We start from the raw sequence: 72089 nt of genomic DNA on the forward strand, positions 1-72089 counted from the left end.
AAGCTCATGTTTGCATGGGAAACATTACAGTTCTGACTTCGTACAATAGTCCTCCCTTACCTCTGAATGTGTCCCAAGACCCCCAGTGGATGCCCGAAACCACAGATAGTACCAAATCCTATATATAGTATGTTTTTTTCCTATACATATATACCAATGATAAAGTTTAATTGACAAATTAGGAACAACAAGAAATTAATAACAATAATTAATAATAAAAAGGAAGAGTTATGAAAATATACTATAATAAAAGTTCTGTGAATGAGGTCTATCTGTCTCTCAAAATATCTGATTGTATGGTACTCTCGCTGCTTCTTGCGATGATGCGAGATGATACAATGCATACGTGATGAGATGAAGTGAGGTCAATGACGTAGACACTGTGAGATAGTGTTAGGCTCCTACTGACCTTCTGACGACACGTCAGAAGGAGGATCATCTGCTTCCGGACGAGACTGATCGTGGGTCACTGAAACTGCAGGAAGTGAAGCCATGGATAAGGGGGGACTGCTGTATGGTGGAGAGAACTTGTGAACACCCGTGACAATCAGGAGAGAGCCTAGGAAGGTCACACCTTAGTAGGAGATCTAAATTAGCCCTAGGCTACTCTTACACCAATTTAACAAGGTTTAAAAATAAGCCATGACAGAATCAGATGGATTCATAATAATTGAATTGCATTTCAAAAACACTCTTTAAAGCAAGAAAGAAAAATCCAGACATTCAACAGTAACATTTACAAAATTCAGCATATAATAAAAAATTATTAGACATGTAATGAGGTGGGAAATTATGATTCATAACGAAGTCAAATTAGTCAATAGAAACAGATGCAGAAGTGACAGATTAAATTATTGGTCACTGATTTTAAATTTCCTAATATCTATATATCTATCTGTCTGTCCGCTTGTCTATCTATCTACCCAACAACTTAAAGGAGGGATTAGTTTCAACTCATTTTCTGAAGCCAGCATTACCCTGATACCAAAATCAAAAGGAAATATTACAAGGGAGTAAAAGCACAGGCTCATAGTCCTTGTGAAGACAGACACAAAAATCTTAAAATCAATGTCAGCAAATCAAATCACACTGTATAAATATTATAATACATCATGACCAAATGGAGTTTATTCCCAAAGTGCAAAGTTGGTTTCATATTCAACATTTAATCAAAATAATTAGCCACATTTAAAGAATAAGAGAGAAAAACCATGTAATGATAGAATTAAAATTTTGGAGAGAAAAATGACAACTTGAACACCCATTCATGGAAAAAGACACTCAGCAAACCAGTAACAAAAGAGAATTTCCACAACCTGATAAAGAGCATCATCAAAAAACAATAGCACACATCAAACTTAGGGGAAATTTCAGAAGAAGGTCAGTGTTTTTGCCTTAAACCACTTCTACTCAATATTGTGCTAAACGTCATAATTAGTGTAATAAGTCAGTAAAAAAGAAGTCAAAAGCGTAGAGATTGGAAAGGAAAAAATAAAACTGAATTTTTAGTGGATAGCGTGATTGAGTATATAGACTATCTTAATGAATATGCAAAAAAGCTGTTAGAATTTATAAGTGAATTTAGCAAGGTTATAGGCAATAAGGTCAATACACAAAAATAAATCATAACAAATAGCTGAAAAATGAAATACATTCAAAAAACCGTACCATTTATTATAGTAATAAAAGATGAAATAGTTTATGATAAATTTAACAAACATATTCAAGATCTGTAATAGAAAAAACTACCAAATATTGCTGAGCAAAATTAAGAAAGATGTGCATAAATGATAAGATATACTACATCTATAGCTTGGAAGAGCCAATAATGTTATAACATTAATTCTCCCCCAATCAATCTACAGATTCAGTGCCTCCCCGATGCAAAACCTTGAAGGCTGTTTTTGTGTTTTCTTTTGCTTTGTTTTGTTTTACAGATTAACAGGTTGGTTCATAAATTTATATTCAGGGGCCTAGAATAACTAAAATAATTGTGAATGAGAAGAATAAATTTGTAGGCCTTAGATAACATAATTTCAAGATTTAAAATAAAACTACAATAGTAATGACAGTAAGGGGTTGGTATAAGTATGGACATATAGATGAATGGGAGAGATGGAGAGTCCAGAAATAGACCCGTACATAGATCTGGTATTGATTTTTACAAAAGTGTCAAAGTAATCCAATGGGGAATGATACATTATTAAACATATAGCGCTGGAACAACTAGCTGTTCCTATGGGAAAACATGAGCCTCAACCCTTACCTTATACATTACATCAAATATAACTTGAAATGGATCACATACCTAAACTTTAAAACTAAAGCTATAAAACTTCTGAAAAAAAATAAAAGCAAATCTTTGCAATTCAAAGCTAGGCAAAAATGTCCTAGAGAGATCACAGAAAGCACAAATCATTAAAGAAAAAACCCCCAATAAATTGGACTTTACCAAACTTAGGGATGTCTGCTCTTCCAAAGACACTGTTAAGGAAGTGAACAGGCAAGCCACAGACCGAGGGAAAATGTTAGCAATGTGCATATCTGACAAAGGACTTGTAAGAATGTACAAATGTTTATAACTCAATGATAAAACAATCCAATTAAAAAATGGGCAACTAATTTGAACAGATACCTCATAACAGAAGATGTCTGAATAGCCAATAAACACTTGAAACTGTGCTCGTAATCATTAATAATTAGAGAAATACAAATTACAAACACAATGAGATACCATTACCCAATCTCTAGAACGACTAAACTTAAAACAAAAACAAAAAGCAAAGACTGGCACTACCAAAGGTTGGCAAGGATGGAGTACTGAAACTCTGATATTAGAATATAAAATAGTACAATTACCATTGTTTGGAAAACAGATAGGCAGTTTGTTATAAAGTTAAACAGATACTTGCCATATGACCTAGAAATCCCAAGAAAATAAAAGCATTCATACGCTTCAAAAACGTATGCTCAAATATTTATAACAGCCTTATTGATAATGCCCAAAAACTGTAAACGGCTCCAAGGTCCATGAACGATTGACAGATAAACAAACTGTGGCATATGCGTGCGATGGAGTAAAATAAAGAGGAGTGAATGCCTGATATTTGTAACAACATGGATAAATATCAGAAATATTATCCTGAGTGGAAGAAGTCATATACCAGAGTACATATTATATGATTTCAATGACATGAAATTCTAGAACATGCAAAACTTATCCACAGTCACAGAAAATGGGTCAGCAGTTGCCTAGGGCTAGATGTAGAGAGGGGACTGACAAGAAAACTGCATGAGGAAAGATTTAGGAGTTAAGGAAATGTTCTATTCTTGATCATGGTTGTGGTTACGTGCGTATTCATTTGTCAAAGCTCATCCAATTCAACTTAAAATGGGTGACATATATAAATTATGTGTCAATGGCACTAACTAAATTTTTAAAAAAATGAAGTAGATATCACTATACCATCCATTCATGGAGCATTAAATATCTAGCCATAGGTCTTCTTACAAGTATTTGGCAGAGCCGGGGTTCAAATCTGTGTTTCTGATTCTTTTTTTTTTTGTGTGTGAGCAAGATTAGCCCCGAGATAACATCCACCACCAATCCTCCTCTTTTTGCTGAGGAAGACTGACCCTGAGCTAACATCTGTGCCCATCTTCCTCTACTTTATACGTGGGACGCCTTCCACAGCATGGCTTGACAAGCGGTGCGTAGGTCCACACCTGGGACCTTTCTACTATGTCCCCACTTTCTGGCATTTTTATTGGAGGAATTTCTGCAGAATAAAAATAAGTGATAAAGTTCCATTATTAGCTTCTGCTAGAGCAGGTTATTGTAAGGGATGCCACCTCCTATCCCAGGAAACTTCCTTTGTCCCCAAGCTCAGATCCTTTGAGTATTTTATTGCCACGCTATTTGTCACAAAATTTTCTAAGAATGCGTCTTCTAGACCCACTCCTCTACTCTGTCAAAATACAGTCTTAGAAACTCCAGTGCTAGCACAGGTAGGGACCAGGAGGGGGAAATCAGCATTCCGTTATGTGCTGGGCCCTGTGTTAAGCGCTTTACACATTCTCTCGCTTTTATTTGTCAATGCAGTTTTGGAAAATAGGATTGCTATCTTCATATCAAAGCAGCAGCAAAGATACCAACAAGGGGCTACGTAAGAGTGGCTTAGGTTCCTGATACGGGAGACACAGCTCCAGTGCATCAGCAGCACGTCCATTTGGTGAGTCTCTGATGGATCACAGACCTTGAGAGAGTAGGGCTTGATCCGTGGGAACATGATGCCTGCATCGCCTGTGTCATGGCAGCAGGAAGATTCCAGGGTGAAGGACACATGGGCTGGAAGCACTGTGCTTGCTGACAATTTCTTGTCTCGGCAAAATGCTCTTTCTGGGAAGACAGAGGTCGCCTTGCTTCTTATGAAATCACTAACACATCGAAGAGAAAAAAAAATTACAAGGATTAACTGAAAGAGTTTTTAAATAAGATGACACATGAGGGTGTAGCTTATAAGCAAGTCACATAATGTGTATTCATAATCACTTGCTTTTCATACCGGAACTCCAATTTGAATTACTCTTTTCTTTCTCACATCCTTTATCATTTTTGTTTCTTTGTTCTTTTTCTCACTCTTTCCTTCTTTCCTTCCTTGCTCCCTCTCTCCTTCCCTCCTTTCCTTTCTTCCTTCTTTCCTCCCCTCCTTTCCTGCCTTCCTTCCGTCTTTCCTTCCTTCCCTATCCTTTCCTTTCTTTCTCCTCTCCTCTCTTAATCATCTGACCAGAGCAAACCAGTAAAATTTCTCACAACTGAAAACTGTCTCATTCCTTGTTTGGAAGAGGCATAAGATGTTCCAAGGTATCTCTTCTAGGACGTAAAGTTTTGAGGGAGCAAAAAAGATGTAAAGTAATTCTTTAGTTCTGTAGAAATCTGTGCTGCAACAGAAATTATCCATCAGCTTTTACATAGCAATTTTCTTTTACCATTTTTAAAAGTATTTTATGTCTAGTGTTTATCAATACATTCAAATATAACAACGTTTTTACTCTCATATTTTATTAAAATTTTATCAACCAACTCATATAAGACAGGGACCCAAAAATTATTAGAAAACAGTTCAAAACACAGATGAATGAGGCTTTGTGGGAAAAGGGGATGGGGCATCCAAGGAAAGTTAGGGTTCCCATCATCATAGATGCTGTCAACTTACATAATTGGCAGAGACAAATGAAGTCACACAGTACTGAGTTAGGAAAAGAACAGGTTACATAATAGCATGCTTATCATGAGCCCATATCAGTTAAGACAGCTACTTAACTGGAGTACAATGACTTCAAACCAGACATTTGTAAACTCAGGTACAAGGAATCTTATAGATAGGCAGTTCCAGGACTTGTTTATTGTTTAATCATACCAGCAAGAACGTAAGCTCATTCTTTCTTTCCACATCATCATCCTCAACTGTCGTTTTTCGTCCTTGTTTTCATTTCATATTACAAAATGGCTACTCTATCTCTAGAAGTCGTGGTAGTATTTGAAGCAGGAAGAAGGAGTATTGGTAGGGGACCTTGGTTGAAAACAATAAGTTCATTCTTGCTAGTTTAAGCTTAAAAATAATTTACAATGTATTCAGCAGCTTGTGAAACCATTGGAAGTGTGAGGGAAAAGACCCTTGGTTGAGATTCTGGAAGAAAATCCGATAAACTGACTGCAAAACACACCAGAAACTTCAGCCACTGCCATTGCTTAGCACTAAATTTCAGGATCTTGGTTGCACTGAAACTTGAGTTTACTACTAAACCTGCATCAAGCATGTCGTCCTAGCCTTAAGGTAACCAACTACCCAGATTTGCCTGGGACTGAGCAGTTTCCTGGGGACACAAGACTTTCAGTGGCAAACTGTGAAAGCCCTGGGCAAACTAGGATGGGCAGGACACCCTACCTCACCACCACTAGGAAACGGCCACCATTGCCACTGATGATGCCAAAATCCATCTACCTCAACCATCAACCATCCGTGATAGCAAGTGGAAACTCCATAAGACCTGTTTTCCAAGAGCGCTCACTTTCACAGCCTTCTCATGAGGATGTCTGAAGATGGAGCTTAGATTGTATGCCTGCCCACTTACAAGATCCTAACTTCTATATCAGGCAATTCAAAAGATAATGAGTACTCATAACTGTGATAAATGTCTGCCTCCAAGGCTGATGGCGCAGTGGGGATCAGTTTCCCCCTTGTACCCTTCTGTTCTCTGAGGAAACAGATTAGATTTCCCAGAAGCTCTAGTTGCCCAGAACTGGATCATATGGCCAATAGTAACTGCAGGAGAGCCTGGCCCCTATAAAGAAAGCCCTATAGGTGAAGGCCACAGGGAGAAATACGTTGGAAATGGCACTGGAGGAGCCAACCAGCCATGCCAGTCACAAGAACAAGCGTGAATTCGCGTACCTTTTCTGTATTGGTACTGAGTGTTCTCTGCAGCAGTGACTTTCTAGCTGCTGTTTGTTTTTGCTTCCAGATATGGTCTGCAGATCGTCAGCATCAGAATTGCCTCCGATTTCAAAAACGTCTCCTGATATTTTAAATTTAGAATCCTCAACCCACCCTGGATACACTAAGTCACAATTCCCTGGGTGTTGAGCCTGGGAGATCTTGCATTCTTGCCAACTTCCTGGGTGATTGTGGTGCACATAACTCTGAGAAGTGCCAATATGGAGACGCATTTCCTAAAATGTAAAGAAAAGTTATGTCTGGGTGGGAGAACTTTAGAGGAATTAAAAGTTTTTTGTTCTTATTTTACTGTTTTAAATTTTAGAATGAGCAAGAGCAACTTTTTAATGCTGTCTTTAAATTGAAAAAGGAAGAATCAAACAAAAACACTCATAATTTGCTCAAAGTAAAATGAAGGAAAGAATGAAGCAATGAATGAATATATGAATAACATGACAAGTGGAAGCAGAATCAGAAGATTCTATGGGAACCATGCCAAACTCCACATGCTGATGACACCCCACGGAAGAGTGGTGGGGTGGGCCCAACGCAGGTCGAGCACAGAGGGCTGTAACCAAGCTGTGTGAAGACAGACTATGGCCGTCAGATGGCTTGGCCTACGAAAGAGAAGGTTAGAAAGTGAGGAAATGGTTTGGTCAGAGTTCTTAATGTTAATAACCATGCTGCTTCACATCTTCATCAGACACTATCTTTCATAAAGTCATCCCTCACTTCTTATCCTATTTGAGCTCACAAGCTACTCCACTCCAGGAATGGGGCAGGTATCATGAACTCTGTTCCATATCTGAAAAAAGGGGCTATCAGAAATTTCAGCCATTTTTCACACACTGTGAATTAGAAACAAAGTCGGCTCTAGAACCTTGGTGAGTGTCTCCCTCCCATCCTGCTTCTACCACTGAGTCACGCAGCCGCCTTGCTCGATGCAATGGCACCAAGAAAAGAAAGGGAATTCTACACGGTGATGGATGCAGCTCGGTGCCATTTCCTCCTGAGACTTATATCACTGTCTAGATCGAAGAGACCTTTCTCTCTTAGTTCGCTGCTCCTTCTACAGTCCCCTAGCAAAGTTCTCATAGCACGTCATTGCAGGAGTTATTTTTATGTCTGTCTCCTCTGCCAACTGGATGTTTCTTAATGGTAAAGACAGTCTTATTTATCTTTGTTTTTTCAGTATTTAGAATAGCACCCAAGACACTGATTGCTTAATAATATTGGAAAATGAAGGATGAAGAAACATAAATGCGTATATGTGTACCTTGCTTCAGATGAATCTGAGTTTAGGTCCTACCTCAGACACTGAAGAACTGTGGGACCTTGGGTTTTTGTACGTTTCTCATCTGCAACATATTGCATTACTATACCATGAAATATTATATTATCTCATATCATGTTATGTAATGTTACACACCTACTTCATAGAGTTGCAATGCAGATTAAATGAAACATCATTTATAAAGCATTTCAGTGTCTTGATCTTGATAAGTGGTTGATGATTTGTAATGCTTTCAGAAATTGGGATCGCATATTGCTGTGTTTTATCTTTCCAACCAGAATAAAACTCCATTACGATGGAAAATTATCTGTCTCGTTCACCCCTTTATCCCTAGTATCTGGAATAGAGTCTGGCACATAGCAGATGCTTCCTAGATGTTTTTTGAATAAATGAGCAAATTGAATTTTGATGGAAATACATTGAGGAATCCATAAATGCCTAAATTCTGCCCTATGAATCATGTTTCTCCTCCTCTGTATGTTCACTAAGGAGACTTTGTACCTAAGAATTCCGAAGACGAACCAAAGGACTCCTTTATTATAATTTTTATTACAAGTGTTTATAAGTTTTATTATAGGTGCACCCCAGTTCAGAGCTCTGAGATGGAACATGAGCTTGTGACCTAAATGACAAATGATGCCTTCCTCTCCATTTAGTTTTCGGAATTGTACCAAGCTCCGTATAGTCACATGAAGGGAGAAAGTCAAAACAGAGGAGACAAGAGGGTCAAATCCTCTTTGTGGAGCAAAGGAAGGCTTCCTTAAAAAAATATATATAATAAATTTTATATATATTGTTTGTTTGTTTAGAAATAAAACCATTTTTATTTATACTCACACAGCCTTCCCAGTTATTAAACACAGTCTGTTACTAACAGAGCAAGAGTCTAGCTTCTTTCCTGGGTCACAATACAAACCGAATCCAGGGAGGGACTCTCACCTGTGGGGGTCATAGAACTGTGCCCTTGGAACTCAGTGAGCAGGTGAAATCAATCCTCACAGCCCTCATGGTCCAGGAGTTGCATGATGCTGCGTCTGAACCTTAGATGGAACAGCTTCCCCTGGTAGGTGAGCCAAGGGGGCCAGGAGGATAGGTCTCTGAAAACTGTGAGATGACCTAGTTTTGAATCCTGAATCCAAAATACCAAATTGCGTTGTGACCCTGGGCAAGTCACCTAACCTCTCTCCTCCTCACTTCATTTGTGAACTAAGGGCTTTAGACTAAAAGTTCTAAAATTATGTATCTCAGCAAACATTGTGTTTCAGCTCCCTCTATTTAAGGAAATATAAATGACTTCAGCCATCAAACCATCAACCCTGCAAAGTGTATTGAAACCTGTGTGATTCATGACTCACTTTAAAAAAGAAAGTGACACTGCCACCAGAGTTTTCAACTGGGTCAGTCTGATGGCACAGCCGTGCCCCTAAGTTGTCTCTCCTGCTGTACGGGCAAGGCGGAAACAAATACGGCATGCTCTTCAATTGGTGTATTTCTTCCAGAACACCAATTCCTTCTCAGGTAGTGAATAATTTTCTTTTAAATTTTGAAGCTGTCTTTATGTTCAGGCGACATTGTTCTGTCCCTGGACTGCAGAGAAGCACAGGAAAGGCCACACTGTCCTGATGACTTTCTCTCCCTCCTCCGCTGTGGCGTTGGTGCCTACAGCCACGCTTCACCTGCTGAGGAATCAGACTTGCCCTGGCCTGAGCTTTCCACCGCCCTCCCGGAAGCCTTGCTCTGTCTCCGGAAGACCACCCTGCGGCTAGAAACAAATTGGATTCTCTGAACCTTTTTTTTTTAATTTTGGTTCTAAATGGGATTGTGAAGTCTCTAATAGAGGAAATTATTTGGGGGCAGCGGTGGCAAGCAGCTCTTACCTTGGGCTTTCTAGCTCCTCTGGTTAGAGAAAATCCCTAATGGGGACAAGGTCACTAGAACCTATTGAATTGCCACACTATTCCATGGCACAGGTTGTATTCCTAGATTTGGCCAATAACCTGGCTCATTCATTTGGTATTAATTCACTCACTTAACCAGACAGATGCCAGGAGCTGAAAGAAAAATCAATACTAATTAGCAGTTTCTAAGCTCTTAGGATGTGCCAGGCGCTGTGGGCTCTGTGTGGTACATACAGGATCTCATTTAATCCTCACAACAATTGCTGGAGGTAAGTAATGTTATTATAGCCATTTCATACGAGGAAACTGGGACCTGAGCAGATTCAGGAACTCAGCCAAGGAGGCAGAGTGAAGGGGCCAGGATTGAATCCCAGGCAATCTGAATCCATGTGAAACTGAACAGAGCCCTTTTTCCTCTGGAGTGGATACCTCCACGGGGAGCCGGCTATTAAATGTTAGTTACCTAAAGTGCATTAAATTATTATTTGATTGTAATAATTAACCAATCATTATATAATTTTAACAGGGACTGAGAAAAGGGACTGAGGTCTGTTAGATTCTATTGAGATGTCGGAGAATGCCTCCCTGAGGAAGTGACACCTCAGCTGAGACACAAATGTCTAGAGGGAGTGAGTCAGGTAAAAAGTGGGAGGGGTGGTGAGCTTTCCAGGCAGACAGACCTGCCCTATTAAAAATAAAAAATAGATAAAATAAGGGGCCAACATTTATTAACTGATTAATAACAACCAGGCTACGCTAAGCCCTTTATAAGGTTTCTCTCTTTTCATCCACACAGAAACTCTTTAAGGTGGATATTATTATTATTATCTTCATTTCGCCTGTGCAGAGGCTGAAACAGGGTATAGCCAAGCAATGTAACCAAAGCTACACATTGTGTAAGAGTGGGACAGGCCTGGACCTCTGCAGCCCAGCTAGAATCCGTATTCTTCATCATAATATAAGTGGGAAGGAGCCTTGTACATACTTGCAATGGGTTGAATAGTCTCCACAAAGTTCACGTCTACCCAAACCTCAGAATGTGACCCTGTTTGAGCCTTGAGATTAAATGGCTCTGGATTTCGGGTGGGCCCCAACCCAATGACCAATATCCCTGTGAGGAGAGAGGACACAGACACTGAGAAGAAAGCAATGTGAAGACAGAGGCAGAGATTTGATTGATGCATCTACAGACTAAGGAACTACAAGAATTGCCGCTGACCACTAGAAGCTAGGAGAGAGACACGGGACAATCCCCCTCACAGAAGGAACCAGTCCTGCTGACACCTTGAAGTTGGATTTCTAGCCTCCCAAACTTTAAATCTCTGTTTCTTCTCCAATATGTGGCAATTTGTTATGGCTGCCCCAGGAAACTAACGCAATACGCTTTGCCACAAGGGGAGCCTAGTAATAAAGTTTAGGAACATTATTTATTTATTCAACTTTATTCACTGTTTATATTGTTTGTCAGATATTTTGGCAAGAGGAATGAAAAATGCACATGGTGCAAATATGGACTCTATTTTCAAAGACTGCGATGGAGAAAGTGACAAGGATCATATAAGAAGTATAGGTTACAAGGCTGGCCCAGTGGCATAGCAGTTAAGTTCGTGTGCTCTGCTTTGGTGACCTGGGGTTTGCCAGTTAAGATCCTGAATGTGGACCTACACACCACTCATCAAGCCATGCTGTGGCAGGCATCCCACACATAAAATAGAGAAAGATGGGCACAGATGTTAGCTGAGGGCCAATCTTCCTCAGCAAAAAGAGGAGGATTGGAGGCCGATGTTATCTCAGGGCTATCTTCCTCAAAAAAAAAAAAAAAGAAGTACAGGTTAATAACAATATTAACCATCATCATAATCACAATTGCTCTCATATATTAAGTACTTACTTTCCAGGCACTGTGAGAGGTGGCTTACATGCATTATTTAATTTGATCTGCAAAAGGTAGATATGACTCATTCAATTTAATAGATAAACTGAGGTATGATGAAATTTACTTACCTTCTTCAAGAGTGTGCATTTCTGCCAATGACTAGGCAGGATCTCAATTTCCAGTGAAGATAAAAGAAGGGACTTCATTAGAGAGCATGCCTTTGATCTGGGTCTTGAATGATGAGTGACGTTGGGCTCTGGTGAACAGAGGGCAGGGGAGAGGGCATTATGAGTGAGAATGACAGTAAGTGTAAAGGCAGAGGAGCAGAGATTGAGGATTTGTGACTAACAGAGTGCTCCACTTTGTTGGAGTGTCTAGAACACTGACAAAGAAAGTGGGAAATCAATTTGGAATGACAGATTCAGTTGTTGACCAAGGAGCAAATGTCAGGAGGAACTGGGAAATTATTCTTTAAAGAGATTGAAGTTCAGAAAAGTTTTGCTAAAGCAAGTGGAATGATCCACATGTTGCTTCAGGGAGCTGAATCCCACAGGGGTGTGAAAATGGACTGCTAACTGGGAGACACTGGCCACCAAAGATCCATTTAGGAGCCAAATGTCATAAGAGAGAGGGGCCAAATCCACTCACATTCCTTAGAAAATAACTCTAAGTCCAAACTCCAATTACTCACTTATTCAAAAATGTCCATTGAGCCTGTCTATGCTACCCAACAGGGTTCCAACGGCAACGTCCTGGGTTTCCATCATAAAGGGAAACTTTCACAACGTTTGGAGCCCTTGATATCCCGAAAATGAAGAAAGAGGATGTCCTCAAATTTCTTGCAGCAGGAATCCACCTAGGTGGCGACAAAATTTGACTTCCAAACAACCATACATAAAAGGAGATGAATGATGGCTTCTATGTCATAAATCTAAAGGGGACTAGGAAAAGCTACTGCTGATGGCTTGTGCCATCGTTCCAATTGAAAATCATTGTCATATCCTCCAGGAATCCTGGGCAGGGGGCTGGGCTGAAGTCTGCTTCTGCTACTAGAGTCACTCTTATTTCTGGCTGCTTCACTTCTGGAACCTTCACTAACCTCATCCAGGAGTCATGTCTTCTGGTGTTACTGATTCCAGGGCTGACCACTAGCCTCTCACAGAGCTGTCTTATGTTAGCCTGTCTACATCACTCTAGTAACATAGATTCTCCTCTGCACCATGTGGACATGGCATCCTGTGCAACAGCAGGGGGTCTGACATGGTGGATGCTGGCCCAGGAAGAGGTCATGCCTCTCTACAGAGATCCTGAAGAAATGGAAAAGGAAGAGCAAGCCTCTGCTGAAAAGGCTGTGGCCAAGGAGGAGTTTCACAGTGAATGGACTGCTCCCGCTCCCAAATTTTCTGCTCTTCAACCCAGGGTCGCAGACTGGTCTAAAGGTGCATGGGTGCCTTCCGTGTCTGTCGAGCAGTTACCTACTGAAGACTGGAGCGCTCAGCCTGCCACTGAAGACTGGTCTGCAATTCCCACTGCTCAGGCCACCGAGTGGGTAGGAAACACCACTGAGCGGTCTTAAACTGATCTCCCACAGGCTCTTACACAGAAAAACAGATACATGATTGACTGAAAATAAACATCAGTTTCTTTAAAACAAACAGACAACAATGACAAAATGTATTGAGTGCCTTCTTTGCAGCGGGGAGAATTCTAGGTGCTGGGAATAGAATTGAGAATTAGGATGGGCACAGTTTCTGCCATTTAGGATTTTTCTCTAGTTGGCTTGGAAAGATACAAATACACAAAAAACAAAGAACCCACAGACAGTGTGGTAGGCAGAATAGGCAAGCTGTTCTCGTCAAAAGCCACAGCACCATGCGTATGTCTTATGTGGCAAAGGGAACTTTGCAGATGTGATTAAGGATCTTGCAACGTGGCAAGTGTCCTAGATTATCCAGGTGAGCCCAGTGCAATCTTAGGGTCCTTATGAATGAAAGCGGGAGCCAGTGGAGTCAGAGGAAGCAGGGGTCTGAGTGATTGGACTGGTGACTGGAGGCCACAAACTGAGGAATGCAGGAAGCTTCTAGAAGCTGGAAAAGGCAAGGAACGGATTCTCCCCTAGAGCCTTGAGAAGAATGCAGCTCTGCTGACAGCTTGATTTCAGCCCTGTGAGACCCGTGTCAGACCTGTAACCCACAGAACTCGAGAAAAGAAAATTGTGGTTTAAGCCACTAAGTTTGTGTTCATTCGTTACAGTAGCAACAGGGAACTAAAACAGTTAGGAAGCAGAAAAATAAGGTATTTTGGGGTAATGATACGACCTAGAATGAAGAAAGTATTAAAAAGGATAATATGGTAGTGAGCCAGGGAAAAGGCCTGGACGCAGAAAGGCACCCGGCCTGTGTTCATGGTGTGTCCAGAGCAGGAATGGGAACAGCTGAGATGAAGATGGAGAGGTAGCTTTCACTGGAGAGAAAGTGCTTTAAAATGTGTGTAATCATCCAAGCTTGGTCACAGCGAGGAAATTCAAAATTGGCATAAGCTCAAATAGTAGAATTTTTTCTGTGATGAATGTTGTTATGTTTTTTCTACCCTTGAAAACGAGAAACATGGGCCCTGCTTCAAAGTTTACACAGTAAATATAGTTAATACAAAATTAACACTTTATCTTTTTAGAGAAATTTTAGGTTCACAGCCAAATTGAAGGGAAAGTACAGAGATTTCCCATATACTCCCTTCCTCCCCCATTATCAACATCTCTTACTAAAGGGTACATTTGTTACATTGATGAATCTAGATGGACATGTCATAATCACCCAAAGTCCATAGTTTACATTAGGGTTCACTCTTGGTGTTGTATATTCTATGGGTGTAGACAAATGTATAATGACATGTATGCATCAATATGGAAGCGTGTTTTCCCTGCTCTAAAAATTCTCTGTGCTCCAGCTATTCATCCCTCCCCTCCAGCCCCACTCCCCATACCCCTGACAACCACTGATATTTTGATTGTATCCATAGTTTTGCCTTTTCCAGAATGTCATATAGTTGGAAGCATACAGCATGTAGCCTTTTCAAATTGGCTTCTGTCACTTAATAATATAAATTTAAGGTGCCTCCATGTCTTTTCATGGCTTGATAGCTCATTTCTTTTTAGTTCTGAATAATATTCCACTGTCTAGATGGACCAAAGTTTATTTATCCATTCACCTACTGAAGGACACTTGCTTCTTGGTTGCTTCCAAGTTTTAGCAATTATGAGTAAAGCTACTAAAAACATCCATGTTCAGGTTTTCATGTAGACATGTTTTCAACTGAGTTTTGTTTTAAGTATAAAATGGACACAGATTTCTAATTGAGTATGATTGAACATATGGGTTTATGTTCATTTTCTCTTGGGACCTCACTAAAATGATAGGAAAGCAGTTTTTTAAAAAGCTATAAACCCTCAAAGATAAAGAGAATGAGGCCACAATATTTAGAAGATGTCAACAAGAATTCAGAAGATGGAAAGCTAATGGGCAAGTGGAAAGTGACCCAGATATCGAGGAAGGATGAAATCTAAATGCCTTTTGGGGGAAGTGAATAAGGAGCACTCTGATTGGTGCACAAACCCTGGAAAAGCTTGCCAGTTGAAATGAGCAGTAACTCTGGAAGCAGCGTTGTGGGCCCGGGGTTAAAACCAGATGGTTTGCTGCAATTCCATGTAGAGAGGACTTTGACCTATCCCAGCCTATACAGACAAGCAAATGGACCCCACCTATCATGGCAGAATGCAGAAATTCGTCTCTGGAGAATCATATAGACCCAGGCCTCGAGGACAGCAGGCACAGCTGAGGTCTGGAGTGAGATGCCTTACTTAAAACAGGAGGAGAAATGAAGGTTTGAATGCTGAATAGCATGACTCTATCCCCAGCTCCTTTCTCCACTCAGCTTCTAGGCTGCTGGTTGCCAGATGTATAAACTTCTCTCAGAAAGAGATGGGAGGACTCCTATAGGAAAGAGACTGGAGAAGCTCATCAATTCGAGAAAAAAGTCATATTGTTGCTATCTGGGGCCTGTAATTGAAGGGGGAGCTCTCGTGTGATTAATCTCAGTTGGTGAGCTCCATCCCCACAGCGCCTTGCTGTTGAACAGAAATGGATAGCGATGACCACTAGAAATTTAAGGAAAGACTAACAGAATCTAAAACAAACTGAAAAAGAGGAACTAAACAGAAACAGGGAACAGAAGAAAACTAAAAATAGAAACAGTTAAAATTAATATTTTCAGAAAGAGAAAATAGTGCATCCTTCAAACAAGAATAAGATGCTATTGGAAGAAAGGAAGATTCCGAGAATAAAGGGCTCTTAGAAATCAAAAATCTAACAGCAAAAGCTTTAAGAATTAATTGATAAGTTGGAAGAACAAAGAAGGAAATCTACGAAAAAAATTTTAAGTAAATAAACAGTTGGAGAGAAGAAGATCCTAAACATTAAGGATCAATTCAGGATGGCCGATAGCCAACTAGCAGGGTTCCAGAAAGAAGAGAAATTGGAGGAGAGGAAATTATCAAGAATATTGGAAGAAGAGCATTTCCAGACTTGCAGGACGTGAAAGTGTCTGCCTCTGAGGGACAAGCAGAGAGACTACAAAAAAGTCCCCTATTAATATGTGTCATAAATTTTCATAACACTTGACACAGAGCACCATAAAGTTTCCAGAGAAGAATTTCTTAAAAAGTAAACACAATGCTCCTGGAATTAGAATGACATTGATCTGTTCAATGACGACACTAGGTGATAGAAAGCAGTGGGGCATTGCCGTCAAAATCATCAGGGAAAATTACTGTGCTTAGAATTCACAGAAGCACAACTACCAAGAGTGAAGATAGAAAAAGATCAATTTTCAGATATGCAAGTTTTCAAATAACAAGCCCTTGTTATTAATTAATGAAAATGAATGAACAGAGCTTTGTTTCAGGAAACTGCAGGAGTATGTAATCCAGGAAAGATATGGGATACAGAAAACAAGAAGGTGACTCAGAAGAGAGGCAGAAAGACCTCCCAGAATGCTGGTGACAGATGACTCCAAGTTGGCATCTGTCTAACAGAACTGGAGAGCGTCTGGTTCAGACTGAGGCAGGAGGGCAAGGAGCACCAGGAGAAATGTATCCAAGAAGAAAATGGAATCAATAGGTTACCTGAGGAGTCTGATTATGTCCAGGGAATTTTATGGTACTCTTGGAATGTTTTGAGATGGATTGATGGCAGGAACAAAGAAGCATAAGAAAACCACATCAACAAATAGAAGGATGCAATTAGGAACCCTAAGAAAAAGAAAATGCTGTTTAAGAAAGGAAATGAAAGCAAAGTTGCTGTACAGTTTGGCTGTGAGAAATAAGAGGAGGATTGCTTGAGTGGCCATTCTAATTCTGCCACTGAATTGTGTGACTGTGGGAGAGTTGTTTAACATCATTATGGTTGTTATATAAACATCACATTTTGATTTAAATAAAATTAGTGAGAGGATGAGGGATGGTAAGTGTGTGTGTGTGTGTGTGTGTGTGTGTGTGTGACAGAGAGAAAGAGAAAGAAAGAAGGGGAAGCACAATTAAAATTAATTCCTCATCTCTCATAGGAGGATGTCAATAAACATATCAAAAATTGAAAATCAGCCAACAGCAGTGTAATGATTACAATAGCTGACACATATAGTGCTTATTCTAGTCCAGAAAATCCTTCATCCTTTAAGACACACACACACACACACACACAATCATCTAATCTTCTCCACAAACGTGGTGCAATCTTGTAGCAAGAAATGTCAGCAGGTGAAATAAGTCAAAGGATTCCTGCTTTTAAAAAATGATTTAGCTTTTAAATCTACGTACATGCATCACTTTGATAAAATAAAAGCTAAACTAAATGTAAAATATGTAATGGATTAGAGATATTTTGTATTGTCTTGTTTGCTAAGATAGAAAAGGGCTTTAAATTCTGTCATTAGCAAAGTTTTGCCTCCCTTGAATATGAAGTAATGAGCTGTTGAAAATTACTGTCCCTGCCACCCCCCTGCCTCTGATGTTCCAGCCTTCAGGGTGGGAAGCACTATAAGAAAGCTGAGCTCCATTCAAATGGTGGGTCTGCTATGGTACACATTTTGCAATTCTGATGGTGTTTCAAGACCCAGTTGCACCTTGTAGGCTTTCCCTAGGATAAAAACACAAATGGCCAGAAAATGGGGGTCCATTTGCTTCCAAGTCAACCCACCTAAGAGGAGTCAGTCACACCAGATCCACTGTCAGCTGTCCTGGGGAGGAATGTCCTGTGGGAGGCACAAGGGTAGGAAGAGTAAGGACTGTTGATTGATGCCATTTGCCGTTGACATTTCCTCTTGTCCACTCACTAAATAAATGCTCTTATTTTTTCTTTTATAATGTCTGGGGTCATACCATTTATGAAACAGGAGAGTCAGCTAAGGATAAATGAAATATGCTTGCTAGAAATTAAGTTATCCACAGAAGCACATCTGAGTCAATAATTTTCAAACTGATGTAAGCAATTGTTCTAATTTTGGCTCTGGTGTACTATCTGCGTGTCCCTGAGTGAGTTGAAAGCCTGATCATCATGTGGGAAAGAAGACTAATTTTTAAAATCTTTTACCAGCTGACGCATAGACCATTGCAAGAGACTATTATCTCCTGAACCAAGAGCCCTGCCTCCATCTTCTCTCCACACAATTTATCACACTTTATTGCCTGGTTAAACTTTTAAGAATGTTACTGTGCTTGATCAAAGCATCGCTTTGCTCATAATTAACTTTTTTATCAATTATCCGTAAGAAAAAATCCAAATTTCTCAATTGAGATCTGAGTTCTCTGAGAGCAAGATCTATGTCTTATTTACCTGTTTCCCGGGTGTCCCACAAAAGGCCTGGCATATTGTCATAACTTAGAAATGTTGAGTAAAAGTTTAATCGAATTAGCTCAAAATTCAAGGTTTTCTTTTGTCTTACTCTATTCTGCTTTTCTAGTATTTTGTTCTGTGGTTGCTCTATATGACCTTTCCTTCCTGCCAGTGCTTTAAATTATCTTCTAAACCTTGGATCCATCTATCCAACCTTTTTTCCATTCATCCATTCATCCATCCATAAAATACTTTTAAGGTGATATATCAAGATTCTCTCAGTTGCAAGTAATAGAAACTCCAACTCCAACTTAAATATTAGTTAAATGGGGTTCATTGGCTCAAAAGTTTGGAAAATCAGTGTAGGTAGAGATCAAGTTTCAGGCGTGGTTTGATCAGATCTCTGACTCTGTTTTTCCACAATGAATGACTGAAGGTGTTGACACTCAATATCCAAAAGCATTTCAGTGACTGACCACAACCTCTCCATTTTCCACAATGAGATTTGCCCACCACGGTTCTCGCCACAGTCTAACGGTGTCTTTACCATTAGTATAATCCACAGGGAGGCACAAAAAATTAAGTTGTGGCACAATTTTTCAATTCGGATTTATCAGCACCCTTCTACCTTTGTGCTAGGGGAAAAAAAGCCACACATTTTATATGAATATTATTTGGAACATGTTTACCCACTCCTTTCAAAACAATGTAAATCAACCTGCTTTAGGTTTGCCCTTTTAAGGCAAAGACATCTTTTTCTTTTTTCACCACAAGAGGGCAGCAGTTAGAAAATATTTCTAGCCAGCACTGCGTTTCATTGTTTTTGTTGTTGCTATTGTTAATGTTTTTCACCTCTCCAAAATTATGATTAGAGTATGCTTACAGCAGTGAAATATTCAATACTTTAAATATTCTGTCCTATTACCAAACTGTATATTCAGATCTTTACTTTCGAAAACGTCACTCTAAATATTCTGGAAGTGAAATCCCCCGCCTCCTGCTTCTGATATCTTAAGTAACTTAGAAAATAGTGTGAAGAAGTTAAATAGAAATCCTCCAGCTGTTTGCAGCCAAGTGGGAGATTTCTATGATGTTATATGCTTTCCTTCACGGAAGATAATGTTCCGCAATCTGCAATGATAAACATGGTACCCAAAGGAAGGGATCAGTAACCTGGGAGGATGACAACTGAACAGGACCCCTATAGGACCCAGAGAGAGAGACGTTTCAATGAGGTAAGATTTCATCAGACTCGAAGAATATTACATAGCACTTGTCGTAGAATCTATTTATTTATCTGTAAAATACCTTAAGTCATGGTGATCTCTTCTTTGGTCTCCCTCATATTGAAGTGTATATTTCTTTTATTCTCTTTCCAAGATGCATCTCTTTCCCATTCTTAATGTTTCCCAATATTGCCTTATACAATCATATCTTTTACTTGAAGAAAATATTTTTTGAACGTTTAAAGAGGCTAATATTTTTAAAGTTCTTCTGTAATTTATCACATTACTCTATGTATATAGTGCAGGATTCAAAATTAGAAATACTTTTCTGGAATTAGAAGAACAGTATTTGGTCTCTATTCACTTTAAAACTTAGGTTTTTCCAAGGCACAATGGAATGTAGTGAATAAGTTATTTTTCCTTGAGTACAGAAAGAAAAGACTGGAATAAGATGTATAAATCTTTCTCGTGGCAAATTATACAGAGTAAGATGCACACAAAAAGAAAGATACTTTGTGTATATGATTATACACTGTACATACATTTTTGGTAGTTAAAACCTATACTCAAGATTACAATGTATCTTTATTTAAAACTTCTTGCTTCTAGTTTTTTAATCAGACAGGTCACAGAGAAATCAAAAGATGTTTATACTAGGCCATTAAATATAGCAGTGAAGAGTATTGAGTTGTGTCCACAGACATGAGGAAGACAAACTAAGTTATTCTATCTCTGGCTCTGAAGAAATTGTATAATGATAATTTCTTGGAAATGTCTCTGAGGCTAACACTGCAAAGTCAAGTCAAATAAAGCTGGACTAAGTACAGTCCACTTAAAAACTGTGGATAAGGAAAAAGTCACAGATGAATCTTCCAGCTTATTTGTACAGCCTCAGCCTGAAAGAAGTGTGCAATTATGAGAGTGAACGTTGATTTAGGAATTCAAAATCAAATAAAGCGATACTGTAAAAAAGCTTTCGAGGCACTTTTCTCTTTAAGAATGTGCAATCTCTACATCTATTATAAAAAGCTATACAACTGGCCTGAGTTAATTGGTTTACTGTATCCCAGAAGAGGGCCTAGACCACAAGAGGTGCAAAGTATCTGTTGAGTGAATATTTGTTGAAATAATATATAGAAAATATTGTATTTAAAATACCCTCAGAGTTAGACAACTTGAAGTATTTTTTTAAACAAATTTGCCTTGAAAACAGCCTAGCAATGATTTATGAGTAGCGGTAAATATAATGCCTTTAAAATAATTTTTGTGGTAAGGGGGAAAGAAGGATCAAACTTATACTACTATTTCAAAATATTTATAAAATTATCACAATTTATTCTACTGGGATTAGAAACTTTAACCTATTCTTTCCCTATGTGATAGCCACACCATTCCTAAATCTTGATAAGAGTTAAGTTTCCTTGTAATAACTCTTTGGTTAACTGAAAGGTTCTCAGACAATCAAGTTATTTCTAAAGACATTTAGTACCTGGTCAGCAATTGCAAATGTATTCCCTTCATATTTTTAGGTGTAGATATTAATTTAACAAGTACAAAGAAAAGTGGAAAGAATACAGTAGTTTTAATTACATAATTAAGGACTACATTCGCTTCTAAAATAATAACATGTCCTTCCACCAGAGGGCAACATTTGCAAGACATTTAAATGATCTGTCAAAAGTATTTCCTCACTCAAGGATATACACAAGTGCAAACCTATCACATTGCTACTGGTGGTATCTTACGCAAATTTCAAAGAATACTATGAAGACAATTGTTTAGACTACTGCAAATAAAACCCCATACCTACTCATAGTAAAACAAGCAATAAATTTACTCTTTTCAAAATATATCGGAAGACAGAACTTCAGAAGGGAGCACATTTCTCTATATTATTAGCATTTTTTCAGTTCATTTTTAAGCCTTTAGCTCAAATACAGTGGAATAATCTCAGGGTAGAATAAACAGAGACAAAGTAATTTTACATTGATAGTTAAATTAATGAAACAGTCATAAAATTTTATAAGTGGAAGGGATAATAGAGATCGATTACTATAAACCCTCACTTGTGCAAATAAGGAAACTGAAGTTTATTAACATTAAGTGATTGATTCTTAGCTACAGGGATGATAATCAGCAGAATCAGGACCCAAACCCAAGTCAACTGATGTCACATTTCAAAGTTCACACCATTGGTATTCAAAGTGTGATCCACTGGCAGGTGATCCTGGAAACTTGTTAGAACTGCTGAATCTTGGGCTCCATTCTAGACCTATTGAATCAGAATCATTAAAGATATTAAATTGTGAGAAACTACTCTAACCCATGCTGCTTCATCACTGGTTGCATGTCTTCCGGCAATTCATTAAATGTCATTTGCCACCTCAATAAAATGGGAATAAAATGAGTTTAGTTTGAAGAAGAATTATAAGGATAATTGAGATCATGTAAATGAAAGTCATTCATAAATTGTAATACACTACATACGTTAAGTATATTCGATGAAACTTTCTCCTTTTATTTTTGAGTGCTTGGGAAGAGGGGACAATTTTTCTCCAATAGGAAGAGTTGTCTAATAATTCAACTTAAGGCACTGCTAAAATTGGGTGGAAGATGTTGGGGGTGAGGGAGGGTGTCCAGAAAAAGTGATTTTCAATATCACTAAATTAATACCATATATATAACTGCTAACATTTCCTTGCATAAAGAATAATCTAGTGAAGTAGGTTACAAAAGTCTATGTTTGGAGTTCGGATTTTGGGACCACACCTGAAGAAAATTGGTTGGATTAGTAAATAGTGTCTGAATATGTATCTCTCGTATTCGGCGTAGCTATTAATTTAAGAACAGCCTAAATGGCATTCTTTGGTCTCAGGCAGCGTAGTAAAAATTCTTGTAATTTTCCACATACAGCATTTTTCCCTTGTTTATGACTTTGCTCAAGATGTCCCCTCTAGCTGGGATACTCTCCAAGTAGCATCATCCCTCCCCACCAATTGCACTGGGCTGCCATCATCTTCATAGGGCTAAGCTCCTCTTAAAATATTAAGACAGACAAGGAAACCTCACCTCCTGGAAGTTTTTCTGTCCACTTTCACTCCCAGGCTGGGTTGTTTAACTTGTCCAATCTCACCCATAATTATTTGTAATTGTATTTATGTGTCTATTTCCCATGCAGCTTGTGAGATCTTTTAGGGGACATTCCCAGAACCTAGTGCAATTCTTGGTGCTAAAAGAATATTTTTAGAATGAATAAATCAATATTAGAAGTAATTCTGATTCAAGTACTCACCTTGTTATCAAGAGAGTGGAAGAGAGAGTCAGATGACATTTATTTCAATAAAGGTGAATGTAAGCACTTTACTCTGGAAAGAACGCTGTCATGTTGGATTTGTGTTGCTTTGTGCCCCTTCAGATGTATACAGTGCAGACTTAGCAATCAGGTTACTGGTGGGTTAGATCTCTAGTCCTCTGGAGGCAGACTTAAGCAGGAGTGCTTAGGAGAATCATTTTTATGTCATCATCCTGGCTTCACAGATATTTATTCAACTTTTATTTTTGCATAAGTTTTTAGAATTTCAAAATCATGGGTATCCTTAAATGAATTAAATTTAATGAATTTGGCCCCCAAAGAGTTGAAAAACATACATATTTTGAAAAGCACCTAGATGAGTCAAGTCCTGAGCAGCTTGAATCTTTTGTTTGAAAGGAGGTAGTTTAATGTGTTTTTATATCCTCATACTGATCACCTTTGGGGATAGAAAATATTCTGAGGCATTCCAGAGTTTTAGAAAAATCTGGTTCAGTTTTTTATAGGAGATGTATATTTTAATACGTATTTATCAAAATACTAGAAAGATGCCTCTAGTGTCCTTTTCTTTATCATAATTAATAATGAAATATGACTATCAAATTTAATAATGGCAGATCATTTTAGCTACTTTTGATAATTTTTTCACCTATCCGTTCAGTGTATACATATCCATTATATTATTTGCCCTATTCAGGAAGCATTCTTACATGAATCTGTATTTAGAGCCATACTTCTGAGATTTGGTCCCAGAATCCCAAAGAAAAATTTACTCCCCCTGTTGGCTTAAGTGAAATCCAAGGACTTCGACCTTGAGAATGTGGTTCAAGGACAATCTGTTTTGTAATCATTTGCCTGAATTACATCTAAAAGGTTTGTGATTCATGTCAAATGCATTAATAATTAAACTAAGCTAGCATCGTTTTCTTGCTTTGATTAATGAAATAGATTCATTGATGGGATATCTATAGGTGAAAACAGGAGTCTTACATGAATATCTGCTTTAGAAGATAGTACAAAGGAAAAAAAATCACATTTTAAAGGAATATAAGTAATTTAAAATCAATCTTGAAAATATTGTCAGTGATAATTTGCTGACAAGCACAAGGTATAGCCACAAATTTCATCAGTATATTGATATTTCAGTAGTGTGCTGTAAATTAGTTACGTGAAGAATCACAAAATTCCAAGGAATTTATATTAAATTGCCTGTCTTTTATTTATCCAAGGGCGCTGAGGTTACAGCTATTCTTTTTTCTCTTTCTCTCCTCTCTCCCTCCCTCCCTCCCTCCTTTCTTTCCTTCTTTCTTTCTTCATCAGGGCTTAAAACAAAACACATGAACAATATAATTACGCATTTTGTGTACATATATTTTGTATTCAAGGGGGCCCAGGTGCCCCAGAAGACCACAAACATAAGTGTAATGTGCTGTACCCATCCCTTCCTGTGACCCTCTCAGAGCTGGCATCAGAGTGCTGGACAGAACGTAGGAAACTAGAAGTAACTTGTCAATTTTTAATAAAGTCTTCCTCCCTTGCAGAGCCAAATGCACCATTCTCCCTACAAACTCTGGCGATGATGACATCTTCCCATTTGGTTTCCATAGCATCCGTTCCTGAAGATCCCCAGAATGGTCCTTGGTCAGGGCGATCCGCCCAGCTCCCCTAGAAAGTTGGAACCCTGGCCAGCCCAAAGAAGCTTCCCCTTTTGCTGAAACTTACTCTGTCCGTGGTGCTGAACCATTCTGCCGAGACGCGCCCAGATGGGCGCTGTCAGCCGTGCTGAAAAAAAATCTTTCCTGACACTGCCCAAATCGGAGCAGTGTATCTGCTGTTTACTCACGTCCTCAAAGAGCAGCAAGCTTTCTCCATCTTAATTCGACTCTACCGCAGAGCAGAGTTGCGCCGGCGTGATGGGAGGGGATCACAGGCAAGGAGGAAAAACTAACAGCAGCATTGCTCACCTGAGACCTAAGATACTCCCGTGAGTTTTGGAAGCCGCTCTGCTCCTTACAGCAAAGACACCATTTTCAAAAGTACTATTCTTTTGACTTTGCCCTTACACAAGGGTTCTGTGATATTTCTGCCATCCGTTTAAAAGCCAGAAGATTTGACAGCAATAAGGCTTTCAAAACCGAGAATTTACATTGTTTTTCCGTGGACTGACTTCCAGGACAAGGACTTATCTGCACCCGCCCAAATACCATGGCACTGCGTGCGCCCTTCGCCGCCGGATCCTCCCCTTCCAATGAGACTTTCTGATTGTGTCTACCAACTCTCCTATTAGGAACCCCGTGGGTTGCATGCAGCTATTCTGTTGTATTCTCGTTCTTACTCTCCCTCCCCTCTCTCACTCACTCTCGGGCTGGAGGCACACCAATACCATTCTGCTGAGAAGGAATAGCCCACAACTACCTTAAGAGATTAAGGCAATATGCGCAACCTTCGCCTTTCACCTTTCATAGCTATCACTATTTAAATCTGGCAAGAGCCGACACCAGTCTTTGCAAGAATGGAGTCGGTAAAACAAAGGATTTTGACCCCAGGAAAAGAGGGGCTAAAGAATTTTGCCGGAAAGTCCCTTGGCCAGATCTACAGGTAAGAGAAAGCAAACCCATGTTTGCCTGGGGCTCAGCATGAAAAAATCTGCAGGGCTATTTCCGTGAATCCTGGTTGCTTAGAGAGATTGTAATACGATCGGAAAGTCTTTTTTTGTTGCTCATTGCTGGAGTGGGGCTGCTCTGGAAACCTGCTTATTAATTCAGGAATGTTGAACTAAATGAACCTGTCCTCTTTGTGTATGTATGTGCGTGTGATTTTGGTTTTGGTACCTGCAGATTCTCATCCTTTCCTTCCAGGATTTATCTCCCTTTACAATTGAGAAATGACGAGCACCTGTTCAAAGAATCTTTCTTTTGGTGCTTATAGTGACACCAAGTTAAATTCCTTTGATGCAGACAAATTAAAATATACAACCCTCTAAAAAAATTAACCAAGAAATTTCAAAGAATAATGGCAAAAAGAAATTTAGATCCCAGCTTCAAAATCACTCGAGTAGAGAACCCCCCAGTGGACTCTTCCTCTGCACTGAAGGAAGAAGAATCAAAATATATAAATAATTGATGCTGAAGCAATTCCTTTCTGAACCCAATACCATGTATATGCATTTTGAGTTATTTGACCCATCCTAGAAGTCTGTTTCTTGCATGGGAAATGTCACAGTGCTTATAAGAAAAACCATAAATAATAACCAGAAAAATGACTTTGAAAGTACTAGAAATGGTTTAATTGTTTTATCCTCCCTGTAGTAACTGTACTAATTATGCTGTAAGTTTCACAACTTTTAAATTCTTTCAAGAATATTACGTGAATACACTTTTTCTTAGTAACATGAGCAAAATCGAGAAGAGGGGACAGAAACAAAAGGATAAACGAATCCAAGAGAGCGCTCATTTTCACATTTGGGAAATTGAAGCCTGTAGAAATGTATAGGAAATGTAAAGAAAATGACAAATGCACCTCCCAGTTTTCCAGATCTCTTAGATTCTGGGGGGCTTCATGTAGGCAGGATCATGCACCTATGCGGCAGTACATACCGCAAGGGCCCTGCAGTCCGCAGTTGCCCTGGAGAAAGCTGTTCTTGCCCAGCCCAGCTGCCATCAGGTGGGGAGTTCAGGTGCCCAGTTCAACTTTGCATATATGAGCCTATGAAGCCAATAGTCAAAAGATCACAGTAGCTGAAATTTTCTATCCCAGAATAAATAAATTGCCATGTTTTCTAACATTGGAACTGGCTTTTAGGACTAAGCATTAACATAGCCCCAAACATCTTTATGACCTATTCTCCAGGTGATATTTTGCAGAATTTGGAAGTCTGATTTTTTTTTTTTCTGGTAGCTGCAAACTGCTTGACAGCCATCTCCCAAACTGTGTATTCTTGGAATAGATCTTAAAATTTCATTTGCTTTACCATGTGAATGAAAACAACTGTGTGGGGATATGTAATTTTAAAAGGCACACATAATAATAAATTATAGGGTGGACTGGAAAAGATCTGCAAATTGTAAACGGAGAGGTTCTTTGTTTGAATATCGAAAGTCTCCATCTCAAGGGCCCACGGTGACGTTCCGGCTCACCTTCCTCTTTAACAGAAATTCCAAGGCTCTATTGTGAACTAGAACTACACTACCAGCTTTAAGTAAAACCATTCCGCCTCTCCTCTTTCCCCTCCTCCCTTCCACCTTCCGCCAAGGACAAAAACCTAAAAGGAATTGAATCAGACGGGTGAAATACTATGCAAATTTAAAAACAAAACCAAAGCCAAATGTGAGATCTTCTACCCCGGTGGGGAACATCTTGCCAGAGTTGATTTGGGGGCGCGTTTGTCTATCTGGGAGTACCATTTTACGTCTTTGGAAACGGGCCCATGACATCTTTCGGTGTTGGTAACCGAGATAGTAATGACGCAAGATTGTGAATAATTAATTATTCATGTTCTGGCGGTAGAAAGCTTAGGTGTCGGCCATATGTTGCGGAGGCCTTTGTTTCAAACTCGAGTAACAAGGGGACAGAAAGTAAGATGTGTAACTGGGGAGTAAACGTTGCACTGGCACCGGGGCTGGAGGAGGGCAGGTGGAGCGTGTGACACCCTCAGAGGGCGTTCGCAGACCCTCTCCGCGCGGGCTCTGGACTGGGGCGGCCTTGGTCTCCCGGGCCCGCGCTCCGCTGCGGGGCGCGATCGCCGCGTCCTCTACCCGGGAAGGAAGGAAGAAGGGGCCGCGCGGGGCAGGGCTGAGGCTGGGCCCGCCCGCAGCAGAGGGCCCGCGGGAGGCTGGGCGGCTGGATGAAACCGCCTGTCGCTGGGGTAAACCCCTGCAGGTGGGAGGCGTCTACACAGGTGCTGAGAAGGCCCGCCCGCATAGCCCCTTCCCTCGCACGCCGCAGTCCTGCAGGAAAGTGAGGCCCAAGCCGTGCAGGTGAACCCGGGCGCTGTGGGAGTATCCTGAGGGATTGGGGACTGCCCTCCTTAGGCCAGAAGGTATTAAATTTGAAGAGAGGCCGCCGCGGGGAGGGACACCGGGCGAAGGCTGGAGATCCTGGGAGGTCCTGAGCCCAGTGACCCCTAGTACCCTCCCCCCAGCCCTGGCGTGTCCGGGTAATTGGGAGTGGGCCGGCGTCGGAGGTGCCTAACCCGCGGCGTCCTTGCCTCCCCCTGCTCTGCTGCGCAGGGTGCTGGAAAAGAAGCAAGAGACCGGGGAGACCATCGAGTTGACGGAGGATGGGAAGCCCCTGGAGGTGCCCGAGAAGAAGGCGCCCATGTGCGACTGCACGTGCTTCGGCCTGCCGCGTCGCTACATCATCGCCATCATGAGCGGCCTGGGCTTCTGCATCTCCTTCGGCATCCGCTGCAACCTGGGCGTGGCCATCGTGGACATGGTCAACAACAGCACCATCCACCGCGGGGGCAAGGTCATCAAGGAGGTGGGCACCTGCTCACTGGCCTTGTGGTTTCCACAAAGCCAAATCACCTGTTTGAGCCCATTTCTGGGGAATGAGGAAGGCCTGGATGCTCCCTCGGCCCCCTTCCGCACTGCCCTTGTAGAACGCACCGCGGTCGTGGTACCGCCTCCCTGTTCGCTCCTGAAGCAAGTCGCTTCTGCTCTCTGGGCCTTCCTTTCTCATCTGCAAAGTGGAAAATAGCGTCTAGCTCACTAGGTTTTTGTGAAGTGTGACTTCATAAAAGAAGTTGGTGCCTAATAATGTCCGCTAAATCTAAATGGGAACATTTTTCTTTTGCTCGGAGGAATAGGACAGCATATCGGTTATAATGCCCTCCCCCTGGCTTCCTCCAATTCCCGCCAAATATTCTTAATCAAAATGAAAAAAAAAAAACAAATCAAATCAACTGTGCGCATATCAGCAGTTTCCGCCCACGGGCCTCTAGGTGCAGACCACCTAACGAGCCGTGAGAGGACCCACAGGCAGCGCAGGTGTCTGGGGACACGGGGAGTCCAGGCCCCGCGGTCTTATGGCGCGTGTGTTGGGGAGACGCCCGGGGAATGAGGGTCAACGTCAAGGTCACAGAAACCCGTGGGTCTTGACTTCCTGTTCAGGGAGATGAGATACGGTAAGCCAGGCAGAGCAAGGGTTGGGAGGAGAAATCAGGGAGAGGACTGTGGATGCGAAGCGGTGAGAGCCGCTGGGCCCTGGAGATTCCCGGAGGCCCTGCAAAGTGCAGGCTTCAAAATTTTACTGAAAGAGGGGAGAAGGATCGCCAGTTCCCCGGCAGATTCGCTCTCTTTCCCTTCCGCGATGCAGATACGTCGCCCCAGTTTACTTTGAGGTTCACCTTGTGGGGCCGCCCAGCCTGGCAAGGGCGGAGTTAGGCCTCGACCTTCAGACACACCCCCTCTCCGGCTCTCTGAACCACCCCTGGGCAACCCCTCCCTCTCCCCCGACTCCCCAGGCCACTCCAAATCTTCTGGCCCACGCCCATTGCCATTCTGCTGGGACCGCCCTTCCCCCTCAGCTCCTCCGACCTCCGCACCCTCACCCCGGCGTCGGCTCAATGGGGCCGGCCAGGCGGCTAACGGAATCTCTTCCTGGAGGGTCCAGATTTCCCAAACTCAGGCCCTGCTGATGCCGCATTCATCGAGGTGGTCCCACCTGCCTGACGGTATCGGGGAGCAAAGCCAGGGCTCCCAGATTCGCTATTAATCACAATACATTTCAAACGAGCACCGTTTTTCAATTTTCGATAAGAAGGTATAGATTCAATTTTGTTAGGAAACGAAAGTTAAGCCGCTCCCCGCTGGAATGCAGGGAAGACCCGGGGGTTGAAGGCTCTTTGGTCCGAGAATGACTGAACGTGCATCTTCAGCCCAAGCACTGACTCTGCTCTCTCCCTCCACCCGTTTTCTTCCTCCTCCATAGAAAGCCAAATTCAACTGGGACCCGGAAACCGTGGGGATGATCCACGGGTCCTTCTTTTGGGGCTACATCATCACCCAGATTCCAGGCGGCTACATCGCGTCTCGGCTGGCCGCCAACAGGTAAGGCGCCGGGCGGCGGGGGCTCGGGCCGTGGGCTTGTGCCCTCGGAAGGGGCAGCAGGGCTGGGGCAGGGCGGGAACCCCTGTGCGGAGTCTCCTAGGGTTTGGGCTCTGGTGACGAGTGCACGCTCTCTCGCCCTCTCTGCGCGGCTGAGCCGGCGTTTCGTGCAGTGGTCGACGTGCCTTACAGCCTGGTGAGAGCGGAGGCCGGGGAGGGCCAGGGCGCTGGGTGCCCCGAGGGCTGGGGGTCGCGTGCTGCTCCCTCGCCCGCGCGTCCAGCGGGGCCCCGGCTTTCTGCCACGCAGACCTCCCGGCAGGGAGCGTCGAAAGCCCGGCGGGGAGCCCGCCCAGATGGTGCTCTGGGTCTGTAGGATTTGTTTCTATGGAGGCGGGCGGGATTTCAGGCGCCTGGGGTGCGATTCCACCTGTTAATGAGCTCCGCTGAGCAGGGGCGGGGGTGGGAGGGCGCTCAGCTGCGTCCAGCGGCCTCCGGCCCTGCTGCGGTGGCTGCAGCCGAGGTCCTAGCGCCAGCCTGCAGAAGCGCCCCAGCGCCCCCTGCAGCGACGACCCGAAGTGTGGGCATGAGGACTGACGGGGTGGGGGTGTCAAGGAGCACACCCTCGCACCGCGATGAGAGGCAGCTTCGTTGCGTGTACTATGATAAATGAAAGTAAATGCTCCTTAAGTCTTTGTTATGCTGAGAAAGCACGCGTCTTGCAGGTATTGCTGCATAGAGACCCTAAATAAGGACTTCAGGCTTCCTTCAGACCTTGTACCTAGGACTTCACCCCTTTCCCTCCCTCCAAAAGTCAAATTTTGCGGGAAGAGATCTAAAACTGGCAGCTCTCTAGTCTTGATCTTCTCTCCTCTTCTATAAACTGGTCTCTCCTCATCTCTGGGTGAACACTCTCCCAGCCCCCTTTCCCGGGCTTCTGTCAGGACAATCCCATTCCCCAGAGGTGTCTCGGGCCCAAGGTTTCTCAGTCGTCTCGGAGACCTAGGGAGGAATTCTTGGAAATAGATTTTAGGCTTAAGGATCTTAGGGCGAGGATTTTTTGGACAGTCCTTCAAAATGTCAACAGGAGAGCAAAACAGATTAGGAGTAGCACCTTTTGAACGTCATCTTTACCCTAACAGCACCATGGTTAGTGCACAGACCCAACAGGGGACAAAATATTCTTTTAAAAAAGGAATCAGTTTAAAACGAAAATCATTAACTGCGTAGAGAACCCAATTTTACGGATGGGATAGATCAAGGAAAAAATTATTAGGCAGAAAAATGTAAAGGAAATATTCCCTTAAATATTACTGGTAATGAACATGTTACAGTTTTGACTTTTATATCCCTAATGCATAGTGTCTTGAACCTTTTTTTTCCTGAAAAGTATTTTCTAAAACAAAGTAAACTTCCCAGAAAGAAACTCCAAATATACATATATAAAATATTTTTACTTCGGGGGAAAACATCCAATAATTCACCAAAACCCCAAAATGATACAGGAAACTCAATATAGTATGAAATGGAAATATAATGGCTGTGCCTTTAAGTTTTCTTTGGAGTCAAAACCTTCAGCTTGCCAAATGTTAAAATGCTAACATTTTCCTGCCAGCAAAAAACACCAGGGATGCCTGGCTTTCCCTCTCTGTAACACTGGGAGGGCAGGAACAGGTTTTCCTGGTTGGAAAAAAAAAAAAAGCAAGCTCATTGCTATCATTTGTGTCATGTTTATTAAAGAAAAGACTGATACTGACTCAGGGTCTAATTTATTTGATAGATTTTCTTCAAAGAAAATATTTCTGAATTTTAAAATTCTTATTTGGGTCTGAATTCACCTTACCTTTAGAAGGGTATTCAAGGGAGAGAGACAATATTTTCACATACAATGTTTTGTGTTCTACAAGATGGAGAAAGTTAAATCAAAATTTATTGTAAAAAATATGAACAGATAGAAGACTATAGACTAACTCTTATCACATCTTAGGATTTTGACATATTCACTTCATTTTTTAAAATGTGATGAGCCATTACAAATACAATTGAAGGCACTTGTGAAAACAGGTTTTAAAAGTTTATAACATTCCCTTTTCTGAATATATAAAAGTATTGCATACTAAATAAGAAAAATATATAAAAAGAAAGGACAATAAAAATTATAAGTAATGTGTTTACCCAGAGACATCTATTATTAACATGTTGGGAGATGTCCAGTTAGTCCTACACGTGCTACATAGAATTTTATCTCAGAAGGCTTTTTTAACACAACTTCTCAGTGATATTTAGAATTGATTTGAAAGATATGTATTTCCTATTATGATCTGTTTTTAAAAAGCAGTGAAAGCAACACAGCAAGATCAGTTTTCCACCTATAAGTATTGGATGGCCATTCAAATAAGCTTCTCCCCATAGATCATTTAATCATAGAACAAGATCTCCCTTGGGTGGGTACTGGGGACAGATTGCTCTCCCTCTAGATGTAAAAGCAGCTCACTTTGGAAAGTGTTTGACATCACTGTTCCTGGTGGAACTGGAGTAGAGGCGTGTGGAGACAACATCTCAAGAGAGAAGGGCTCCTGGTTACACCTCCTGGCAAATTTCTCAATGAAAAACAAACAGTAAAAACTTGGCTTCTCCACTTTATGGATTAAGCAAACACAGCCCCACTCTTGGTCAGAATATAGAATCTTGGTTCTTTTTCTGGTGAAAGTCTAAGTATTCATGTTTTCCTGCTCATGGAGGGGAGGAGTGAGGAGAGGAAAGTCAGTCTTGAGAAGAGCTCTTTACTTCTTTCCTTTGTCTTTCTTTAAAGGGCTATTGCAATTCATGGGCCAGCTCACCTCCATGGAGGGCCTTAGCGTGGAATCAAAGGGAGATTCCCCACAAAATCTGTGATGTTTTAAAATGAGAACATATTTAATAAGGTATAATAAGGTGATAAAAAGGTGTTGGGGCAAATGAATTTTGTCTTTAAACAATATAGGATATGGGGCTTACAGTAATCCAGATATTTACAAATCTGAACTTGCCAAGGACTATTTTTACCTCTCATTCAGAGAGTGATGAGGAGCCTGGGCAAGTATTTAATGGAGAAACAACAGAATTTTTGCAAAGGCCATAACCAAAGAAGGTCAGATTTACCAAAGGAAATTTGGGCAACATTGCGTTAATGGATGGCATAGTGCTCACAAAGACTATTCCTGCCTCTGTCTAGGTGGCAATTTTATTTAAACCCTACTTAAACATTTTCTCGATCTTGCTACCGTCCTCCTGATTTGCCAATTCTGCTTTAATTTTTTACATGGCATGTTTTGCTACTTGTCATACCAATATTTTAGTTGTTTACTTGTTTGTTGAATGTCTGCCTTTCTCCAGTAAGATGCATGCTCCTGGACTGCAGACAGTTTCTGTCCACGTTGCTATCACGCTGTGTCCCTAGCATTTCAAATAGTGCCTGGCCCAGGGTACTCATTGGATAAATAATACAAACATCACAACAAAGTGTTTTGGGCTTTTAACAAAAGGCAGGATGGCAAAGTGGTTGAGATAGAGGATGTCCAGCTAAGCTGTGTGGGTTCAGATTCCTGAATGTGCCGCTTAATAACTGAATGACGTAAACATTATTTAACCTCTCTGAGCCCCAGTTTATATTTCTGTGACAGGGCGCTAATCCAAGTGCCTGTCTGATACAGCTATCATGACAGCTAAGTAAGAAAGTGTGTGTAAAGTTCTTAGACGTGCCTGGCACTCAATAACTGTTGGCTGTTGTCATTTCTCATTAATAAAATCTTAAATTCAGAAAAAAATTGAAAGAAAAAAACTCTTATGACCATTCAGCATTACTTGTGTTTAAATTTGCCTTAAGTATTAGTAATGCAAAAGGACGATTTTTTCCATTGTGATAAAAGCCTACCTCTTTTCACATGTCAAATTTTTCCTTTAAAGTTATTTTCCCATACACATTATTCACAATTAAAATTGTTGTCACTGATATTGCCATAAGTCTCATTTGAAAGCTTTTAAAGAGCTAGCTTAAAAAATATTTTTACCAAGAGTATAGAGAGTGCTAGTAATTTGGTGCATGCAATCTTTGAATTCTAGCCAAATATTTTAAATACACTTAGAGAAATCCATTTAAGCTTGAGGTTAGATTTCTCTGCTGGAAGTTACAATTTATATCCCCAGTCCCTACCCTTTATTTAGAGAGGGTTCAGTTCCTAGGGCACCATTTTGTCTTTTTAGGTATTTCTTGGATTTCTAACTTGACTTTTGCTAAAGAAAAGTAGTTCTTTATTTGAATAAGAGACTGAGGGTCCCATGTTTCTGAAGCATAGAATAAACTCTGGTAACAGAAAGAACCTGTGTTAGAGCTGCACAGGGCTCCTCCAATCCAGTCCTCTCATTTCACAGACCAGGAAAGGAAACAGAGAATCACGGAGGCGGTGACTTACCCAAGGTCACTAAGAGACTGTGACTAAAATCAGGAGTGCAGTAATACATGACCACAGGTTATCGCTACATTGAAATTTAACATCTCTGCCTGGCGTTATGTGCTTCATCCCAAATTCACTTTCAGCAGTGGCTGAGCCATCTGCTCTCTGAATGAGCACCTACAATCTATCATGTCCCAAATCCGGGACAGAAATCCACGAATTAGAGAGAGAAGCCTTTAGCAGGCCCAAGGGATCCTTAGATTTTTGTGGCAGGAGAAGCACTGTATTTCTGTGTGTGTACAGGCTCCCAAAATATTCGGCCACAACATGAGTGGTTCTGTTCTCTGCTCTGCAGAAGGCAAAACCCAAACGTGGTGATGTCTTAAACAAAGAGTCTGATTTTCTGTAGAAGAAAACATAGTATTTAGAACTTTTTCTCCCTGCCTGGCCCCTTTGGCAGTTTGGGCTCCTGGAAGATGGCAGGGGTTTGAGCACGACTGGGAGCGATTTAGGTCTTTTGTCTGCAAAGAAGAAGGGTGCATCCTTGGGATTTTGATTAAAAAGTTCAATTCATCCCACTGATATGATAAAAGAGAGAGTAATTTATACTTAAAAATGAACAAATTCAAATGCATGGATTTTAAAGTTGTTTACTAATGTCCATTTGCATTTATAAAAGTGAAATTTGATATACTTTAGGTAAATATTCTGGCTTGCCCGATTATGAAAAATCCTCTTGTGAGAATGATTTTCAGAAAGAGAGGTACGAAGAGATTTAAAACACGACATCTTCATATTTTAAGCACAGGAATAAATGATTTTGCCATTGCTGTTCTGTTTTTTTCCTTCCCAGAAATAAAACAATGGGGATCTGCTTTATTTATTGGAATAAGCACTGGAAGTGAGTTCTTAGGTTTCACCACCAAACACACACGTGCACCAACATACTCTATCATCTATCTATCTATCTATCTGTCTACTATCTATCTGTCTTTCCATCTATCTATCTATCTGTCTATCTATATTTTTTTTCCTCTCTGCTTACCTATCCATTGCAACAGCCATTGCAATCAGGGATTCCTTAACCCTTCCAGTGAGAAACATTTGCAGATTCCTTTTGTGTGAGAAAATAATTCAGGCTATGAACATAAAGCCTGCTGCAAGGGACCACCATCCTGCTATGGTGGAAAAAACAGTTTATAGCATCCAGTCTTTTAAGGCCAGAGGTGACTGTCTCTATCTCATTCCCCCAGCTACCTATCAAACATCTAGCCACCTTCCAATTGTGGGTCTTATAGGGTAGGTATCTAGGGCAATGCAGAAGAGGCCTTCCTTTTTCTGACAAAAGAAAATACCCTTTCTGCAAGATGAATAGAGGGATTGAGAGCGGGAGGGGTCCCCAAGGGCTTGCACGTGGTTTGCTGACACCAGCTTCTCTCTCATTCCCCCTCCTCTCCTCTCACCCCTTTATAGCTCTGGCTTCCCCTGCGGCTGCTGCCGTGTCCTATGTGTGTGTGTGGGGGGAGGGGGGGAGGCAGGGGGGGAGCCCCTGGAGGGGAGGGACATGATTTTGAGGGAGGAGAGAGTCAGGTGGGCAGCTGGTAGAATGATTCTCCCGCTGCCATATGCCACTGTTGGGGCTGCCTCATTTCTCTGTCATGAGTGATGAAGTCATTTTTACAACTTAATAATGTACCAAGGGACCCACAGGGCTGGCTTGTGCTTGTGTATTCCTTTTTTAATATGGAAGAGGGGGCATCAGATGTGACAAAGGGAGGTGCCTGAGCCCAGATTTGATTAGATTAAATAGATTAACCAGCCTGAACCAGTCTATTCCTACACACCCTCCAGGAGGGGATTAGCACCCTAGTTCCCTGTTAGGTGACAAGCAATTGCCCAAATGGAAACTGATTGACTGATTCAGGGAAAATGGATATCATCTGTAGAAGTGACAGGTCACCAGTGTTTGTCACCTCTTCTGGGCAAGACCTTGTCGGGTGGGCTTGACACGTGAGGGTGTTTGTGGCTGTGGGTCATAGAAGACGAGTATGACTGGGAATCTCAGAGCTCACTCACTCCGGCCCACACTGGATGCTAATCTTGAGGCAGGGGTGAGGCAGGTTTGCAGCAATTACATTTGCTTTCCCAGATATTTCTGTACTGGGGGGATACTGTATGCCTCTCAATTTTGACAATCTGTTTAGTAATATTGAGCCTCCTAACACATGCATACACACAAACACACATACACACCAGTGCTCTTAAAGTGATTCTCTGTAGGGGAATATAATCATTTCACACTAGAAGACAAAGGAGGGAAAAAAATGTGTGTGTGAGTGTGTGTGTGTGTGTGTGTGTAACAAGCAGTGGAAAAACAAGTAGAAATTAGGTTTTAACTTGAAAATAAGCAGATTGAATTCATTTTAGTATGTCATTTGCTGCAGAGGAAATCATGAGGAAAACAACAATTTTAAGTAGCTTTCAAGTGGTTTATCATTTTGGAAAACAATCTTAATAAGCAAATGGCCCTTATTTTATTTCATGGAGATTATAATGATGTTCTTCGAGAAATCGAGAGCACCCATCAGTTTCTAGTTCTGTTGTTAAGGCATAGAAAAGCCAAGAGTTTCACATTTAGTTTGCAGATACTTTGCTTTTTTTTCTCAGCCCAGTTACTGATGGCCCATCTCTGACTTATATTGAGACCAGGAGTGGGTTTTTAAGGTAGCAATTTAGTTGCCAACTATGAAAAGAAGGACTTTAAGCAAAATGAAATGTCATTCTAGTTGAGCTTCAACTTACTGTTTGGAACTTCAAGTTCAGCAATATTTACCTAATTGATAACTGTACAGTCTGATGATTTGTTCAGCAAAAGCAATATGTTAGCTTGTTGCTGAAAGAATTTGTGTAACTTGCTAGAATTTTCATTAATGATTTATTTTTATATATAGTACTAACATTAATATAAATACGCTGATAGAACTATACTGCCTGATGTTATAAAGACCCTAGATTTACAATTCAAAAGTAAAAAAAAATGGACAAATATTTATTCGGGGAAATTTATTTATTTCTAGAAAGTGTTTTTTTATGTGAGTATAGTATTTCTTTATTTTCTCATACATTATTCAACTTTATCAGGAAGAAGCGGTGATCAGACCTTGAGTGAGTTTCTTAACTGAAATGGACTATAAGGCAAAAAACAAAATAAAGCAAAAACCCAGAATATAAATCAGAAGTCAGGTTAATTTTACAAATGTGTAATTGATTAATTGTATTGAATAGAACCTTAAATTTCTATGGGATCATCACCAATTCATTAAAATGTCCTCAGATAAATTATACTATTGTCTGGTATGTTATAAAATTTAACATTTATCTTATGGGGAAACATTGAAAATGCACCTGGAAACATCCACAGTGGAATTTTAAGACAAAAAGATTATGAAAATGAACCAAAAAAACAGGCCACTGATGTCAGGCAGTAACTCAGTCGCTTGGTTTTCATGATGGAGTACGGGGCAGCCTTCTCCTTCCCTGTAGCTAAAAAGAGTCTAGAAATCTCGCTTTTGGATTAAAATGGGGAAATACAGAACTCCAGCTCAACTGAGTGGAAACACAGAAGAGATGCTCTGACCGTGTGAGGTGGGTGGGGGCGGGGGTGGTGACTGTCAGCCGGGCTTTCAATCCATGAGAAGCAGATCATTCAGGGATGAAATTTCCCCCCCCTCCCTAGATAGTACATTTGTGCTGGGGGTGGGGAGAGAGAGGATATGAATCATAAATCATCTTCATAATTGCCTTCGTTCTCCGTTTCAGGAGGCAGATGAAATTAGAATTGAAGAGAATAATAAATATATGTATCACTAAACTTTTTATATAGTACATCACATTTCTTCCTTATAGTGACTTTGTAAGGCAAACACTCTTATGCTTGTTTTACTGATGAGAGAATTGAACACAGATTAGCAATGTTATTTTCCCGAAAATCACCAGCTGCCAAGAGGAAGAGTTGGGCCACTAACCCTGGTATATCTGATTTCAAATAATATGCTTCTTTACTAAGCACATTTCTCCTATCGAGTAGCTTTATTGTGTGCGCTTTTCTAAAAGAATTCACTGTATTACTTGGTGCGGGGCTTGGTCAACAAGAAAGAGCATGACTGTAGAATAATTTACAAGATGTATTTATTTGCATAATTTTGATTTTTAGACAAGTCTTTTGATCAGAGGGTAAACTTGAAAAACCTATTTTGGTGGGTATTGTTTTCAGGGCAGGACTGCTGTGAAACACAAGTATGTGTCAAAGTTGGGACCAGTGCTAGGGATAATAAAACACACAGGACTATTAAATGTTTCTTGGTGTATAATCTATTTCCTTCTGTCTGTTGAGATATCAAAAGTATATTCAATGCTTATGTTAGTTTGTTTGGTTCTTTTTTTTGATGAGGCAGATTGCCCCTGAGCTAACACCAGTGCCAATCTTCCTCTATTTTGCACATGAGACGCTGCCACAGCATGGCTTGATGAGCAGTGTGTAAGTCGGTACCCAGGATCTGAACCTGCAAACCCTAGGCTGGCAAAGTAGAGCATGGAAAGTTAACCACTATGCCACTGGGCCAGCCTTTATTTGTTTGTTTTTGTAACATGAGGCCAAATAGGAATGACTACTGTAGAGCGTAATACAGTATACACAACTACATTAAGTACTGGTAAACAGTGAGATTCTTCAAGAGGACAATATATCACCTCTGAGGCATTACCACCTAATTTTGAGAGTAGAGCTTCAGAGACAGTGGTTTCAGAGGCTGATGAAGACGCCATGATGAACAGAAAGCATAATGGCAGCTGGTTTCAGGAGATTCTATAACGTTGTTTGGAAGACTTAAGGATGAAGCCAGACTGGGCCATGTCTGTCAGCGGCCAGGCTGTGGTGGCACCTCACGGACAAAAAAAAGAAGAAGACTGGCAACAGACGTTAGCTCAAGATGAATCTTCCTCAGCAAAAAGATAAATGAATAAAATAAAATACATTTTAAATCAATTTTTATAACAAGTTTGGATTCTTACTTTATAAAGATAGGTCATGGTATTTTTGCATTTATTTTCTGAAAAATAAATTCATATTTGGCAGAAGTGTAATATCACTGAGTGTGCGGCATTTTAATGGAAGTAATCATTTCTAGAAATAGAAAGCTTCTATTTTGTGCGAAACATTTAGGAAATAAGTTATACTTTGACTCAAACCCAAAGATACCTATTCAGCAACTAGCACAGAGGAAGAATGGAACAGAACGTTCACCTCCTGAGAGACTATTTACCTCAGTGAAGAGAAGCCACTGAGGACAGGCGGATGTTAGGCTGCACCACGTAAACAAAAATATTTGACCTGGTCTATGATTCATAGAAAAAGAGCTGATCCACTTCAGCTCTTCATAAAGTCATTTCTCAGATTTCAGTAGCAAGTTAATAATGTTCAAGGCCTGTTCCAGAAACTCAAGTCTTTAACAGTTTACATTTAATTGTGCCCCTTGGAAGAATTAGAGCGTCTACGAAGCAACCATCTTGACTGAATTCAAAACTCAATGTTCAACTTGAGAAAACTTGCACAGAACACAGCTTAGCTCATTAGAGATAGCGTGTCCCCAAAGTTCTCCGCAAGTACCTTCTAAAGTTACCCAGTTAGGGGCGTATTTCTCTTGCTTAGTAAAAACATCATGGAATATACATTTTTAAACTATGGCATGGAATTTTTACTTGCAGATGGATAAAGATGTTTGTGCCATATTTTCAGCAATTCTTTCTTGAATTGTTGTGTATGTGTGTGCAGCTAGAGGTGGCCTCAGACAGGAGTTCTCACCCACCCACACATAAAAAAAGAAAGAAAACCTGAGACAGACATATTAAGTAATAGTTATTTCTGTCATAAAAACATGTGCTGTGGGATCTCATCATGAGATTTCTTGGGGCATTTAAAATATGATTCCATTCATAAAATTTGTATGTATATGCTGCTTGTAGGGAAGTTGCAAATGGTTGTAGAATGGGAGGCACAATTCCATTCAGGCATTTATTATTTTTTCAACAACTCTTCAATAAGAATCTCCTATGTGTCAGGCACTGTGCTATGTATCGGGGATGGAACAGTGTATCTGAAAAACCAGCTCTTGCTCATAAGCAGCTTGTGTTGTAGCCTGAGATGTAGACCAAAAACATACACAATGATTCTTTGAATATTTGCAATTTTTCATTATATCTATGAAGAAAATAAATACAAGTACATTTAACCAGGTTTATTGGAGCCTTCTTTTATTTCCTGCGCTTCAAACAATGCATTATTTCAGGATAGTCCAAGTGTTTATTTGCAATGGTTGTCCAATCAAGTCCCGAATGTATCTTATTTTTTTTTTAGAAAAAATAATGTACCTTAAAATTGCTTGTAATTAGCTAGACCTAAGCAATTTCGATCTATTCACTCCTTTTCTTTTCCAGGGTTTTCGGAGCTGCCATCCTTCTTACCTCCACCCTGAATATGCTAATCCCGTCAGCAGCCAGAGTGCATTATGGGTGTGTCATCTTTGTTCGGATACTGCAGGGACTTGTTGAGGTATGGCACTGCAGGGTGACATCATCCTAAGGTTGGCATGTTAATAAGAACCAGCAGATTATCTTTGTCTTGATCTACAAAAAAATATATTTTATTAGGTTATATCTTGTAGTGTTAAAAAAATTGGAAAAGTTAGGCGATCAGATGTTCTGTCTTTAAATGATGCTAAACTACAACTGTGATTGCTTACTTCTTTTTCTCTAGAATTGAGTGATGTTAAAGAAATGTTTAGTGACTATTTGACTTAAAAAAAAAGAACAGCGCCTCTATTAATGTGTCATGATAAGAATTTTTGAGTCCGTCCTTTGCTGATGCTGACCCTGAATTAATACTTTTTGTAAGTTTTATACAAAGTCCCTGTTGGCCTTGAATCATGATTTGAGTTTTCACTAGAATATTTCATTGAATGTGTTCTTTGGCCATCTGACTCTAATCAGTGACTTTGGCTCCATCAACCTATATCCTTTGAAAGAATATCATTTAAAAACTTAAGTTTGGCCTACCTTCTGCCTCTTCTCTTTCCGTGGAGTACGGTGGGAATAGACAAATCAGATAAAGTATTAAGGTGCTGAAAACAATCTTCTTTCTCTCCAAAAAGAAAGAAAAATGAGAGGATAAAAATAATAGAAAAAAGATAGCTATTTTAAAGGTGTTAAGTTCTAGGCAAGACTTTTAGGAAGTGTGAGCTTCAAGAATTTCAGCTTCGCCTTCCTTTATATGGATTCCTTATATTTGGGAATCACTGAGTTTAACGCCTCACAAAAGGGTCTCCCAAATTTCTCAAACTGTTCCGAATTACAGATGAACTGAGTAATATAGAATCTTTGCTTTTGCATTAATCACAAGAATATTGAAGTAGAAGGGAGACTTGAAGAGTGGGGAGAATTTGAACAGATCACTAAAAAGAGGTCATGTCTTACCTGGTCTGGGCTGAAAGTTCTTAAAACGGGATTTCAGGGAGTCAGCACAGGCCATAGGTAGCAGCTTTCCCTAAACCCTGGTGCCCATCCTAAGGAAACAGCATCAGAGAAGGGAATGTGCTTCTTTCGCAGTGATCCTGGATCCTGAATAGTGATATTTATCTTCCCCCCTCACAGGGCGTCACCTACCCAGCATGTCATGGCATCTGGAGCAAATGGGCGCCACCTCTCGAGAGGAGTAGACTGGCAACCACCTCCTTCTGTGGTGAGCACTGTGCGCAGATGTAGTCTTGGGGGCTAAAAATTCAGGACTAACTTGGATAAGAATCGAAAGTTGGTAAAGCTCACCTGTAAAACCACCTGGGGAGTGTGTATGTCTGTGTGTGTACATGAGGGAAGGTTTTTTACCACCCATGTCAATTTCTTTAATTCTTATTAGTCTCCTTAAATCCTCTATTTCTTCTTGGGTTTTATATTTTTCTAGTTCATTCATTTCATCTAGATTTTCAAATATATTCATGAATGGTTTTTATTATAGTCTTTTCAGTTTACTTTTTATGATAGCCTTTTATTATTTTTAAACCTCTGTTGAGTCTTGGGGAAGTAGGTTATATCCACTTGTGTTGTCCTGTATTCCTGGCTAAGCATTCATACGTGTGTTTGGAAGTATATGGGTGTGAGTACACATGTACCTGAGCATGCAAGTTGCGTTTCTGTGAGCCAACCCAGGGACATGAGATGAAGTCAAGAATTTCTGTCGATGTTACTTACCTTGCTCCCATTCTCCTTCTACTTTAGGTTCCTATGCTGGAGCTGTGATTGCAATGCCGTTGGCTGGCATTCTCGTACAGTACACCGGCTGGTCTTCAGTATTCTATGTCTATGGTATGTTGCATTTCTATACAATAAAGATAAAAGAAGTGTGCATAAGCTAAGACAGTGAGATAGCTCACTGAATATACTTCTGTGTTTACTCATTGAATTTTTTTCTATTCCTTATATCTTCTTATATTCCGTATATTCTATCTCCTTATATTCCTTATATCTTCTCCTTATATTCTGAGAAGATCAGGGAAAATGTTCTATCTCTATGATTTTCCCTGCATTGTAACTTAGGATTTCTAAAAGCAACCACATTACTGATGGGAACTTTGTGATGTGTAACATATATTGTCCTTGATTACGAAGAAGAGGATTAAATTAGCTCTTGATTCAGAGCTGATTCAGAGGAAAGAGCTGGGCAGCACCCACTTCTCCTTGTGGCCCCTGCTTTCCTGGTCATTTCTGGGATCATGCCTCTTCCAGACTGAATCTGGGCAGAGGGCTGGGAGGTGAGCGGAGTGTGGATGTGGCAGTGTGATTCTGGGGTGAAGTCTTAGCAAGTCGGCTGCTGCAGCAGCGCGTGCTAGTCTTCATTTCCACAGAACTAAAGGCGATTAAGCCCCCGAGTGGGAATAAAAAATTACAAGAAACCCTAAGTTCAGACTCCCTTTCTGTTCACTTTTTGACCAGAAGCTAACAGCTTACCACTTCAGGTTAGCCCTAAAGTCTGTCTCTAAGAGACGCTTTCTCAATAAAGAAGAAAGGAGAAATGTGAGGGAGGTGGAGTCCAGCTGATGTGGTCACGATCATTAGCATCTTGGGCATGGGCGTGAGAATCTGAAAGATTCATGAAGTCATGCAGTAGAACAGAACGGTATCTGGCTGCTTCCACGTTTCCCATGATGCATTCCCATCTTGAAATGTTCTCATCAGAGAAAATTCTGTTTGCAGGATGTTATTAAGTGTACTTTATAGTAGGGCCTCTTATCCTGGTTCAGAAGCCATGGATGGGTTTGGGATTCATGAATGCCCTAAATAGTAAGCCACACATGCATTTGTACATTTTCTTTGTTTCTGGGGAGAAATTTTTATCAGATTTTAATCCATATCTTTCATTAAATTTTCAAGAGTCCGTAATTCAAAGAAAACTAAAACACTTGTTTATAGGGTGTATAGTACAAATTGGGATCGCCACCCATTAAATCCTCTGATGTGTGCCTTAGTCCATTACTTAGTTGGAGATATAATGTGACTTTAAAGTAAGGATATCAATTTCCACAAAGCACTCATGAAAATCAGTCTCATTATTTCGAGCTATATCTCATTTATCATTGAGAGGTACAAAGTTTAAATATTAGATAATCTGAAAATAGATCATAGCACTTGCCTACTTGCTGTTTGTAGCAAAAATTGGATCTTTGAGCCACACATTCAATATTGATATTTTAAAAATTAATAAGATAAGACCTGGCTAAAGTTAAAAAAGACAATGCATATAATCTGAGTGACTGGTGGATGCATTTAGTTAATGGTAATGATAATGATTAGTAAATTACAAGAACAAGAACTCTCAGTTACTGAGTGCTTATTTTGTGCCGTCCATTGTGATCATTGCTTTATGGATTATCTCCTTTAACATTTCTTTGCCACAATCTCATAAAAAAGGAATTATTCTCTCATTTTATAGTGAGGTTTAGAGACCTTCAGTTAGTGATCAGACCGTGTGGTTTCATGAGTGACACAGCCAGCATTTGAACCTGGGTGAGTCCGAGGCCATAACCACTACATGAGACCGAATTTCCGCACACACTCTGATCCACAGGTGTGTATGCTGTCATGTTCAGTAATTACAAGGAGCATGGCACATCAGAAGCTCTGAGATTAAGGAATACTTCTTGGAGATTGAACAGGCAAAAGAAAAAGTATTATAGAGATCAGAGGCATTTAGATTGTTACCCAAGGGAAAAAGAGAACAGTAGGAGGCAAGAGTGAAATGGCCAGCTGCTGGGAAACCGGAATAAATCACTTGAAATTCTTTCTATTATTAATGCTTCTGATTTATATTGCACAATAGGGGTATGTTTTAATGGTGAAAGTGCTAAATAAAGAGGGGACTGAAAAAGGACTTGCAAATAGTTTATTGCACTGGAATTTATAACTTTCATCTATCCAAACAATAATCAATAGGCAATAGTATGTACTGAAAATAATATGGTATACAGTCACATCAAGTGTCAAATGTTACTACATTAATAACAGAAGCCCATTTTTTCACGTACCATAGCCAGTTAAGCTAAAATAATCTTCTAGATTTGATTTAATAGTCTGTTTACTAGATATGGAAGTGCTAACAGGAGAGGGAAAAGAGCATTTCTTTTCTCTGGAAATACAGACTAGTCTCATATATTCAAGGCAGGCAAATAATAAAAGGACTCACCCCCAGCAAAGTTCTCTGAGGACGGGAATTTGGTCTTGTTCTTCATAATTGTCTCATTTAGCAGAGTGCCTGGGACAGTAATTGCTCAGTAAATGTTGTTGGATGTATGAACATGTTCCAGACCACACCATCCAATAATTCTTTATCGTGAGTTTCTTGTGTATTAGTGTTATTTAATAGTGACAAAGAGATAAAACTACAGGACCAGCCTTCAAGAAGCTTGAAGTCTAAAGGCAAAAGACAAGAAGAGATGGCTAAAGTCAGTTGGAGAAACATAAGCTGGAATTCACGTTCTCTAGAATGTTTGTCACATGATTATTGTAGTTTTATTCCAGCAAATGACGTTAAATGGAAGTACTTGTGACAGTTTTCTCTGATGTCCTCCTCTTGAATTCTTCCTTGCAGGAAGCTTTGGGATGATCTGGTACATGTTTTGGCTTTTGGTGTCTTACGAGAGTCCTGCAAAGCATCCTACTATTACAGATGAAGAACGTAGGTACATAGAAGAAAGCATTGGAGAGAGTGCAAATCTTTTAGGTGCAATGGAAGTAAGAACTTTATTATGGTGTATATTTTCCTATTTTTATTCTCCATCTCACCTCCCTCCAACCAACCAAACTATTTTATGATTCACTATTCAACAAAAATAATTTGATATCAATCGTTATTGTTTTCTTTACTCCATCCACATTCCCTGACTTAGAAATGATTGCTACTTCCTTCATCTATAATTTCTTTTTTTTTAATTTATCTTTTCTTAAGCATCTTCAGATTTTACCTGCATTATGACTATGACTGTAAACCTAAACAAGTTTTTAACAACAGTTCGATATGGCCCATAATTTTAAAAAAATCAGTCAAGATTTGTTCATTTTAGACTGTAGGAAATGCTAAATGCCCTAATACAGTCATAAAAAGGGCTACTTTTTGTTTATTGAATATTTTAAATGTAAATTTTATACATCCATATTTAGTTATATGTAGTTTAGGAAATACTAAAGCATTAGAATGCCAATAATAGATAGCTGACAAAAATATTCTTAATATAATAAAATCCGTTTATTGATAAAATATTACCATTTTTCAGGATTATTATCATGAAGATCAAGATAATGTTGTGAAGTCTTTTTCTGATTCTGATTTGATTTCTTGGACAGGATCCACCTATGGAAAGAAAAATGCAGTTCTATGTCAAAAATGCAGATATTTTAGTCCATGTGACATTAATATATCATAAATAGTTATTAATAGCCATCTGATACTATAAAAAAGAAAAAACTGGTAAGCAAAAGTAATATATTTAGACAGTTTCAGTAATTCAGCACATAATCAGTAACTCAGTTTCCTTATGCTAAGAGTTGGTGATACCAGACACTGGCTAAGGACCAATGTTCCTTATACATTAAGCTTCTCCTCTTTCTTTTCAAGGCCCCTGCTGTCATCCTAATTGTATTTTATTCCAGCTCTGATTGTCTGCTTCATTTGTTAGAGAAAGCCTGTCTTTGACATCTCATCCTAGGTAAAAAGATCCATCACCCATTGTTGCCAAGGGTATCTTGGCCTTTAATTAATAAGAAAAATCCCATATTGCATATCTTTCAGAAGTTGAACTTCCATACTTAAAGGAAAACCCTTACATTCTGGTTGTTCCATGAACTGAATAGACTGGCGTTGGAACTTTTCCCTCCTGCTTCCTTCTGTAAATGGACTGATAATTTCTAATAATGGCTACTCCAGAAACAAGTGGTGGTGTGGCAGTGGCAGGGGGAGGGTGGGAGGTGTTGGTAGTGTGCCCTGGTGCCCACCAGCGGCAGCTGTGCGAGCAGAAGCTGAATATAGGCTGGCCTGTGGTGAGTTCGGAACTGAGCTTCAATTTCCAGCCAAAAATAATCGGATCAGCCTATAGATTCATTAGTTAAATATACTTCTTTTATTTACCCGTTCTTGAGAGATTGTATGTCCAGATCAGGCATAAGTTTTTTAAAACAATCAGAAATTTAGTTCTTTTGAAAACCAGTTTCTGGAAATGACCCCAAAAGAACACCCACGAGGTTGATAAAACAGCCTAGATAATCTCAAACTCCCTATCTTCTATTCCTTACTGCTTTTCTAAACACAATATTTCACTTCTTGCTGGTATTTTATACTTTCCTGTAGCTTCAAAGGAAATTTTTAAGACTGAGGTCAGGTGGGAATAGAACTTGTACTTTAGTTATTGGGAACTTTTTATTGTGAACAAATTCATAACACAGCGAAACAGCAAGAACAGGAACACGCATGTGTCCACTGCAGACACACAGCTGCTAGCATCTTCCCTTATTTATTTTGTTTTTCTTTTTGCTGAATAATTTCAAAGTAAATGAGGTATCATAACACTTTACCCGTAAATACTTCACATATATCTCTATAAAAATTAGAATACTCTCCTGCACAATTGAAGTAGTATCATCATATGTAACACAATTAGAATAATATCCCAACATTATATAATACCTAGATTATATTCAAATTTCTAATACTCAGTCCAAATTCTAATACCTAGTCTATAATGGTGTCTTTGTTTTGCATCTGGATCCAATTAAAGGTCACACATTGTAGCTGACTGTAGTATGTCTTAAATTTCTCTTCTTTTCTTAAAAAAATTAAATATAACATACAGAAAAAATGCATGAATCATAAGCTAACAGCTTGCTGAATTTTATAAACTGAACACACTTGTGCAGGAAACGGCTAGTTTAATGAGCAGACTGTTATCAGAATACCATAACTCCTACGGCCCCCAACTATTTTTTAACATATAAAATTAGATATTTTTCTTTCACATTTGATGAAGTGTTTTGTGACTTGAAGAGTAAAATTCTCAGTGGAGATGATCCTCGTATGAATAAAAGAAATACCTTCCCAGCAGGAGCAGGTTATTGCCTTCTAATAATTTTCTGAAGTTATTTCCTGTACAAATATAATATGATAATGTAGATATTCCTGTATTGGCTATTTTTATTTTCTGGAGAATAAGTATATTCATCTGGTGTCACCTCCCCAGAACATATTAATTTTTTAAGAAAAAATCCTGCACTTTTTGAATCCATCTATAATGCAGTCACTAGAAGTTTGTATCTACAGCGCCTATTATTCCCACTTAAGTTAGAAAATATTTAAAATAGGCAGAATGGCTCCTTTTTTTGAATTTCAGAAATTCAAGACTCCATGGAGGAAATTTTTTACATCTATGCCAGTCTATGCAATAATCGTTGCAAACTTCTGCAGAAGCTGGACGTTTTATTTATTGCTTATTAGTCAGCCAGCATATTTTGAGGAAGTGTTTGGATTTGAAATCAGCAAGGTATGTAAAAATTATCCTTATTCAACTAGTGCATTATTTTTGTCTTTAAGTGACTAGTAAGTTCCTCTGCCAAGATTTTATCTTCTAAATTTCATGAGTTATTTATTTATTCATTCAACAAATAACTTCTGGGAAACAAAGATTAATAAGGTATTTGAGCGTCTCCTGCACTCAGCTGTCTGCCAGGAGCTGCTCTTTGCTGCTGGGAACACAGACCAAACAGTCGCAGTCGTTGCCCTCATGCAGCTTCCATGTCAGTCGATGTGGCCAGCAGTGTAGCCTTTTCCCTGTAAATAAACAGAACTCCTCTTACATCTCAGGTCGGAAACAATATGACAGTGAATGAAAAAGTGTTTTATTGAAGTGGAATTGTATTTGTATAGTTACCAATCTAACTCTTCTTCAATGCTCTCAGAAATACGTCTGGCTAAAAGATTCGAGGATAGCAAAAATATCTGAAAACCTTCTTGTATGTTGTTTATCCAGTTTATTCTTTTAGCATGCGTTTGTGGAACATTTATATGAAGCTTTGTATTAGTTCGGAAATAAAAACACGGTTCCTGTCCTCAAGAGTTACAATTTGGTGGTGTAGACAAAAACAACGTTACCAATCACAGCACAGCATGCTAAATGCTACAGACATTTATTCTTAGCTATGAAAATATAATCACTTTGAGATTTGCTGTAAGGTTGAAATGTACATAAAAATAATGCTTTATATAAGGGTTTGAAATTTACAAGGTCCTTTGATATTCATGCACAACCTTGTTTGGCTGACCAGCTAGATAACTGTCTCATTTCTATGGGACCGATGGGGAAACAGAAACTAGGGAAGGTATTTAAATTTGCTAAGGCCAAGCTGATAGTAAATGACAGAATGAAGTTTAAGCCCAGATCCTCTGATTTATGTTTCAAGTCCTTTTGCTACACCATTTAAATCCAGGTAAACCATATGTTCCTTTAAGCTTGTAGCCAGTACTTGTTGAATGCCGTCTCTGTGCCAAGCACTTTGCTGAGTCCTGAATACACTTGTCTATCCTGGCCATGGACTTGCCGTTTCTCTTCACGTCCTTACATAAGTCCAGATGGGCTCACTATTCATATTATATCTCTGCTTGAAAGACTATCTGAGGCCTGGAACTGAGGAAAACCTGAGTTGAGGAGTAGCTATTCTGAGAGCTCTTTTGTAATCCCCGTTTCTAAGGAAACTGTTTCCTCCATCCCTGAGAAGAATGGCCGCTTTAGACAGGCCTCTTCTCTCTGGAGCTGATCAAACATTGCGGGGTAGCCTTCGGGAGCTCTGAGAGGTGCTATACTTCTCAACAAAGGCTGCTGGAGGTGTGAGTCCATTTTCATAATCTAGGACAAATGTGACACTGAGAGGCTATTAATAAAGTCACGTCCCATGGGGGAGAGAGAAGGAGCCAACTGATGTTAATGAAACCGTGTGGTCATTCTGACCCTGTAGCTCCAACTAATTGAAAATGCTTCAGTGAAAGTGATGATATTTTGCAAAAACTAAATATAGTAACCAGATGTGTTGATTTGATTCATTTAGTATATTTTTAACTAAATTTTGGATAAATTCTACACACACAGATTAGCCTGAAGATTTTAATTATACTGGTTAAAAACAAACAAACAAAAATCTCTGGCTTACCTGAGAAATGTGTAAAAGAAGTGATGGAGGCCACAGAGCATGGGCTTTGGGTCCAGGCTGGCATGGCTCTGAGTCCGAGCTCTACAATAAACTATTGATACATAACCTTGGGCTGGTTTCTGAATAATTGTCAGCCTCAATTTTCTTCTCTATAAATAATGGTATTAATTGCATTTTTCAGAAGTACAGTGAAATTTAAGTGAACTAAAATACTTACATGGAGGGTAGTTCTTTCCAACCTTAGTTAAGTTGGGTGTCCAACAGACAAAACCACAAGTGCAGTGGCTTAATCTTCATTATCCATCGATCGATCTATCTCAGCCTATGCTCATATATAGCATTTTTCAGCCCCTTGAAAATGGCATAGCCCGGGAGGGCCAGTGCTTGGATTAACCAGCACTTTGAGAGTTCAGATCACAGAAGCCCGCCAAATGACAGGAGATGCTCATTCCTTTTGAACTTCACATTTAGGAGTGGAGGAGAGCAGTGTTGAGTGGCGGCTCTTTGTTGACTGGTAGACTGCCAGTTTCTGAGCAGAATATGGAACAGATCAGGGAGAGAAATGCAGACTGTGACCCAGAGAAGCAAAGTGGAGGGTGGGCCAAGTCTGATAACCTGGGATTTCTATGAAGCTGAGCTCAGTTTTTACACTCAGGCAGAACTGGTTCAAAACTTGGTTCTGACAATCACTTAGCCCTTCTGAGTCAGTTTCCTCATCGATACAATGGGAATAATAATGTAAAAAGCTTCCATCCAGAGTGAAAGAGAGAATTAAATAGCTTGGACATAAGCTATTTTAGTCATTTGCTATCTTGATTAATCGTTACAAAAACCCAGTCCGTGGTGGCGACACCACAGTATACCCACCGCAAAATAAAGCAGAATCTTTGTCTCCACACTCCAATGATCTAATTGGAAAGATATCTTTATACACAAATAATAAACATTTCTCTGGTACTTACCGTTTGCCAGGAATTGTGCCTCAAAATATACTCAGTAAACACTCCCTTATGTGTTTATATTCAAAATTTACTAAGTCCAGATACGTGGTAATACACAAGTAAAAAGCATTTTATCATTCTTTCTGCCCCCATGATTCCCAGAGAACAGTGCCTTGCACGTAATTATTGATCAAAAAATGTGTGTTGAGGGGCTGGCCAGGTGGCACAGCAGTTAAGTGCACACGTTCTGCTTCAGTGGCCCAGGGTTCGCTGGTTCGGATGCCGGCTGCGGACATGGCACCACTTGGCAAGCCATGCTGTGGTAGACATCCCACATATAAAGTAGAGGAAGATGGGTACAGATGTTAGCTCAGGGCCAGTCTTCCTCAGCAAAAAGAGGAGGATTGGCAGGACTTAGCTCAGGGCTAATCTTCCTCAAAAAAAAAAAAAAGTGTGTTGAATGGATAGTGGCTGGGTAGGTTTTAGACTGGGCCACTTAGTATGAAATTAGTTCAGAAGCTATACATCACTGTATGACAATGTGACCGAATATTGATATTTGACATAGAAAAATACCTAAAATGGAAGAAGTGACCTGCATTTTCTGGGCTTTTAATCTACAGAACCTAATATAAAACTCATATGAGATATACAATTAAAATGCAACTGAGGCTTTTAGCCTTCTTATGAATTAAGAAATGAATTTTAAAGGACAGGCTCTTCAAGGTTTGTGGAACATATTTCTCTTCTCTCTGACTCTGTCTCTGTCTCCCCGTCTCTTGCTAGTGATGAATTTTTGCAAACACATTTAAGAATATAAAATAGGCACATAAATGTGAATCACTCTGCAATAAGATTCAGGATAATTTATTCATAAACTCAAAGTTTACTGACTCATAACAGAAAAAAATGTATTCTCCTGGAAGAAAAAAAGAGGTCAAAGTAAATTTACTTAGCTTTTCTCATTTATTCTGTGAAAGTTATTGCTTATTCTAGGAATGAGTAAGTGGTCATTCGGAGACAGTATTTTTTCCTTCCTTTGTCTGTAAAGAGTTTACCATGGATTAAAAAAAACCAAGACTGTTAAGTGGCCCATGTTACTTACCGTCACGTATATTTCTCCCGGTGTTGTGTTTCGTCAGGTTGGCATGCTATCTGCTGTGCCACACTTAGTGATGACAATTATTGTGCCCATTGGAGGACAGATTGCAGATTTTCTAAGAAGCAAACAAATTCTTTCAACTACTACAGTAAGAAAGATCATGAACTGTGGTGGTAAGTACATAAATGACGTTGAGGACAGGTTTTTAGTTCATCAAGTTCTGATCTACGTGCGTGAGTAACTTATTCTATGCCTATCAAATCTGCAGTGACATTTGTGCCTTCACCGCTCATTTCTGATCATCTCCCCATACTACTTCAAATTTTCACAACTCCTAATTTTAAACAGCTGTGTTACTAACTTGACCCTTCATACCACTGAAGCTTAAGGTTGTTTTTGATGTTTTTATTAAAACACAACAAAGCCTTCAGTAATCCTTGCACATAAATTATTACTGTTATTATTATTTTTAAGATAGACTCCCTGAAGTGGTTTGCTAGGTCGAATAAGCATGAGCATTTTTAGCAGGTTTGGCTCATTGAAAAAATTTACACAAACTTCTGCAGTATCCCATGTGTTTGTTCCTGAAGGTTTTGGCATGGAAGCGACACTGCTTCTGGTGGTCGGCTACTCTCATACGAGGGGGGTCGCTATCTCCTTCTTGGTTCTTGCTGTGGGATTCAGTGGATTTGCCATTTCCGGTAAGAGACTTTTTTTTTTATTTGTACTTGTAACATCTTGATGTTTTCTGGTGATAAAAATTGTATATATTCTACTTTCCTCTTTAATATTTTGATTTTTGAGAAAGTTTATTCAGCACATTTCCACTAGGAAATAAAAACAATACAACATTTAGAAATTATCATTTAGATTTTTTACTACTCACCTTTCCCTGCTTACACTTAATTTTGGTTTTTCTGGTGTTCTTGTTAAGAGGACATCTCCTTCTCTGTGCAGTGAGCACCACGTATTAAGTGTTGGAGAAGAAATCATGCCTCATTCCATTCCCATTCCATCCCTGACCTAAGTAATCAAAAGGTAGTTGTGAAGCACATGCTATGTAGCTGGTATCTTTTAAGGAGGGTGGTGAGTATGGTGGAGGATGCTCTATAGGCATCTGCATCTAAGAGGTTTAGGATTCTCTGAGTCAAAGCTTGTGTGTGTGTTGCAGGTTTCAATGTTAACCACTTGGATATTGCTCCAAGATATGCCAGTATCCTAATGGGCATTTCAAATGGTGTTGGCACATTGTCAGGAATGGTTTGCCCTATCATTGTTGGTGCAATGACAAAAAATAAGGTAAGATAGAGCAAAAGAGATGTTCAGTGGTAGAAGCTTCTCTCTCAGGGTTGGGAAAAGTGTTAATACCTACTGTTTGGCATTCTCCCTGTGGGCCAGTCACTGTATCTCTGAGGAGGGTAAATAATCGAGGCTCAGAAGGAGATCTTGAAGAATACTGAGGAGCCCTCTTCCCCAAACAATAAACTATATGCTTTTCAACACCTTTTAATATTCCTGATATTCCTGGTGTGGCAAAACCACAACAAACCCTTTTTCTCCTAGCTTGTTAGAGTAGGTGAGCAGAAGTCTTCTGAGCTTTATTTGTAAACCTCAATTCAGGCTTCTCTGCAGTTAATGATGGAAGAATATTATTATTAGCTACTTGTCCTTAAAAATTGTAGTTACCAAAAAGAAATAAACAAGTGTGAGAAAAAATAAGTAAATCATTGGAAGTTAAAAGAGACATTATGAATACTTTAAAAATTAGCAGACCATAGATATATTTGGGGTTTTATTTCAGAATTTTAGATTTAAAAATTTTTAAATAATGAAAGTCATAGTATTAGAGAAAGTTTCCAGCACAGTATTCGCTTTGTATAATCAGAACAGAGGTTTCCCCTGAAGATAGCGCTGTACGAAAAGCTCGATGGTGGGGCATTCAGCAAAGACGTGAGGATTTTCAGACGTGGGGAGTTTGTTCTCACAGCGCCGCTTTTTGTCCCTGCAGTCACGTGAGGAGTGGCAGTATGTCTTCCTGATCGCTGCCCTAGTCCACTACGGCGGAGTAATCTTTTATGCAATATTTGCCTCAGGAGAGAAGCAACCCTGGGCAGACCCTGAGGAGACAAGTGAAGAAAAATGTGGATTTATCCACGAAGATGAGCTTGATGAAGAAACAGGAGACATTACTCAAAATTATATAAATTATGGTACCACCAAGTCTTATGGTGCCACAACACAAGCCAATGGAGGTTGGCCCAATGGTTGGGAAAAGAAAGAGGAATTTGTACAAGAAGAAGGACAAGGCTCATACACCTATAAGGATCGAAATGATTATTCATAACAAAGCTAATTGCTGGGTTTATTTTTAGTGTTTGTGATTAAATTAATTGTGATTGCACAAAAATTTAAAAAAACGTGGTGTAAACATGTAAACATACCAACCAGGCAAGTCTTGCTGTAAAAATGAAATCAAAAGAAACTCACGAAGTTACCATCAAGTGCAATCTGTAGAAGTTGTGAAATTCCATCATTTCCATTCAGGTCATCCATCCTCGCATTTGTGATTTAAAGATTGACTGGTCGAAACTGTAGAAGCAAGTAGTTCCTCATTGGATTTACATGAGCTAAAACTCATCACCATTTGACAAAGCACAACTAAAACAGTTGGCACATCCCGTCCTACAAAGGTTAGGAAGCCAAAGCTACTTGGTCATGCAAAATGCACTTGTATATTTGTTACACTGTATTGCAAGATATCAGGCAGAAGTCCTGTGGAAAAAAACATGTTGGCTGCATCAGGTGTTGGCAACATTTATTGAGTGTAAACCATGGAGTTGGGATATCTCTCAATCGGAGAAGAATATTGTAGGCTAGCAACTAGCAAGGTGTACGAAATAATTATTGTTATTACATAATGTGGAATATTTTGTTGGTTCTCAAAATGAACATCTTGCCGTGTTTTATATGAAATGCTTGGGCACAAACGCTTCTATATGTGAAAGAGAACTTGTAAAGTGAGGGGTATGCTTCATGTTCTTCCATTCATGTACCGGACAGTATAAAACACTTCACGTTTCAAGAAAATCTGACTTTTCATGTAGCATAGCACATAACTCTTTTGCAAAAAATATAAAAAAGAAATAGACTTCAATGTATTTTTTATTACAACTTTGTACTGGTTGTAACTTGCATTAGAAAAACAAAAGTGCACACACTGTAAAGAATCTAATAAGAAATTTACTATGGAAACATAGCCCTTAAAATGCAATATTAACAACAAAAGAGAAAATGATTTAGCTCTCCTTCTTCCTTAATAATTAAATACTATATGAAACTTGTGCCACAGAGCTATATAGAGTATGAGAAGATAAATAGACATATTGTAAGTAGACAATTTTATTATTTAAAGTCCCATTTAAAAGATATTTGTCTTAAATATATAGGACACTAAATTATATGAAAATTATATCTATATATATCTGTATATCTTACACATATCCATGCACAGAAACATAATAAACACTCTTCACAAAAAACCAAAAATAGCATACACCTAATGTTGGGTTAGGGGATTGCAATTTCTACTTTCCTAGAGTCATAGAATTTTAGATGGGGCAGAGGCATTTTGCTTGTCATTTCTTAATATAACTCAACAGGAATTGCAACATTTGTGTACCAAGCAATAAGTGCAATGCGTAAAATTTCCTGTCTGTATACTATCTTCTTTTTGCTTGTGGTAGCTGTTTGGGTGGTTGGAATGATTTTTTTCCTTTTAAAAATGTTAACATCAGACCTCTTTATAATGTTCTAAAATGATAATGCATTTCCCGATTCAACTCAAAATATTATTGGTGTATTTAATTGTCTCTTCCGGATATTTGGTCTGTTTATTGTATTGTGCTAGTCACTGGAGGCCCTGCTACTGCAAATCTAAACATGAAGTTTGTTTTAAAAACGCAAACCATTCCTGACCTTAAGAAAATAAAAGTATCTTTTGCTTTGTGTCTCAGAGTGACGTAATGTGATCATAGCTTTTCCTGTGTTGAATGAAAAGATGTGGACTATCATTTGTTGCTGCAAAAAACAGTGTTAATAAAATGCTCTATTTATCCTTTTGTAAGAAAACAATACATTAATGCTGGTTTATTTCATTTAGTTTGTAGCTTTCATGTGAATTGAGCATGTGCATGCTCCAACGATGCCAAATCTAGGCTCAAAAATAGCAGCCTTTTTAGCCACCTGAGATTTAATGGAAGAAAACGACATTCTTTAGATTGTACGGGATGTGTTTTTGTAGAGAGAGTTTTACATCAGGACATAGATCTCTCAGTCAAACTCTATCTTTCAATGACAGTCTTCTCACAAGTTCTGCTAAGCATAAAGAAAAATTTAGGAAGAGCCTCAAAACTTGCCAGGTCAATGATGCTATCCAGTTTTGGCTGCACACACCTGCCTTATGCTGAGCGCTGCCCTAAGCATTTTGCGTAGAATATCTTCCGTAACTGCACAGTGACCCTCCAAAGGAGGTAGTCTTGTTATCCCAGATTGCAAATAGAGAAACTGAAGCTCAGAAAAGTTAAATAATTTTCCCAAGGTAAATAGAGTAATGACATTATATTATAATGTGTCAGCCACACCAGTGAGGAGTGAGCGAGATTCATCAAGGCAGACAACTGAAGGTCCGTGTCACTGCAAAGCCGATCGTGTAGATCAGCTCCCCTAATTTACGAATGTGGGGAAAGGAGAGACTGGAACTCTGCAGCACGGGGATCTGAGACTCATAGAACTCTGCTGCTCAAGGGGACTTAGCGGGTGATGTATTTGACACCCCTTATTGAACGAATGAGGATGCTGAAGATCAATAAGGGGAACTGGCTTGATCAAGAGGACACAGAGGATGTTATGGATTTGGAAAGAAGTTGTTATGGTTAGCTGTACTTTTGTTTTTATTTTCTTTTAAATCAGGTTTTTTTAAAGGAATTAATTAAAGAATATTTATTTCTTTAACCGTTACCCCATACTCACCACTCACATAACCTCAGAGAGAGAGAGAGAGAGTGTGTGTGTGTGTGTGTGTGTGTGTGTGTGTGTGTGAGGGAGGAGATGAGAAAATATATTTTCTCTTCCTGCAGTCCTCTGCATAGAGAAACAATGGCCAGAGCTCCAGCCCAGTCCTTACGGAGGCTCACGTGCCACCTTTGCATAACGTGATGGTAGAAATGAAAATGTCTTGAATCTAACACCGTATAATTCCCCCAATTCCATAACACAAAAGCTTACAGTTCCTGTAAGAAAATTGTTCTAACGATGTCTTAATTCACCACTGGCCACACTCCTTTTCTCTTATCTCAGTCATGCATCTTCCCTTTCTCCTCCTCGTCTTTCCATTTCCCTCATTTCCTTCCTCACCTCAATGCCCATCCCCATCTGGATTGTTATATGTATCTAGTGTTTTGCAATTTGCAAAATGTTTCCCATGCATTACCGCAATTTGTCCCCACATCTGCCTTGCAAAATTATATATAAATATTAGTATTTCCAATTTCTAATTATCGTATAAATATTAGTATTTCTATTGCTCAAGTAAAGGCACCAAGTCTAAGAGGGTGTAGTTAACTTCCTAAAGATGGCCCAGGCAAAGTTACAACAAGAACACAGACTCTCTGGCCGCAGCAAGAGAGTAATTTATTTTTACTTTTAAATGGCTTCGCTACTCTTCTGATTATAAAGGTAGTTTGAAGGGAGCTTCGTTAGGTAAAGACCAGTATTAAAAACAGTGAAAATAAAGGTAAACAATAATCTTGTTATCCACGGATAAGTACTGTTAACATCTCTAGAATCTTTTTTATGAAAATTACATAGAAAACTCACATACTATGCTTTGTAACTTGCAAATTTGGAAACAGTACTTGACGTACTGTTGCAAACTACTTTTTCCATTTAACAATACAGCAGGTGCATTTTCCTGTTTGAATAACAAAACTCTATAGTCTGATGTTCTATCATGTGACGTGAGCTATAGTTAATCTATTTATCTAATACCTTGTTTATGAACACCTCATCTTTGCAGCCTTTTCCCTTTCTCTTTCTGCTCACGTGGATCTTTTTGGGAAATGCGAGGTCACACATACACGCCTTTAACCTCCAGAACCATGATGGACATTTAAGCTGCTATCTGTAATTTATTATTCCTGTGTTTGTCCACAGAGAGTACGACTGGCAATTGGCTTTTCTGGGGTTCATTTACTAATTCACTTATTCACTCAGGAGGCGTTTATGAAGCACCTACACTGTGGAAGTCTCTGGGGATACAGTGGTGGGTGAACAGACCCAGTCCCAGCTCTTGTGGGACTGGGAGTCCAGTTCCCTCCCAGAGGTGTTTGCAGCACCTGCAGCTGCCCAGTTCGGCCACAGAGATGTGACCAAAAGAAGAGGCTCTTGGACATGGGGTCCTGGCTAACCTCCCTGAGAACGGATTTTTCTTTTTTCTTTTCTTTTTTTTTTTTGCTGAAGAAGATTAGTCCTGAGTTAGCATCTGTTGCCAATCTTCCTCTATTTTGTATGTGGCTCACCACCACAGCGTGGCTGATGACTCGTGTAGGTCTGTGCTCGGGATCCAAACCCACGAACCCAGGCTGCCAAAGTGGAGAGCGCTGAACTTAACCACTAGGCTGAAAGGATTTTTCACAATCCCCCAAATTCCCAAAGTTGAAAGTTGGACAGTCTTCAAGGTGTTCCCATGTCAATTTCCTTTTCTGTTGCAGCTTTGCTCAGACTCAGAGGTCCCCCACTGCAGGGAGTCTAGGCCGTGGGGGGAGATCAGCGTCAACAGCCCACAGTGCCAGCATCTCTGCATGATGGGAGATGGGTGGGCTGACCCGCTTAAGCGCGTTCTCCAGTTCTCCTTCCGATCTCTATTTGTCTTCCTCCTCTGGGTCTCTAGTGACCTATGCATTTTCTCCTTCCATTTTTTTCCTTTGTCTAGTGCTCCCTGCCTCAGTTTTAACCACAAATAATGGCCTTTGAGGTTTAATTCTTATTATAGTGATATAGTTAGCAGGGTTGTTTTCTTCTTTTCTCTCCATCGTCATGCAAGACCTCAAACCTGAATTTTCATTCAGCTGCTGTCAAAAGCACTTTATTTGTGAAGGTTCGTCCGCATCATTCAGTCCCCTGCTCAGGCTTCTCCGAGCTTTGCCCCAAATGCTGCCAGGCCCCTAAAAGCTGCAGAATGTGGACGTGTCTCGCTGTCCCTTGTCCACATTCTGCAGCTTTTATCGAATGAAACCGTCCGCGTTCACCGGGAGCAAGCAAAAGGCAGACCCTCGCCAGTTTTGTTGAGTCACAGCTGAGGACGTGCTATTACTTTGCTCAGCGCGCAGTGCATGAAAATCGCCGCGTTTCTCCGTTTGTGAGCCATGCTTTTCCTGCCGCATTAGCGCACCGCCAACAGCCAGACGTGAAAGGGCCCGGCGCCCCACGGCTCCTCCTTTGTCTCTTTCTCTGTCTCCTTCTCCGGAAGCGTAGAGACACACGTTGGGGCTCCATTTCTAGATTTCTTTTCCTTCCTCATTTTCATTTACTGTCTCTTTTTCACTATTTGTTTGTTTAGGTGTTATTTACCTTAGATTTTATTTTGGAGGGGGTAGTGACTGAGGGATCCAATAATAATAACAAGAGGAATCGTTTATATAGGGCTTATGAAATGCCAGGCACTGTTCTCAGGGTTTTATACATATATTAACTCATTTAGTTTTCACCATAACCTTCTGTGGTAGATGCTATTGTTAACTCCATTTTATAAATGAGGGAGCTTAGGCCCAGAGAAGTTAAGTAACTTTTTCAAGGTCATCCAGCTAATGGAGGCAAGTTAGAAGGTGAACCCAGGCCGCCTGGCCCCAGACCCTGTGCTCTTCCTCACTGCGGTCCACGGCCTCTACATTGCTGTGTGGCTTTGGGAAGTTACTTAACTTTCTTGAGGCTCAGTTTTTTCGTCTATGATATGGCACTCAATACCCCATTTGTAGCTAGTGTTGCCATTAAATCAAACAACATATAAAGTGTTTAGCCGTGCACCACGCACATTACCTCCCTTTGCCCTTTCCCCATAGTGCTAAGCACATGTCTTAATTCTTTAAGTAAAACTTCAATGTCAGATTCATCAAATGGGCCATTTTGGAAACTGTTTTGAGATATTTTTTATTTTTACCATAACTAAATTATTTAGATTGGTTACCTAAATTATTTTTCCATTTAAATTTTATAAATTTTCAGGGCTGGTCCTATTACACAGTGGTTAAGTTCGTGCACTCCACTTCATCAGCCTGAGGTTCGCAGGTTCGGATCCCAGGTGTGGACCTACACACCACTCATCAAGTCATGCTGTGGCAGGGTCCCACATACAAAATAGAGGAAGATTGGCACACATGTTAGCTCAGGGTCAATCTTCCTCACCAAAAAAAACAAAAAGAAAGAAAATTTTATAAATTTTAGGTGACACAAAACATGTGCAGAACAAGAGGCACTATAGGGTGATATTTATGTAAAATCTAATATATGTATTTATAAAACTATAAGAAACTATATGCTGTGTAGTAAGAAGATAAAGACACGGTTTGGAAGGATACACACAGAAGTATTCATAGAGGTTGCATCTGGTGAACAAGGAAGAGAGTGGACTTGGGAAAAGCATCAAAGAATCTTCAAATTTGTCGTTTTTTAATTTGAAAGAAGATCTGAAGTAAATATGAGGAAAATATCAATATTTGTTTATTCTGGGAACTCATATATAGCTTTTTATTATATTTTTCATGGTACTTTTCTGTACTGTAAAACACAAAAACAAGCAAACCAAATAAGATATTTTCTCCAGAGAACACAACTCCTATTTCTCGCCAGCCTTTTTTTTTTTTAATCTCTGAGCTGCCAATGAAGATATTGTCATGATCTTCAAGTGGATTTGAAAGTTTTCTGAAGCCATAGAATTTAATGCAACAGCTTTGGGAGAATGTTTTTATCTGATAAAGTCGAGGTAAAGGTAGAATTATCCACATTTATGAATAGGTTTATGAATCCAAATGAAGTTCTTCCGCATAAAGCCAACAAAAGTGTGCATGAGAATAAATGTCACAGATGAAAGCCATCTTTCTGACAGATCTCATCAGAGTCGATTGGACTGCTTCTTGAGATTGAAAAAAAGGGGTGTAGGGGGACACGTCCATCTCCATGAATGCAGAGTGAACATGAGTCTATCACTGTTAGTCTCAAGGGATGTCAACTCTCTCAATTCCTGTTGCAATGAGACAGCAGAAAAAGCAGAATTGTTTGGGTTCAAACCCTAAGTCGGCCGCTGCTCCTTTATATAATCCAAGGCAAGTCACGTCAGCTCTCTGGGCTTCAGCTTCCCTGTCTGGAAAACAAAGGAAATGGTTAGCATCATTGGTTTCTAAAGATCCCCCAGCTCTGAAGCTCTGAAATTTCCTGACTTTGTTCTCACTGACAAATAGCTGAGTTCCTGGTCAACTTAAAGAAGTATTATAATCCTTCTCAGAATTCCATTAAATGTTAAGACTAAATGTATACTTTCTGCCTACACTCCTATTGCCTTTTTTTTTTCTAATTAGCTACTGTCCTGATAGTTGACAGGATGGACATTATTCGAGGTTCCTTCATCCTGATGGACTTCTTTCCATGATGCCCCTTTGTTCCTGACTCTTCTGGAAGAACTCTGGATTTGGGAATTTCACGAAACTCTTTACCAAATAAACACTCTGCAATAGGTTAGAATACTTGTGTGAAAAACATGTCGAAGTTCTAACAACAGGTCACATGCAACTTTTACTAGTTTAATGGAATAAGTTATAGAGTCCTGGTGCTGGAAAGGGTGGAAATGCATGCTCAGACCCCTTCATTTCATTGATGGGGAAGCTGCAGCTAGAAAAATGAAGAGACTCCTCAAAGTCTGCCCAACTCACCAGCGGCAGAGGGAAAGCTTGAACATACATCTTGGGATTCACAACAGTGCTTTTGAGAAAATTAAGAACCACTCCTCCATTCAGTAAGTTAGGCAGTTTATCAAGCAATAAGTAGTTATTGAGAATGTGTCATGTGGCAGGTACTTGGGGACAGTGGGGGACAACGGGGAAGAAGACTAAATGGATCCCACCTTCATAAAACTCCTAATGCAGTGCAGGTGATGGACGGCAAAGCCATGAACAAAAAAATCAATCACAGTTGTGACAGATGCTGTGAAAGAGAAGTACAGGTGCTTGGAGAAGTTCGAATGGGGCACTTGGCCTAGTCTATGGGTTGAAGAAAATTCCCTCAAGGATGTGACATATGACGTGAGACCTCAAGGTGAGTATGAGTTAGGCTGGCAGAGCATGATAGGAGGAGAGTTTCACAAAGAGGAATTGATATGTTCAAAGACCCCCAAGGTAGAAAGAACTGGGTCAGTATTTAGTGTTAGCACTACCAAATGTTAGTGAGCATACATACAGAATGAGTGGGATTTATTTAATATACAGAAACGCTAATCAGCGAAGCTTAAGCCTAGCATACAAAAACATTTTTTCAAGAACTATAATATTTGCTGTGCTTTACTTCATTCAATATCTGTTAAGTTATGTGCAGGTTTATTACTGCACTATGGGGATGCAAAAGTGAATTAAGTGTGGTCTCTGATCTTGAGAAGCTCAAGATTTAGAGGAGACAAAGGAGATAAATAGAAATAGGTATAGAATGTTATCAGAGCAAATAAAAGAGAGCTTCACATACACAGAATCTCTCATTTGGGCAGCAAATTCTGAGTATCAACAGATATTCACAATCATTCCTCACGTAAGTGTATCACTTAAAGTTTTCAGAATACTTTTGCATATGATTTATCACAATTTGCAGTTAGACATTTATTAGTTTTTAGAACTTTTACATATTTCTCCCACTAAACCATAAATGCCATCAGGAACATCTTTTGTTATCCATACTATATCTAAGGCCTAATGTAGATAAGGAACTAAACAATGCATAATGAATGGAAGAACGCATGTCATATTTGATATGTACAGAAAATTCTAGAGGTAGGCAGGATGAGATTATCCTTCTCAATTAAATTAATTCTTCTTGTCAGAAGGGAAGTCAGAGGAAGATAGAGAGAAGACATAAAATTACACTTTGAAAGTGGAGTAGATGTTCATCAACTTTGTAAGTGGAGAAAAGGCACAGAGGCAGAGGCCATACCATCAGCGGATCGTGGAGGGGTACCTATCGTGATGTGTTTGGAGGATAGAGTGTGGTTGGACTATCAAGTGTGCTGAGGAGCACGTCAGAGGCTGGACGGGATGATTAGGCTGGCTATGCACTGCCCTGGATGCCAGACTAAGGTGGTCAGATGACATCTTATAGTTGAAGGAGTTTTAAGTGGGACCTGAGATGCTCAGATCTCTCTTGCAGAATGTTGCACAGGGACTGGAAGCAGTTTCTGTACAAGAATACCAAGGAAGACATGGGGGGAAGACGGTGTGTGCTGGAGACCGTGTTGTCTTTCCACATGTAAAGACAAAATCTTGGCATATTCACTCTCCATACCCACCCACTCCCAACTCAAACCCCAGAGCAAGATGTGGATAATCAAAACATATCAACAAACACATGATTCATGCTTTCTGCACCTTGCATAATGATTCCAAGGCAGAGTGGTCCACTTGTCCTTGGCATCTACAACTCTAGACAGAAAGAACCATGCCCAATATTTATGAATAATATTCTCCCTTTCTCTTCCTTCTCTTTCAAAATCCTGTCTGAAACTCAAGGTTATACACAAGGAGAAGACAAAGTGTCTCAATTTTGGCTTTGTTTTCTCTCTAATTTCTAGGGGCCTATTTATTCCAGAGGTATCCCCAAGTTAACCTCATTCCGCAAGGAAATCGATGCATTCAACCCAGGGAACAATAGACTCTTCTTAACGGTAGATTCCCCTTAACCTTTGACCACAGCCCCATCATTTTTTTGTGTGCTTTTTTCCATTGTATGTTTTCATTTGCTCTTCACAGAGCATGGTTCTTTATGGGGTGTTTAGAAACATAAATGAGAACTTGGTGTATCACCAGAGGGTTTTCAAGGTCGAAATCGCACTTCATCGTCAATAACAATGGACATTGTGGTCGCCTGTATTAAGGATTTATTTTGAAAAACATCGAAAGGGCTGGGTGATCCAAAACATGCCCCTCACTCGGGCTTGCCAAATGCAGTGAGATGAGCACTGGACTAGGCTTTCACATCACACCTCTAATCACTTACAAGCAAACCACTGCACTGCTCTGAGCTCAATATCCTCCTCGGCAAACAGGCCTAGCAGCACATCTTTCACTGAATTGTGATAAAAATGAAGTGCCGTGATTTGATTTGTAAGCTTTGCAAATCTTTACAAGGTGCCAAACAAATGCAGGATTCCAAGTCAGTTCATTTGGGTGGAGGTGGTAGCCCCCCCCCCAGAGGCTCCTGGGAAAGGGAATTATTTAAGTAGAAGTAAACATATTAGACCATTAGGAACCAGGAATGTTCTATGACACATTACAGGTTTTCAAAATGCTTCCAGACATTCTCCGTTATTTGATCCTCAAGCCAATGCCTTGAGGTAGAATGGGGAAGGGTCATTATTCTCATTTTTTCAAATAAAAAATATTGAGACACAGAGAGAGTCTTCGATTTGTCCAGTTTGGGGCTGAACCCAAACTAGTGCTAATTCAGATACACCACAGTACTCATTCTTGGATGGGATAAACACAAGAGAAGTCAGTCCCAAGAGGGGTGGTAATTGGAAAGAGCTGCTCCCCAGGGAGGGCAGTTTCAGTTGGGCCCCCCGTGGCTTGGGGCGGGCAGGGGCAGCCACCTGATTGAATGGAAATCCCCTGCAGCGTGAGGAGAAAAGGAGCACTGAGGAGGAAGGGGTGGGTCTGGAGGCTGGTATGTCATGCTTTTCTCTGCTCACTGGCAGCAAGTTAATTCTATTTCCATGTAGCCTGTATTTATTATTGTCTTCTTATTTGTGCTTAAATACGCGCTCCCCATCAAACTCACTGAAGGTAGGAATCATGTCTTATTTCTCTTCTGTTCCCGCAGTACCCAAACCTATGCTGTCCACCTAATAAATCAAGAATCAAGTGGAGGGTAACTCAGAACACCTCTGTATTAGTTCTCCAGGGCTGTCATAAGAAAGTGCCACAAATTGAGCGGCTTAGAAAAACAGAAGCTTAATGTGTCACAGTTCTGGAGGTCAGAAGTCTGAAGTCAGGGTGTTGACGGGATCACGATCTTGCTGAAGGCACTAGGCCATGATCTATTCCAGTCCTCTCTCCTAGGTTGGGGTAGTTCTTGGCTTAGGGCAGTGTAACTCCAACTTTCACATGGCATTCTTCTCCCTGCTTGTCTGTCTCTCCACAAGGCATTCTTTTTATAAAGATAACAGTCATATTGGATTAGGGACCTACCCTAGTCTAGTATGACCTCATCTTAACTCAACTAATTACATCTGCAATGATCGTAATTCTAAATAAGGTCGCATTGTGAAGTACTGGGGGTTAGGACTTCAACATATGAACTTGGGGAGACACGATTCAACCCATAACAACCTCCCTCTGGTCTTAAGAGAACCTACAAGGCTCTCAGTTGTTAAGAACTTGTTTGATTAGTGGCCACCAAGCATCTACTCTTAATGATCTCTCCATTTCTCCCTGTTATTATGGGTAATAAGACTCTTGCAAAGTGCTGTACACTTAGCTTGTTGTGGGCATTGTTTTCCCAGCGTGTTTTCCAAGGCATGCAGGAACGAGATCATCTGATCCCACCACTAACACAACCAGAAATGGGAGAGTAAACATGCATTCTGGACAGCGAGGACGACATCACAGAGACGCTGCACGGCATTTTGCTGACAAGGAGTCAGTCTGACAAGACACGTTGTCGATCCCCTCAAGGATCAAATGGCAGAAGTCCTAGATCAAAGGGCAAGAAATGAAATGAGCACTGGAGACAAGGGCATAAAACAAGTGTACTGGCTGTGTGACTGGTCTCCCAAATCACTCAAGAGTCTGATTTCCTCCACTTGGTGGTTTGTGTCTCGGTCTATGCTTAACATCACTCAGAAAATTCAGTAAAGCTGTCCAATGTAATGGCAACACCAGTCACTGCAGAAGGTAGAGCTATCATTTGGAGTAAGTATTTATTTATGAATCAATAATATCTCAATGTGAGATCTGCAGAGTATATGAAACTAAGAAGTTGCTTGAAAATCAAGTAAAATCAGAATTCTAGATCATTCTACTTCTGGGTTCTAACGTGATCCCATTCAGTTAAGCCTGCAGTCTACTCCTGGCTCAATGTGCAACTTTCCTTTTGGGGACCTCCCCTTGGACTGCCATATCCATCTGAGTCACCGACTGGGCTTCTACTGTATTTGGTGCCAGAGAGTTGACCCACCCATGGGTCACTGCCAATGCTACTACTAGAAGTTCCAGCAGGAGCTCCTCATTCTTTCACCATGCTCGCCTGAGCGGGTATAGTTCCTGCATGGCCAGAGCTTCTACATGTGTCCTGCCCTTGGCCCATGAATGACAAAGAGGCAGATAAGACTTGAGAGGGACACCTCTCCTTTTGGCAGCTTGGTGTCAGGGTACATGGCTTGGCATGCAGAGTTCTGGCTGAGTTTTAGCCCCAGTGGCTCCCTCGGTCTGTCCCTCTTACCTCTCTAATCTCTCCTTTAGTTACTCACAGCACAGCTCTAGACAAGCTGAAGATTCTACAAAGGTTTATCAAAGAAAGGATGCAGGATTATAGAAGATTTCAATATAGAGATTTTCACCTGGTCACTACTGTGTTTGGAACTCAGAGGCCTGTAGGGACCAAACGCAGCATGCAAAAGAAGGAGGAAGGCTAGCGGGGATGTGGTGGAGGGAAAACTCACGCCCAGCCGAAAGCAGGCAGCAGCTCCTCAGTTCCAGTTGCTTGTAGCCATTTGGAAATGATGCCGCTTTTTTCAAGAGAGGCTGAAAATCCAGGTATATGTGCGACATCTCACTTTGTTTTTTTAATACCAACAAACATGGTGGCACCTTAACAAACAATGTGAGCTAAACAAAATGTCCCTAGGCCAATCTGGCCCTCAGGCTCACACTTGGGAATCTCTGGGCTGGCAGTTCCAGAGGCCATGTGACTTGCGAATTCCTCAGGCATCTCTTGCGGGGTGGCCCACACTCATTACAGGCCTGATTTCCTGGCGAGGTCTAGGGCTAGCTCCCTGCCTTGCTCATAGCCTACAACCTTGGGGCAGAGGTCCCCTTTTCCCTTTCACTGGCAGCTATGATCAAAACATGGACCCACCTCAGAGGCCAGGCTTGAGAGACAGAAGTCCATAGAGAGGAAGCATTTCCCTCCTCACTCAAGTTTAAACCTGCATTCCATTCATTCAACAAACATGGGCTGTGGACCACATAGGCAGGTTCTGTTCTAAGCATATGTATGTGTGTCATGGAGTTAATTACCTGTCTAGGAGACAGATTTTTTTATACTCAATTAAGCATAAAAGATAACTCCAGAATGGTATGTGATAGGGCAAAAATAAAAGAGGGTGATGAGATACAGAAGAATGGTGGGAGGGTGGAGTCCTACCTCAGATTCAGTTGTCAAGAAAGTCTCTCTAAGGAGGGTTCCTTAGAAGCAGAGCCTGAGAGGGGATTCCTGGGTGTTTTGTTGAAAGTGTGCTCTCAGGAGAAGGGGAACTAGGGAAAGAAGAGGGTGGGAAAAGAAACCAAAGTAGGGAGGTGGTCTCAGCTATAGGTCTCTTAAGCCTGGTCCCACCAGGAGCTCTAGAACATGAATTGCGCCATAAAATTTGTACCATCTTGAAGCAAGAGGGCTGGCCCCTTGTATCTCCCTGTCAGTCATTGGTTTCAGGCAGCCCCCTGGTGGTGGGGGTGGGCAAGGGGAGTGGGCACATCCTCTTCGGCCAGGGGGCTGAGGGCAATTCTTTGTAAAAGGTGGCAGCTGTGAGCTAACTTGGGTGTGAGTTAACCCATATACCCAACAGCTGGGGAAAGGTGCATAGCAATAAGGATATGAGCAGGCACCAACCGTATTCCTATGGAGGGTGACATTTGATCTTGGCTCTGGAAGTAAGAAACAGCTAGTCATGCAAATATCTGGAGAAAGAGTGCTTGGGGAAGAAGAGAGGCAAGCATTCCTCTCTATCATGGGAACAAGCTCGGCCAGTGCTTCTGGGCTCAGTGGGAATGGGGAACGTAGGCTGAAATGTAGCTGGAACCGAGACCTCTATGTATTTTCCTGTAAGTGCTATGGGAAACTCATTATAAGGTTTTAAGGGAGCAGTGACATGATAAGTTAAATTTCAGAATAAGACCTGAGGTTACCTTGTGGAGGATAAATTGTAGAGGAAGCGTGAATAGAGGCAAGAGACCAGTTAGGTTACTGTAGTGTGCAGGTGACAGACAATGGGGCTTGGACTGAGAGAGTAACCATAGAAAAGATGAGAAGCTATTAGAATTGCAAAATATTCTGAAGGAAAAGCTGACAGATTTCCTGATGGATTGGATAATGAGGTGAGGGAAAAAGAGAAATCAAGGATGACCTCTAGAATTTTTGTCATTTGGGTAGGTGCTGGTGCTGTTAATTAGCTTGAATTAATAGGGTAGACAGGAAAAAGGGAAGGTTTAAAGAGAGGAAATGAATAATTCTATGTTGGGCATGCTAAATATGAGATATCTCTTCAACATTCACCTGCAGAGTTTACATAAGAAGTTGGATAAGTGAGTCTAAAGTTCAAGGTGAGGTCAGGGCTACAGACATAAATTTGAGAGCCATTAGCCAATAGATGATATATAATTTTATGGGAGAAAGTGTGATCAGCCAGGGAGAGAGTTTGGAGAAGAGAAGGCCCAGGGTCAAGCTCTGGAACATGCGATGTTTACAGCGTGGCTAGGGGAGGAGAGCCAGTCATGAACGCTACAAAGGAAATGTGTGGAACAAGAGACTATCTCACCCAAGTTGTATTTGACTAACCTTGTATTGGTTAACCATCACTGATTTCACCCCTTTTTCATGGTATGGTGGCCATGGAATTTGAGTGGGATTCACTCTGTCCCAAGAAAATGCCCCAATTAGTGTGAATCTCTCAAGATAATCTCATTTCCCCTGACTCAGTAATTGGTTTGGTTGCCCTGGCTTGAGTCAAGTAGTGCATGACATTGTCTCGACTCTAGGATTCCATTCTAGTCTGTTCGAATCAATATGAAACATAGGTTTTTATTTTTCCATAGTTAAAGAAAAGCTGTCCTTTCTTCCTGGTTGTAAATGAGGACGCTATTAACCCTAGATGTGCTGGAAGCTATCTTGTAACTGTAAAGAGCATATTGACTTTTGGAGAAGGGCAGAGTTGAAAGAACTGTGTATAAATGGATCCAGAGCCTGGACCAAATTCTATTTGAATCTATCCTATGCTACCTCTGAACTTTTCATATTTGTATAAACCAATAAATCTTTTTTATTTTTTCAACCAGATCTTGTATCATTTAGTAACTTGCAATCCAAGGCCTTCCAGTTGGTGCAGAATTCAGAAGAGAAGAGCATTTCAGGCAGGAAGGGGTGACCACACTCTCAAATGCTGCTGAGAGTAATTTAAAGGAGGAAAGAAATTAGTGCTTAGGTTTTGCAACATGGAAATTGTCAATAATGTTGACAAATGTTCTCTTGTGACAAAGCAGTCCAAAGGAAGCCCATATAGCTCCACAAATTATTTCAGAGGCACACCGCTCTAAATCCTTACTTGGAAATTAGAACTTCTCTGAAGGAAACATGGTATTCAGAGATGCAGCTAAGCCCAACATCAACAAACATTCATGTCAGCACATCAAGCAGTTTGGCACCCTAGTTCCACAGCTTCCGAGACGCTTCTATTTCTATTTCTGAAACTTTATCTTCTCTGCAACAGACTTGTTCCAATAGTCCCTTCCTCTTCTGCTGTACTCTTTCAGCTTACTGAGTTCCCCAATAAGAATGCTTTCTTAAATTTTTTTTTCATTTTTGATATGTTCTGTTGCTTCCTAGATGTCACTTTGTTTTCTTTTCGTGGAGTGGTATTTCCTTGCACTGGTAAAACCTAAATTACTCCTCATATCTCCAGATTTATTATTAGTTGAAACTCTTTGTTAAGAGAGACAGAAGCCTAATCCTAATTGGAATGTATTGGCTTATGTAAAATGGAAAAATCCATTGGTTTACAGATTTCAAGAATAGACGTATCCAATAATTAAAATGTTGAAATTAGGAATCTGTCTAATTTGCTTTCCTCTAAATTTCAGCCACTTTGAAATAACTGCGTTGGAGAGGGGAGTATGATGCTCTAATCAGCCAGATGTAGGTTTAAACCACATCCCTGGAATCACAGGGACAGTCAGTTCCACTTGGAGTTCATGACCTGAGAGCAGTGTAGGGCATGATTTCCCGAAAGGAAACAGGAGGCCATTCACAAACACTAAAAGATGAATGTTGACAGCTTCCAAATATTCATTCTGCTCCCCATTCCTCCAAATGCACACCAACTTTGGGAGCTAATTAGGTTTCTGCAGGTTCAGGTTTTGAGTAGAAAATTCTTCACTAACACTATGGCGAGATGCTGCAGCGGGAAGAGAGAACAGAATCAAGAAATAGCTGGGAAGACAAAATGGAAATTTGATGAGATACTTCCAAAAACAGCCATGGAAGCTGGGATATAGAGTCAGCAACCTGAGAATCAGGGATATGAGCATCAGCATAGGCAGGAACTGTCTATGGAATCATTTAAAGTCACATTTTCAAAGAATATTTACTCACACGGGAAAATACTATGTTGTAGAGATAAGCAGATGCTCACCCAAACTGTGACCTTTTCTTCCTCAGCACACAGCTAAATTGCACTCCCCAGCCTCTTGCATTTAGCTGTCCCCAAATGTATGAATTTTGGTCAGAATGCAGGCAGAAGTCATGGATGTCATTTTCAAACCTTAATCCTGTGATCTCCTATGAGATCCTCCATGCCTTCATGCTAACTCTTATCTGCCTGCCACATCCTGAGCCTCTAATGTAAGACTTTGAAGCAGCAGAAGATGGCATGGCCATGAGATGGAAGGAGTCCGGGTCCCAGAATGACCGAATGGAGTAAATATCCCAAACGAACCATATTCAACTATAAGTTAAGTGAGAGATAACCTTTGTTATGTTAAGCATTGCAACTGGAGTTGTTTGTTATAGCAAGTAGCATACCCTGACTAATACACATAATATATAGTTGCGTTTTTAAATCTGAAAATTATGTATTATTACATTTATTTTGAAAAATAACAGAAATGAAACAGGAAAATACAAACCAAAATACTATGAATGGTACTGGGCTTATTGGTAATTGCAAATTATTTTTCGTGGGATTTAAGATAAATTTTTAGTGACAATGAACTAATGTTATATACTATAAACAAAGTTTTGTTTTAAGAAAAGCTAAATGGAAAGAGTATTAGGAAATTATTTAAACTTTATGCTCTTCTTTATTGGTTTGATTTTCTATGCCATCTGCAACAGTAGTTGAGATGTAGCCTTGCTTGTTGTAAGAATACAACTTCAAACATGGTGATTTAAAAGGTGTAAACAGGGGCCAGCCCAGGCTGAGTTGTTAAGTTTGCATGCTCCTCTTTGGTGGCCCAGGATTTCGCTGGTTCGGATCCTGGGCGCAGACATGGCACCGCTCATTT

The 72089-nt window shown here is 40.2% G+C and overlaps 2 protein-coding genes across 4 annotated transcripts; one reads left to right on the forward strand and one right to left on the reverse strand.

The window, feature by feature from the left end:
• Nucleotides 1-654: 654 nt before the first annotated feature.
• Nucleotides 655-24834, reverse strand: LOC139084007 (uncharacterized). Of its 2 annotated transcripts, XM_070624520.1 has the most exons (5): nucleotides 24708-24834; nucleotides 11694-11821; nucleotides 6456-6733; nucleotides 4257-4437; nucleotides 3639-3779 (listed from the first exon to the last, which is right to left on the reverse strand). In XM_070624520.1, the coding sequence occupies exons 1-5, from the start codon at nucleotides 24727-24729 to the stop codon at nucleotides 3765-3767; spliced, it is 624 nt and encodes a 207-aa protein (XP_070480621.1). In that variant the 5' UTR covers nucleotides 24730-24834; the 3' UTR covers nucleotides 3639-3764. The 2 variants fall into 2 exon arrangements, with proteins under 2 accessions (XP_070480620.1, XP_070480621.1); XM_070624519.1 differs by having other exon boundaries at nucleotides 655-4437.
• Nucleotides 24723-56424, forward strand: SLC17A6 (solute carrier family 17 member 6). Of its 2 annotated transcripts, none has more exons than XM_008538846.2 (12): nucleotides 24723-25583; nucleotides 28214-28466; nucleotides 29919-30037; nucleotides 40957-41071; nucleotides 42169-42256; nucleotides 42790-42876; nucleotides 45656-45798; nucleotides 48444-48593; nucleotides 52337-52469; nucleotides 52887-52997; nucleotides 53468-53595; nucleotides 54305-56424. In XM_008538846.2, exons 1-12 carry the CDS (start codon nucleotides 25498-25500, stop codon nucleotides 54638-54640), a joined length of 1749 nt encoding a protein of 582 aa, XP_008537068.1. In that variant the 5' UTR covers nucleotides 24723-25497; the 3' UTR covers nucleotides 54641-56424. The 2 variants fall into 2 exon arrangements, with proteins under 2 accessions (XP_008537068.1, XP_070480619.1); XM_070624518.1 differs by lacking the exon at nucleotides 24723-25583 and adding an exon at nucleotides 27529-27961.
• The last annotated feature ends 15665 nt before the right edge of the window (nucleotides 56425-72089 follow it).

The sequence above is a fragment of the Equus przewalskii genome, chromosome 6 (assembly GCF_037783145.1).
Source record: "Equus przewalskii isolate Varuska chromosome 6, EquPr2, whole genome shotgun sequence".
Lineage (NCBI taxonomy): Eukaryota > Metazoa > Chordata > Mammalia > Perissodactyla > Equidae > Equus > Equus przewalskii.

Bases quoted from the DNA above. Each gene is read 5' to 3' on its own strand.
- LOC139084007 (XM_070624519.1), bottom strand. From the start codon at position 24,729: ATGGTTCAGCACCACGGACAGA. The intron at 11,822-24,707 runs GTAAGTTTCAGC...TCTGTTCACCAG, and splicing joins GGTTCAGCACCACGGACAGA to AGCCCAACGTCACTCATCAT. The intron at 6,734-11,693 runs GTAAGTAAATTT...TTTACATTTTAG, and splicing joins AATGCACACTCTTGAAGAAG to GAAATGCGTCTCCATATTGG.
- SLC17A6 (XM_008538846.2), top strand. From the start codon at position 25,498: ATGGAGTCGGTAAAACAAAGGATTTTGACCCCAGGAAAAGAGGGGCTA. The intron at 30,038-40,956 runs GTAAGGCGCCGG...TTTCTTTTCCAG, and splicing joins TCTCGGCTGGCCGCCAACAG to GGTTTTCGGAGCTGCCATCC. The intron at 52,998-53,467 runs GTAAGAGACTTT...TGTGTGTTGCAG, and splicing joins CAGTGGATTTGCCATTTCCG to GTTTCAATGTTAACCACTTG.